The sequence below is a fragment of the Megalopta genalis genome, unplaced genomic scaffold (assembly GCF_051020955.1).
Source record: "Megalopta genalis isolate 19385.01 unplaced genomic scaffold, iyMegGena1_principal scaffold0109, whole genome shotgun sequence".
NCBI classification, from domain to species: Eukaryota; Metazoa; Arthropoda; class Insecta; order Hymenoptera; family Halictidae; genus Megalopta; species Megalopta genalis.
This window is the reverse complement of record NW_027476178.1, coordinates 184398-236731: the sequence shown is the minus strand read 5'-3', so window position 1 is coordinate 236731 and position 52334 is coordinate 184398. Positions and strand designations below refer to the sequence as shown.

The 52334-nt window shown below is 32.4% G+C and overlaps 2 long non-coding RNA genes and 1 pseudogene across 2 annotated transcripts; all 3 read left to right on the top strand.

The window, feature by feature from the left end:
• Nucleotides 1–25590: 25590 nt before the first annotated feature.
• LOC143262296 (cytochrome b pseudogene) lies at nt 25591–26232 on the top strand (annotated as a pseudogene).
• A 3476-nt stretch (nt 26233–29708) lies between these two features.
• LOC143262294 (uncharacterized) lies at nt 29709–32017 on the top strand. The gene is made up of 3 exons (XR_013036153.1): nt 29709–31558; nt 31621–31783; nt 31880–32017. It is a non-coding gene; the product is annotated as an uncharacterized LOC143262294 (long non-coding RNA).
• A 12572-nt stretch (nt 32018–44589) lies between these two features.
• Nucleotides 44590–47506, top strand: LOC143262302 (uncharacterized). The gene is made up of 2 exons (XR_013036156.1): nt 44590–45008; nt 45093–47506. It is a non-coding gene; the product is annotated as an uncharacterized LOC143262302 (long non-coding RNA).
• The last annotated feature ends 4828 nt before the right edge of the window (nt 47507–52334 follow it).

Below are 52334 nucleotides of genomic sequence, written 5' to 3'. Positions count from 1 at the left end.
AGAAGAATTGAATCAAATGATTATACTCATTAGTATATTTATAATATTAAATGATAAAATTATTGGTCATGGGCTTAAGGTTACTAAATGATATGGGTGATTTGAAATTATCATATATTAGAATGATTCATTATAATATAAGAGTCTAAGAATGATGAAAACATTAGATTGAATAATTGAAACTGATAATTCTAGAATTATCAATAAGTTTTGAATAATAATCAAGATAATAATGGATGAAATATTTATGGCAGAGCCTAATAATCAGAGTAAAAGGTGGCCAGCTAGTATGTTTGCTGATAGTCGAATTGCTAAGGCTCAGGGTAGAATTAGGTGTTTCTAATTCTTTCAATAATAATTATAAAAATTATTAATATGGGTGGAGTATTTAATGGTAGTAGATGAGTGAATATATGATTAGTATTTTTTAATCATCCGTAAAGTATATAAATGTAATTCATAACATTAAAGATATAGATAAATTGATAGATATGTGTCTGGTTGGAGTAAAAATGTATGGGAATAGTCTTAATAAGTTCAAGTTTAGAATAAGAATTATTATGGTAATGAAGATAATTAAATTTGGGTAGAATGATTTTTTTGATAAACTTAGAAATTCCTTTATAATATAGTTACAAAAAGAAATAGATAAAATATTAAATTGTGAAGGAATTAGTCAGTAAGATCAATTTAATAATATTAGAGGGATGATAATTGAGGTTCAATTTAAAGATAAAATTTTTGTTGAAGGGTCAAAAATGGAAAATATATTATTTATCATATTTTAATTTTATTACAATTATTATTTTTAAATAATTAGTTAGATAAAGTGAGAAAGATTTTTTTCCATTGTTGAATAATTGAATTTTATGTTGAAATAGTTAATTGAAATTATTAATAAAATTAATAAAATTATAAAAGTATATAAATAAAGTCAACTTATTGGACTTATTTGTGGTATAAAAGAATATTATTTAATTATTCATTAATTATTTAAATTTTTATAATCGTTAGGAGTAAGTGTTTTATTATTATAAATTGGTTTAAGAGACCATTTCTTTGATTCAGACACCTAATGAATAAAAAAGAGTATTATATAATAATTATTTTAAATTGACAATTTAATGTTATAAATTAAATAATTCTTTCTTTTAATTAATATTATGAATTCAATTAATGAAATTTCAATAATTTGTTCTTTCAATTACAATAGGTATAAATCTATGATATGCCCCACAAATTTCTGAACATTGACCAAAATATAATCCAGGTCGGTAGGTAATCAAAGATATTTGATTGATTCGTCCTGGAGTGGCGTCTATTTTAATACCTAAAGGAGGGGCAGTTCAAGAATGGATTACATCTATAGAAGTTACTAATAATCGGGCGGGTGTATTAAATGGCATAATAACACGATTATCAACATTTAATGAACAAAATTGATTTAAATTTTCAATATATTTAATTATGTAAGAGTCAAATGAAATATTTTCAAATACAGGGTATTCATAGGATCAATATCATTGATGGCCAATGGACTTTAAAGTAAAATAAGTTGGGTTTCATAGTTCATCGATAAAATATAATGTTTTTAATTGTTGAAATTTTAGCCTCGAACAAAAATTAATCTATAGTTTACTTAGTACTAAGATACTAAGATATCGGTTTACATTTTCGCCGGTTCCGTCAGCGGGCAACGACGGTGATGTAAACTGTATATAGTAGATACCGCGATACATCATCACCGGTACCATTAGATACACATCGTGCCCTGACTGTTTGGGGATCCCAGCGTCACGTATACAATGTGAAACGCGACAAATAAAACGTCTCTGATTGGTGGATAAGACGAATCCAAGAAGGGTATAAAAGAAGCGTTTTTTCTTACCGGACTCTCAGTAGAGTTTGGTCGCTCGATCGTTTTCGCCCATATACCTTCTCTCAATAAAGGAATAAAATAAAGTCCTTTTTAAGAAAAGAATTAGAATCATATTCATTTTCATTCCATAATCCCAACAGGTTATGGGCCCAGGCAACGTTTTTTTTAATTAACTTTGTTAAGTGTTTTAGAACAATGGAAAGTGCGGGTATAAAACGAAACATTAAAGTATTCGATGGTGAACGTTACAGTGTTTGGAAATTCCGTGTACGTGCTGTGCTGACAGAATTAAACATTATACACGTAATCGACGATGAACCACCACAGAATAAAACGGAGAAGTGGGATAAAGCAGACCGAACTGTTAAAGGCATAATTACAGAGTATCTGGCAGACTCGTTACTATGTTTCGTGAAACCAGAAATCAATGCGAGAGAAATCTTCAAGAATTTGGACAATTTGTACGAGCGAAAAAGTTTCGCCACTCAACTGGCTTTGCGGAAGAAATTACTGAGCTTGAAATTGCAAAGTGATACCCAATTGATGAGACACTTCACGACATTTGACGACCTAATCACTAAATTGAAAGCAGCTGGAGGAAAATTAGAAGAGATAGATGTAATTTCTCATTTGTTACTAACACTTCCATCATCTTATGATGGAGTGATAACAGCTATTGAAACTTTAGCTGAAGACAACTTAAGTATTGCATTCGTAAAAAACAGACTATTGGATCATGAGGTGAAATTGTTAAATGAGAATGCCGATACGAGTGTAAAGATTCTCCAGGCAATTAAACAAAAAAATAATGAAAGGAGATTCACAAATCAAGACTTTCCTATGAAAACAAAAAAATATGGAAATTTTAAAATGCGCAATAAAACATCTACGAACATGAAGACAAAAGCAACACATGCGACAAAATGTTACCAGTGTGGAAGAAAATGACATACAAAGAAGGATTGTTACTACCACACGAGAGCCATGGACTATAAAAATAGCGAAAACAGGAGAACATTACAAACAGTGCAGTATGTGCAGCAAAATACAAATGCTGCAAATACAGATGGATTTGCATTCATGGCAGGACATGTGGAATGCAGTAAAGATGGAAGAGAATGGATTCAATTTTTATTGGATTCAGGAGCGTCCGACCATATTATCAATAGGAAGGACTTGGCAACACGTTTCGAGGAGCTGAAGACACCTACTAGGATATCGGTGGTAAAATCTGGAGAGTACATCATGGCAACAAAAAGGGGCACACTGAACGTAATCAGTGACACAGGAGTCGCAGGAGAATTGAAGGACGTCCTATATTCGCCGGAAGTACCATATAATTTGCTCTCTGTATCGAAGATGCAAAGTATGGGTAATACGATTGTATTTGTTAAACAAGGTGTACAGATTTTTAAATCCGGTAAGGTGATCATCAGGGGTAAGTCCTCGAACAATCTTGTTACAATAGATTTTAAAATAATGCATGAACAAGTGAACTCAGTCCAAATGTACAGTATTATCAAAGGTGATTTTAAACTATGGCATGAGCGTTTAGGACATATTGGAAAAGGTAAATTCCTAGAGTTAAGAAATAAAGGAATGATTAGCGATGTAGAATTGGTAAATAAAATAATACCAAATAATAACCTATGCGAAGCTTGCATTAATGGGAAACAAGCACGATTGCCATTTAAAAGGAAAAAAGATAAAAATCATATAAAAAGACCTTTGTTAATAGTACATTCGGACGTGTGCGGTCCAATCACTCCTTCCACAATAAATAACAAAAATTATTTTGCAACATTCATAGATGAGTACACTCATTATTGTGTTACATATTTAATGGAATACAGATCAGAACTTTTTAATGTTTTTAAAGATTATGTTGCAAAATGTAAATCTCATTTTAATCTGAGGCTGGTTAATTTGTACTGTGATAACGGTAGAGAATATCTATTGAATGAGATGAAGAACTATTGTATAGATAAGGGTATAAGTTATCACTTGACTGTTCCACGAACCCCACAATTAAATGGTGTAGCAGAAAGAATGAACAGGACGAGAGAGATCACAGAAAAGGCCCGAGCGATGATAGCCGGTGCAAGTTTAGATAAGAGTTTTTGGGGTGACGCCGTTCTTACTGCTACATATTTAATAAATAAATCTCCAACGAGGGGATTGAAACAAAATAAAACACCGTTTGAATTATGTGCATGATAAAACTAGTAAATCCAAATTTGACGAAAATTCATGGAAAGGAATACTAGTAGGCTATGAAACAAACGGGTATAGAGTGTGGGACGTGAAAAAGGAAAAGTATTTCGTTGTCAGAGATGCAATATTTGACGAAGTTAATTTCCTAAAGCCAAGGCCGGTAGTGAATATTAAAGAGATTAGTTGTGAAAAATCTCAAAATAAAATTGAAATTTCTGACGTAATGTCAAATTCAATAAAGGAATTAAAGAAATCTGATAATGGGAAATCAGATAGTTCAAGTTCGGAAAATATCGAAAGTAAAACTGATGTTTCTGACGTAAAGTCAAAATCAGTGGGTGAATCTAGTAAGTCTGTTGATGGGAAAACAGATAAACTAGAGAGTATAAATCCGAACAGAATCAATGAAAAATTCCATAATGGTAATATGGAAATGACAGTAGATAGATCTTCTTCTCATAACAATACAAATACAGATAGTAAAAATAGCAATAAAAGAATGTTATCAGAACCAAGAAGGAGCGATAGGATTAAAAGGAAACCGCACATTTCATATGATGAGGAGGACATGTCGATTGATTATATGATGTGTGCACAATCGGTAGTTTGTGAAACTCCTGCATCATATCAGGAAATAAATAACAGAAATGATAGGGAACAATGGGAACAAACTATTAGAGGAGAAATTAATTCTCTTATGCTAAATAAAACTTGGACATTAGTACCAAGGCCTAGCAATAGAAATATAGTAGATTGTAAATGGGTATTTACGATAAAAGATGATGAATTTGGAAATCCATTAAGATATAAAGCTCGGTTGGTTGCAAAAGGGTTTAGCCAAAAGTATTTAGTAGATTATAATGAAACCTTTGCTCCGGTTGCAAGGATTTCAAGTTTCAGATTTATAATTGCTTATGCTAATCAATATAATCTATTAATCCATCATATGGATGTAAAAACCGCGTTTTTGAACGGTATATTGAAAGAGGAAATTTATATGAGAGTACCTGAGGGAATTGAAAGCAAACAGAATCAAGTTTGTAAATTAAATAAAGCTTTATATGGATTGAAACAAGCAGCAAGATGTTGGTTTGAAGAATTCGAAAAGGCTCTTAAAGAAATAGTTGATCACTGTATTTATGTTTTAGATAAAGGAGATATTTCTAAAAATATCTATGTAGTTTTATATGTCGATGATTTGGTAATTACGACAGCAAATATCGTAACAATGAATAACTTCAAAGATTACTTAATGAACAGGTTTTCAATGCTGGACCTTGGTCAAATTAAATTGTTTCTTGGTATTAGAATTGAAAAGACTGGAGAAAATATAACTCTAGACCAAAGTACTTATATTAGAAAAGTATTAAAGAAATTTAATATGGATAATTGTAAACCCATAAATACTCCACTTGAAAGTAAGCTTAATTATGAAGCCCTGAATTCAGACGAACAATATGAGGCACCTTGTCGAAATGTTATTGGTTGTTTGATGTATATTATGATCTGTACACGACCTGATCTATGTGTAGCTGTGAGCATTTTGAGCAGATACACAAATAAAAGGAATAAGGAATTATGGATATGTCTTAAAAGAGTTTTAAGATATTTGAAAGGTACGACAGACATATTACGATAGACAATTATATAATATTAGAAATACACAATTTCATTAATAAATTTACAATTTATTCCTTTAACTCGGGCATAATATTATATAATTTACGATTTTAAGTTAATTAAACTTTAAACCTTCAAAGTTTAATATATTTATTGAAAATAATTATATCTTAATTAATAATAATAAAAAATGATTCTACTCAACTAATCACAAAAATATTGGGATATTATATTTTATCTTTGCAATATGGGCCGCTACTCTATAGGAGCCTCAATAAGAATAATTATCCGAATGGAATTAAGAACCCCAGGAGGATGAATTAACAATGATCAAATTTATAACTCTATTGTAACATCACACGCTTTTATCATAATCTTTTTTATAGTTATACCATTTATAATTGGTGGATTTGGAAATTGATTAGTTCCATTAATAATTAGTGTTAGTGCTCGTGGTGCTCCTTGTGAGCTTCGAGCTTTGTGGTATTTTGCACGTGGTGTGCCGACTAAAAACTCTAATTCGCTAACCGGGTGCTCTAACAACTAGCTTCCCGGGAGACCTCTGTATCCACTGACGACTCAGGGTGGATGAACAGCTCAGGACTGGTGGAATAACCGTGTGGCATTCACGAGGTCACCTCGGTTATCCCTACCTTTACTTAACCTAGGGTGGGCGGCAAGGAATTACGGTCCAATCACGGCAATCCCAAATCAAGTGAGACTGCCCCAAAACGGTGGGCCGGGAGTGGCGGGAGAGTGGCAAAATGACTCCTGCTAGATCTCCCGCGCTGATAGGCCTACGTGCCCGAACAATGCCAGACCCAACCGTAGTTGACTGGACCGTACTCAAGGACCAGGAGACGTTATGACGGTGCCACATGTGCCCGGGAACGGCCCGGGACAGACCCATACCGTCCGGGTACCCAAACACATGGCCCCTGCCATAAATCCTGGCCACTTGGCCGTAACATACCGCCCACCTTGAACTACCCTAGTTCAACAACAATTGATTATAAAATCGGCGGTGGCTCAACGGTACTCGATCCGGTGAGCTCGTCTTCGAGAGGCAGCAAGCAAATCCTGGTGGTGGGCCTCTTCAATGTCCCCTGGGCTGTACGGAGGGTGACCACCCTGCAGACACCATCCTGACCGGGATGCAGCTCCCAGATGCGACCTAGGGCCCACTTCATGGGGGGTAGGTTGTCCTCCTTGATGAGAACCAGAGCATCGATCTTGGGAACAACAGCGCATCCTTGTCTCCATTTCCGACGTTGTTGGAGCCCATGCAGATATTCCTGGTGCCAGCGCTTCCAGAAGTGCTGAACCATCTGCTGTAACAACTGAAACCTATTCAGCCGGTTTCGCGGGGTGTCCAGGAGATGGACATGAGGCAATGCCGTCAACGCCTCTCCCACCAAGAAGTGACCAGGCGTCAGTGGGTTCAGATCAGAAGGATCGGACGACAAAGGATGGAAGGGACGGGAGTTAAGACAGGCTTCAACCTGTGTTAGTACTGTACACATCTCCTCAAATGTGAGCCTCTGCTCGCCTCTCACACGTCTCAGGTGCGTCTTGACGGAGCGGACCGCCCGCTCCCACAATCCGTCAAAATGCGGCGCGAGTGGGGGGATCAGCTGCCATTGGATCTTGTTTTGAGCCAATGCCCCTTTAACCTTGTCGTTGTGAGCGGGGGATGCCAGTAAGTGACCCAGGTCCCTTAACTCATTTCGCGCTCCAATAAAATTCGTGCCATTGTCCGAGTGTATGACACGACACATTCCTCGTCGCGCAGTGAATCTACGTAGGCCGTTCAGATATGAATCAGTGGTCAAATCCACTGCCAACTCCAAGTGAACTGCCTTGGTCACAAAGCAAACAAACAGGCACAGATAGGCCTTTCTACTAGTTCGAGAGCGCCCGCTGTCCACTACTAGAAACGGGCCGGCATAGTCCGCGCCGCACGTAGAAAAAGCCCGAGTAGGAGTAACGCGATCGGCTGGTAAATTACCCATTGGGGGTTGCGCGGCGCCAGGCTTCGTCCGGAACCATCTCATGCAACTACGCACAACCTTCCGCGTGATTCGTCCGCCTGATGGAATCCAGTAGTTCGCGTGAAGAGACGCGAGAGTTTGTTGGGAACCGGCATGCAACAATCGGAGATGCTCGCGCCGAATTATCAGTACTGCCAGAGGACTGGAACTTGGTATTAAGATCGGATGTTTTCGCGAGAAGGCTATCGGAGCATTCCGCAGGCGGCCGCCCACCCTAATGATCCCGAGTTCGTTCACGAAAGGGTTTAGGGACAATAACGAGCGTGTTCGATCTAACGGCTGCCTAGCTCCTAGCTGCCTCATTTCGACGCTAAAGTGATGGTTTTGCGTGACCCTGATTGCAATTCGTTCGGCTGAAGAAAGTTCCATGACTGACGGGGAACCCTGACACTTGCTTCGCGAGGCCTTATCCGTCCGTTGACTCTTGGAGCAAAATCTAAGAACGTATGCTAGGATTCGTAACAATTTGCTGTAGCATGACTGCCCTTCAATCAGTTTCAAGACTGGGTGCTCCGGGCTAACCGAGGTTGTCAATTTAATTAACGCCTGCTCACAAGTTTCGCAACCGGTCAGCAGATCGTCGACATAGAAGTCGCTCCGGATGACTTCGCTAACATCCGGCAGCGAGTGCGCGCAATCTTTCCCGATCTGCTGAAGGACCCGAGTGGCCAAGTAGGAAGCGAACGCAGTGCCGTAGGTGATGGTGTTGAGGCTGTACCCCCTTATTGCATCGCGTTCCGAAAAACGCCACAGGATGCTTTGGTAGCTTCGGTCTTCCCCTCTAACCGCGATCTGCCGATACATTTTAGCAACATCCGCGGACACAACAATGCCATGTTTACGAAATCGCAGCAGGATGTCAAACAGCTCATCCTGTGTGGGGGGGCCTACCATTTGTGTATCATTCAACGGAACGCCCGACGCGGTTTTCGCTGAGCCATCAAAGACGACCCGAAGTTTGGTGGTCGTGCTATTGCCTTTCATCACTGCATGATGAGGCAGGTAATAGCTACCGCTCACCCCTCCTATGTCCTTCGGATCCAATCTTGACATATGGCCCAGATTTTCATACTCGCGAAAGAACTCCTTATACTGCGCTTGGAGGTCGGGCTGCTTTCTGAATTTGCGTTCTAAATCCAGAAGCCTACGTTCCGCCTGAGGACGAGACTCTCCCAATTCATGAGTCCTATCGTTGAACGGGATCGCTACGATGGATCTCCCCTGCTCGTCGCGCCTAGTATTTTCAACAAAGTGCTGTTCGCACGGATCGTGGTCTTTTCCATTGACCTCCGCGTTACCGACCTCCGCGTTACCGACCTCCGCGTTACCGACCTCCGCGTTACCGACCTCCGCGTTACCGACCTCCGCGTTACCGACCTCTTCGACTTCCCCGAGCAGAGATAGACCGATTTCCGAATCGGAGTTCGTCGCAGTGACTGAGTTTTCGCGAGCTTTCAAAAGGAGTGTCTCACCCTTGGATATGATCGAGTAGTAATCGTTTTCAAAGGACTCGCGCTCGGCAAACTGCGCTTCCTCGTGCGGGGTGTACATGACGACACATTCTATTTGGGTCTGAATGCGGTTGAAGGTTTCGTAGAGACCCTCATTCATTCTCAAGCGTTTCTCAAAAGCTATTACATCTACCGTTGCGCCTTCAGACTCGAGGAATTTTTTGAACATGGTGAGTCTGGCCTTGAGAGTCCGGCGCTCACTAACGCATGACTTTACAGTTTCCATGATGTGTAAGGCTAACACAGATTAAAATAATGGAAATGACTCACGGAATAGACGGGTTGGATTAGCGTGACCACGTGGCTTCCTCAAATCGTCCCTTAGGATGCCTGCTGCGTCCTGGCGGCTAGAGGTGCGTCCAGAGTCCCAGTAGACAATGACGTCCTGGATGCTGTTGCCTTGACGATGGAAGCTTACGTTGCGTGGCTCTTGCTGCAATCTCGAGTGGTCTTGCGCTCGAAGCGTGGACCCGGATGACGACTGTCTCTTGCTCCTATCACGTCCAGGGGTGTGGTGAGCCCAGTTCTCACACACGGCAGCCGCACTGGATGTACAAAAGACAGCGGACTTCCAAGAGGTCGAAGTTCTTCCTTTTCCAAAATCCGTTGGGGGACCAAATGTTATTGGTCGTGTTAACCCTTGAAGATGCACGCCGCTTGCTGCTATCACGTCCAGGGGGGTGTTGAGCCAAGTCCTCACACACAGGCGCCTCACTGGATGTACAAGTCGACGGCCAAGTCTTCCAACAATGTTACAGTACTGTGTGGACCTTTCCACACAGTATCCGGCTCGAAGGACCAAATGTTATTGGTCCTGCAAACCCTTGAAGATGCACGCCGCTTGCTGCTATCACGTCCAGGGGGGTGTTGAGCCAAGTCCTCACACACAGGCGCCTCACTGGATGTACAAGTCGACGGGCAAGTCTTCCCACAATGTTACAGTACTGTGTGGACCTTTCCACACAGTATCCGGCTCGAAGGACCAAATGTTAGTGCTCGTGGTGCTCCTTGTGAGCTTCGAGCTTTGTGGTATTTTGCACGTGGTGTGCCGACTAAAAACTCTAATTCGCTAACCGGGTGCTCTAACAACTAGCTTCCCGGGAGACCTCTGTATCCACTGACGACTCAGGGTGGATGAACAGCTCAGGACTGGTGGAATAACCGTGTGGCATTCACGAGGTCACCTCGGTTATCCCTACCTTTACTTAACCTAGGGTGGGCGGCAAGGAATTACGGTCCAATCACGGCAATCCCAAATCAAGTGAGACTGCCCCAAAACGGTGGGCCGGGAGTGGCGGGAGAGTGGCAAAATGACTCCTGCTAGATCTCCCGCGCTGATGGGCCTACGTGCCCGAACAATGCCAGACCCAACCGTAGTTGACTGGACCGTACTCAAGGACCAGGAGACGTTATGACGGTGCCACATGTGCCCGGGAACGGCCCGGGACAGACCCATACCGTCCGGGTACCCAAACACATGGCCCCTGCCATAAATCCTGGCCACTTGGCCGTAACAATTAGAGCACCAGATATAGCTTTCCCACGTATAAATAATATAATATTTTGACTATTAATTCCATCGCTAATTCTTTTATTATTAAGAAATATTTTTAATTCAGGGTCAGTTACAGGATGAACAATCTACCCCCCATTATCGTCTTCAGAATTTCACCCAAGATCATCAGTCGATTTCACAATTTTTTCCTTTCATATTGCTGGAATTTCTTCAATTATAGGAGTAATTAACTTTATTGCATCAATTATATTAATAAAAAACCTATCTTTAAATTATGACCAAATTCCTCTATTCCCCTGATCTGTAAAAATTACTGCAATCTTACTTTTATTAGCTCTACCAGTATTAGCTGGAGCTATCACTATATTACTTACTAATTGAAATTTAAATTCATCATTTTTTGACCCTTCAGGAGGAGGTGACCCTATTCTATATCAACACCTTTTTTGATTTTTCGGACATCCTGAGGTATATATTCTAATTTTACCAGTATTTGGTTTAATTTCTCATATCATTTTTAATGAAAGAGGAAAAAAAGAAATTTTTGGTAACCTAAGAATAATTTATGCCATATTAGGGATTGGATTTTTAGGATTCATTGCATGAGCCCATCATATATTTACAGTAGGACTAGATGTTGATACACGCGCTTACTTCACTTCCGCAACAATAATTATTGCTATCCCAACTGAAATCAAAGTATTTAGCTGATTAGCAACTTATTGTGGTTCTAAAATTTATTTGGACCCATCTATTATTTGATCTCTAGGTTTTATTATTCTATTTACCATGGGAGGTTTAACAGGAATTATATTATCAAACTCTTCTATTGATATCATTCTTCATGACACATATTATGTTATTGGTCATTTTCATTATGTACTTTCAATAGGTGCAGTCTTTGCAATTATTGCAAATTTAATTCACTGATTCCCAGTTTTTACTGGATTAACTTTAAATAGGCATTTACTAAACTTCCAATTTATTATAATATTCATTGGGGTTAATATAACTTTCTTCTCACGACGATACTCTGATTATCCTGATGCTTATTATTGTTGAAATATTATTTCATCTATTGGATCAATAATTTCCTTCAATAGTATAATACTATTAATTATAATTATTCTAGAAAGATTTATAATAAAACGATTAATTCTATTTAAATTTAATCATTCATCGTTAGAATGATTAATAAATTATCCTCCATTAAATCATAAATTTAATGAAATCCCAATTATCCTTAAGAAATAAATTTAATATGGCAGATTAAGTGCAATGAGTTTAAGCCTCATATATAAAATTCAATAATTTTTATTAAAATAATTTATTAATATAATTGAATCTTCTTTCATAAATATCTAATTAAAAATGGCTACATGAAATACTCACCTTTTGCAGATAATTTAATTTATTTCTATAACTTTACAATAATTCTTCTAACAACAATCATCAGACTTACTATATATATCATAATTTTTATCTTAAATAATTAATTTTTAAATTTAAAATTATTAAAAAATAATAACATTGAACTTATATGAACTATTACACCCATAATTATACTAATAATTATCTCAGTACCATCATTAATGTTGGGATTATGGAATGAAAATGAATATGATTCTAATTCTTTTCTTAAAAAGACTTTATTTTATTCCTTTATTGAGAGAAGGTATATGGGCGAAAACGATCGAGCGACCAAACTCTACTGAGAGTCCGGTAAGAAAAAACGCTTCTTTTATACCCTTCTTGGGTTCGTCTTATCCACCAATCAGAGACGTTTTATTTGTCGCGTTTCACATTGTATACGTGACGCTGGGATCCCCAAACAGTCAGGGCACGATGTGTATCTAATGGTACCGGTGATGATGTATCGCGGTATCTACTATATACAGTTTACATCGCCGTCGTTGCCCGCTGACGGATCCGGCGAAAATGTAAACCGATATCTTAGTATCTTAGTACTAAGTAAACTATAGATTAATTTTTGTTCGAGGCTAAAATTTCAACACGCCCCCCTCAGAAATTAAACAAGAAAGAAATACTTGATTTATATGTAACAAAAAAATATGTATGTCTAATATTCTTATATTTATTAACTAGATATGATATACCTTCTCTCTTCTGGGGAAATACAATATGGTCCAACATTTGTTGCTGAGGGTCAAGGGAAACCCAGAAAAACCTGACCAGACCATTTACTTCTTATAATAATTGAACAAAAAAGAAATTATATTATTGTACGCCCATTCCAACTCTCATTTGGATGAACTTCTGTCCTGGAAGTGGCTTGGTCAGCATATCTGCCAATTGGTGACCTGTTGGAATATATTTTAATATTATCACTTTATTCTCTACCTGCTCTCTGGTAAAGTGATATTTAATATCGTTATGTTTTGATCTTTTGTGACCAGTTGGATTGTTTGCAATACTAATACAACCATTATTGTCTTCATAGATTACTATGGATTCTGACATATTTACTTTGATACTGATTGCTAAAGATTTTAACCATAATGCTTCTTTAACTGCTTCAAACAAAGCCATGTATTCAGCCTCAGTTGAAGAAACCGCGACTGATGATTGCTTTTTCGTATTCCAACTAATTGTACATTTTTCAAACAATTTAAATATATATCCTGTTGTGCTTTTTCTATCGCACATATCGTCTCCGCCCCAATCTGAATCAGCACACCCTGTCAAGATGTTATCATATGTACCTCTTGTGTACGTTAGCTTGATGTCTGTCGTACCTTTCAAATATCTTAAAACTCTTTTAAGACATATCCATAATTCCTTATTCCTTTTATTTGTGTATCTGCTCAAAATGCTCACAGCTACACATAGATCAGGTCGTGTACAGATCATAATATACATCAAACAACCAATAACATTTCGACAAGGTGCCTCATATTGTTCGTCTGAATTCAGGGCTTCATAATTAAGCTTACTTTCAAGTGGAGTATTTATGGGTTTACAATTATCCATATTAAATTTCTTTAATACTTTTCTAATATAAGTACTTTGGTCTAGAGTTATATTTTCTCCAGTCTTTTCAATTCTAATACCAAGAAACAATTTAATTTGACCAAGGTCCAGCATTGAAAACCTGTTCATTAAGTAATCTTTGAAGTTATTCATTGTTACGATATTTGCTGTCGTAATTACCAAATCATCGACATATAAAACTACATAGATATTTTTAGAAATATCTCCTTTATCTAAAACATAAATACAGTGATCAACTATTTCTTTAAGAGCCTTTTCGAATTCTTCAAACCAACATCTTGCTGCTTGTTTCAATCCATATAAAGCTTTATTTAATTTACAAACTTGATTCTGTTTGCTTTCAATTCCCTCAGGTACTCTCATATAAATTTCCTCTTTCAATATACCGTTCAAAAACGCGGTTTTTACATCCATATGATGGATTAATAGATTATATTGATTAGCATAAGCAATTATAAATCTGAAACTTGAAATCCTTGCAACCGGAGCAAAGGTTTCATTATAATCTACTAAATACTTTTGGCTAAACCCTTTTGCAACCAACCGAGCTTTATATCTTAATGGATTTCCAAATTCATCATCTTTTATCGTAAATACCCATTTACAATCTACTATATTTCTATTGCTAGGCCTTGGTACTAATGTCCAAGTTTTATTTAGCATAAGAGAATTAATTTCTCCTCTAATAGTTTGTTCCCATTGTTCCCTATCATTTCTGTTATTTATTTCCTGATATGATGCAGGAGTTTCACAAACTACCGATTGTGCACACATCATATAATCAATCGACATGTCCTCCTCATCATATGAAATGTGCGGTTTCCTTTTAATCCTATCGCTCCTTCTTGGTTCTGATAACATTCTTTTATTGCTATTTTTACTATCTGTATTTGTATTGTTATGAGAAGAAGATCTATCTACTGTCATTTCCATATTACCATTATGGAATTTTTCATTGATTCTGTTCGGATTTATACTCTCTAGTTTATCTGTTTTCCCATCAACAGACTTACTAGATTCACCCACTGATTTTGACTTTACGTCAGAAACATCAGTTTTACTTTCGATATTTTCCGAACTTGAACTATCTGATTTCCCATTATCAGATTTCTTTAATTCCTTTATTGAATTTGACATTACGTCAGAAATTTCAATTTTATTTTGAGATTTTTCACAACTAATCTCTTTAATATTCACTACCGGCCTTGGCTTTAGGAAATTAACTTCGTCAAATATTGCATCTCTGACAACGAAATACTTTTCCTTTTTCACGTCCCACACTCTATACCCGTTTGTTTCATAGCCTACTAGTATTCCTTTCCATGAATTTTCGTCAAATTTGGATTTACTAGTTTTATCATGCACATAATTCAAACGGTGTTTTATTTTGTTTCAATCCCCTCGTTGGAGATTTATTTATTAAATATGTAGCAGTAAGAACGGCGTCACCCCAAAAACTCTTATCTAAACTTGCACCGGCTATCATCGCTCGGGCCTTTTCTGTGATCTCTCTCGTCCTGTTCATTCTTTCTGCTACACCATTTAATTGTGGGGTTCGTGGAACAGTCAAGTGATAACTTATACCCTTATCTATACAATAGTTCTTCATCTCATTCAATAGATATTCTCTACCGTTATCACAGTACAAATTAACCAGCCTCAGATTAAAATGAGATTTACATTTTGCAACATAATCTTTAAAAACATTAAAAAGTTCTGATCTGTATTCCATTAAATATGTAACACAATAATGAGTGTACTCATCTATGAATGTTGCAAAATAATTTTTGTTATTTATTGTGGAAGGAGTGATTGGACCGCACACGTCCGAATGTACTATTAACAAAGGTCTTTTTATATGATTTTTATCTTTTTTCCTTTTAAATGGCAATCGTGCTTGTTTCCCATTAATGCAAGCTTCGCATAGGTTATTATTTGGTATTATTTTATTTACCAATTCTACATCGCTAATCATTCCTTTATTTCTTAACTCTAGGAATTTACCTTTTCCAATATGTCCTAAACGCTCATGCCATAGTTTAAAATCACCTTTGATAATACTGTACATTTGGACTGAGTTCACTTGTTCATGCATTATTTTAAAATCTATTGTAACAAGATTGTTCGAGGACTTACCCCTGATGATCACCTTACCGGATTTAAAAATCTGTACACCTTGTTTAACAAATACAATCGTATTACCCATACTTTGCATCTTCGATACAGAGAGCAAATTATATGGTACTTCCGGCGAATATAGGACGTCCTTCAATTCTCCTGCGACTCCTGTGTCACTGATTACGTTCAGTGTGCCCCTTTTTGTTGCCATGATGTACTCTCCAGATTTTACCACCGATATCCTAGTAGGTGTCTTCAGCTCCTCGAAACGTGTTGCCAAGTCCTTCCTATTGATAATATGGTCGGACGCTCCTGAATCCAATAAAAATTGAATCCATTCTCTTCCATCTTTACTGCATTCCACATGTCCTGCCATGAATGCAAATCCATCTGTATTTGCAGCATTTGTATTTTGCTGCACATACTGCACTGTTTGTAATGTTCTCCTGTTTTCGCTATTTTTATAGTCCATGGCTCTCGTGTGGTAGTAACAATCCTTCTTTGTATGTCATTTTCTTCCACACTGGTAACATTTTGTCGCATGTGTTGCTTTTGTCTTCATGTTCGTAGATGTTTTATTGCGCATTTTAAAATTTCCATATTTTTTTGTTTTCATAGGAAAGTCTTGATTTGTGAATCTCCTTTCATTATTTTTTTGTTTAATTGCCTGGAGAATCTTTACACTCGTATCGGCATTCTCATTTAACAATTTCACCTCATGATCCAATAGTCTGTTTTTTACGAATGCAATACTTAAGTTGTCTTCAGCTAAAGTTTCAATAGCTGTTATCACTCCATCATAAGATGATGGAAGTGTTAGTAACAAATGAGAAATTACATCTATCTCTTCTAATTTTCCTCCAGCTGCTTTCAATTTAGTGATTAGGTCGTCAAATGTCGTGAAGTGTCTCATCAATTGGGTATCACTTTGCAATTTCAAGCTCAGTAATTTCTTCCGCAAAGCCAGTTGAGTGGCGAAACTTTTTCGCTCGTACAAATTGTCCAAATTCTTGAAGATTTCTCTCGCATTGATTTCTGGTTTCACGAAACATAGTAACGAGTCTGCCAGATACTCTGTAATTATGCCTTTAACAGTTCGGTCTGCTTTATCCCACTTCTCCGTTTTATTCTGTGGTGGTTCATCGTCGATTACGTGTATAATGTTTAATTCTGTCAGCACAGCACGTACACGGAATTTCCAAACACTGTAACGTTCACCATCGAATACTTTAATGTTTCGTTTTATACCCGCACTTTCCATTGTTCTAAAACACTTAACAAAGTTAATTAAAAAAAACGTTGCCTGGGCCCATAACCTGTTGGGATTATGGAATGAAAATGAATATGATTCTAATTCTTTTCTTAAAAAGGACTTTATTTTATTCCTTTATTGAGAGAAGGTATATGGGCGAAAACGATCGAGCGACCAAACTCTACTGAGAGTCCGGTAAGAAAAAACGCTTCTTTTATACCCTTCTTGGATTCGTCTTATCCACCAATCAGAGACGTTTTATTTGTCGCGTTTCACATTGTATACGTGACGCTGGGATCCCCAAACAGTCAGGGCACGATGTGTATCTAATGGTACCGGTGATGATGTATCGCGGTATCTACTATATACAGTTTACATCACCGTCGTTGCCCGCTGACGGAACCGGCGAAAATGTAAACCGATATCTTAGTATCTTAGTACTAAGTAAACTATAGATTAATTTTTGTTCGAGGCTAAAATTTCAACAATTAAAAACATTATATTTTATCGATGAACTATGAAACCCAACTTATTTTACTTTAAAGTCCATTGGCCATCAATGATATTGATCCTATGAATACCCTGTATTTGAAAATATTTCATTTGACTCTTACATAATTAAATATATTGAAAATTTAAATCAATTTTGTTCATTAAATGTTGATAATCGTGTTATTATGCCATTTAATACACCCGCCCGATTATTAGTAACTTCTATAGATGTAATCCATTCTTGAACTGCCCCTCCTTTAGGTATTAAAATAGACGCCACTCCAGGACGAATCAATCAAATATCTTTGATTACCTACCGACCTGGATTATATTTTGGTCAATGTTCAGAAATTTGTGGGGCATATCATAGATTTATACCTATTGTAATTGAAAGAACAAATTATTGAAATTTCATTAATTGAATTCATAATATTAATTAAAAGAAAGAATTATTTAATTTATAACATTAAATTGTCAATTTAAAATAATTATTATATAATACTCTTTTTTATTCATTAGGTGTCTGAATCAAAGAAATGGTCTCTTAAACCAATTTATAATAATAAAACACTTACTCCTAACGATTATAAAAATTTAAATAATTAATGAATAATTAAATAATATTCTTTTATACCACAAATAAGTCCAATAAGTTGACTTTATTTATATACTTTTATAATTTTATTAATTTTATTAATAATTTCAATTAACTATTTCAACATAAAATTCAATTATTCAACAATGGAAAAAAATCTTTCTCACTTTATCTAACTAATTATTTAAAAATAATAATTGTAATAAAATTAAAATATGATAAATAATATATTTTCCATTTTTGACCCTTCAACAAAAATTTTATCTTTAAATTGAACCTCAATTATCATCCCTCTAATATTATTAAATTGATCTTACTGACTAATTCCTTCACAATTTAATATTTTATCTATTTCTTTTTGTAACTATATTATAAAGGAATTTCTAAGTTTATCAAAAAAATCATTCTACCCAAATTTAATTATCTTCATTACCATAATAATTCTTATTCTAAACTTGAACTTATTAAGACTATTCCCATACATTTTTACTCCAACCAGACACATATCTATCAATTTATCTATATCTTTAATGTTATGAATTACATTTATATACTTTACGGATGATTAAAAAATACTAATCATATATTCACTCATCTACTACCATTAAATACTCCACCCATATTAATAATTTTTATAATTATTATTGAAAGAATTAGAAACACCTAATTCTACCCTGAGCCTTAGCAATTCGACTATCAGCAAACATACTAGCTGGCCACCTTTTACTCTGATTATTAGGCTCTGCCATAAATATTTCATCCATTATTATCTTGATTATTATTCAAAACTTATTGATAATTCTAGAATTATCAGTTTCAATTATTCAATCTAATGTTTTCATCATTCTTAGACTCTTATATTATAATGAATCATTCTAATATATGATAATTTCAAATCACCCATATCATTTAGTAACCTTAAGCCCATGACCAATAATTTTATCATTTAATATTATAAATATACTAATGAGTATAATCATTTGATTCAATTCTTCTAGTTTATTTATAATTTTCTTTAACTTAATCACCCTTTTATTAACACTACCACAATGATGACGAGATGTAATTCGAGAAGGAACTATACAAGAATATCATACATTAAACGTATTAAAACTAATAAAATTTGGAACAATCCTATTTATTATCTCTGAATTATTCTTTTTTTTATCCTTTTTTTGAACATTTATCCATTGTTGTATTGCCCCTAATATTGAAATTGGAAGAAACTGACCACCTAAAAATATTATTACATTTAATCCATATATGATATCCCACTATTAAATTCTATTATTCTAATCTCATCAGGATTTACTATTACTTGAAGGCATCACTTATTAATTAAAAATAAAAAAAATCGAACATTATCTTATTAATTACAATCTTACTAGGATGTTATTTTTCAACTCTTCAAATAATTGAATGATGGAATTTTTGGATCAATTTTTTTTATAGCAACAGGATTTCATGACTTGCATGTATTTCTAGGAATTATCTTTATGATAACCTGTTTAATTCGAATAATAAAATCTCATTTCTCAATAATTCACCACTTCCATTTTGAAGCAACAAGCTGATACTGACATTTTGTTGATGTTATTTGACTAATTCTATATATTATAATTTACTGATGAATATATTAAATATATATAGTATAAATATAATACAATTAACTTCCAATTAAATAATTTTTGACAAAAATATATATAATTTTATGTATAATTACATTTATATTAATTTTCTCTTTAATTCTAATTTTAATCTTTGCTATTAACTTCACCTCATCAATAAAGTTAGTTAAAAATCGTGGAAAATCTACACCACATTTGAGTGTGGATTTGACCCCATGACTAACTCTCATATACCATTTTCTATTAATTTTTATATTATAACTTTATTATTCTTAATCTTTGACATCGAAATTATTTTAATTTTACCTATTTACAGACTATTAGAAAATGTATCAACCATAGCATTATATACTTTCTTTATATTCATACTTATCCTAATTATTAGACTCTGATGCGAATGACTGTCAAATTACTTTAAATGAATTTTTTAATTATATAAAGTAAAATAATTTACAAATATTATTTATTATATTACAATTTACTCATTACAAAGGATATTAATTAAACAATAATATTAAAATTGCATTTTAAATTTAAATAAAATTTATATCTTAATTGAAACCAAATACTGAGGTAAATTATTGTTAATAATTTCATTGTTGTAGTAACCAATTAAAGAAATATATGATAATTAGAACTTCTAATTCCAAATTCAATGTTCATTGAACACTTATATTTCTATCTAAATTTATTTTTTATATAGTTTAAATAAAACATTATATTTTCAATATAAAATTAATTGAATTTATTTATAAATATTTAAAAATTAAAAATTACCTTAATATTTTCAATATTATACTTTAAATTAAGCTATTTAAATAAATCACTGTCATTATTGCTAACAAATAAATAACCAATACATAAATTTGAATTAAAAAAATTAAATTAAATCATTCTTTCAATAACTTGTTTTTTTAAAAACTTTGTAAATTAAATAAAAATTGACCAATTTATACCCCATTATCAATTTAATTATCTTCTCAAAATATAAAAATATACTAATTTTTTCCATTAAATTAACATAAATAATTTTATAAAAAATATTCAAATAAAACATTCTAATAATAAATAATATACCCTTTATTTTATATTTAATCTTATTCAAATAAAAATAAACTATATAACCAATAAATCTTAAATAAATCAATAATTCTTTATCAAGTATTGTTAAAAAAAAATTCTTTATTAATTAATAAAATAAATATTAGCCAAAAAAAAAATTAATATTATTATAAAAAATTTACATGTATATATAGAATTTATTTTTATTACATATATATATATATAGACATATTTTTATTTTTATTAACTAAAATTATAATTATTCGAATTGAATATCTAATAGTAAAAATAGTAGCTAAATATATTAATACAACCCCCATAATACTTATCTTATTAATTAGATAAAACTCCAAAATTAAATCTTTTGAATAAAACCCTGATAAAAAAGAAAATCCACATAAATTCAGAATAGAAATAATTATAACAACTGATTTTATTGGATACAAATGTAACAAACCCCTTAACAATCGTAAATCCTAAGAATTTATATTTCTATGAATAAATCTCCCAACACATATAAATATTAAAGATTTAAAAAAAGCATGAATTAATATATGAAAAAACCCCAACTCAACGTAACCTATGCTTAAAATACTTATTATAAACCCTAATTGACTCAAAGTTGATAAAGCAATAATTTTTTAAATATTTATCTCAAAATTAGCCATCATCCCGGATATAAATATAGTAAATCTAAAAATTATAAATATATACCTTATTATATTATCATTCATGAAAATAAAATCATTAAAACGAATAAATAAGTATACCCCAGCTGTAACCAACGTAGATGAATGAACCAAAGATGAAATAGGATTTGGGGCAGTTATCGCAGCAGGTAATCATGAAGAAAATGGTAATTGAGCACTTTTAGTAATAATAGCTAATATTAATATAAATAAACATAAAGACCTTATACTATATAATAATAAATGTCATGAACCATTTATTGAACTAATACCAATCTCCCACCCGATTACTTAAAATAGTTAAAGTACCTGAATTTAAGCTATTTTTATTTTGATAATAAATTCCTAAACAATATGAAATAAACCCTAAACCATTCCAACCTAATATAATTCTTAATATTCTCGGACTTAAAATCATTAAACACATTGATAATAATAAATAAATAAAACGAAACAAATAAATATCCGCTTCTATATATGTTGGAAATACGCCCTAATATACATGTGAGCAATGCCTGCAGGTTGTGTGATCGAGCGTGGTTTGTGTTGCGACTGTTTTTCACTTCCGTGTGAGCTTCGCATCAAGTAGAACCGTGAGAGCGAGTGTGCTTATAACTTTTCTATTATATTATTATTATTATTATATATATATATATATATGTATACCTTTTATATTCAAGTCTATTGTAAAACCTATATACAAATAAATAATCTCAACAATATAATTAACCGAATAAATTATAATAAACCCAGAAATAAATAACACAACTCTAATATACATCAAACCTACTCAATCCAAATATAATAAATAACTAAATTTCATACAATTAAGATTATCAATTACTCACTCAAATAAAATCATAACTTTAAATATTTCTATAAGTATCCTTATTAAAAATAATAATAAACTCAATATAAATGTAAATAATCTAAAAATAATCAAAAGATTTATAATTTAAAATAAATAAATATTTCCTTGGACCCACAATCCAAAATTTTTATGTAAACTATTTAAATAAAATAAATCTAATCATAAAAACAATAAATTTAAAGGAATTCAATGTAATATTAAAACTAAATAATCAATATATTTACCACCTTTAATTTTTAAATAATAATTCATTTCCCCATGCTGAGTATAATAATATATACGAAGAATATAAAAACCCCAAAAAACATAATAATATTGTTACGGCGACTTGTCCAAATCAAGTCGCTGTAATGTGAAACTGCCCTGTTGTGAGCAACTCCTTAAAGAAAAATAGAAGAGAGGGGTTGCCACGGAGGTGTGTTATCAACAGACAATCGGAGAGTGGGGATCGGACCGTCGAGCGATCAACACCATCTAATTCAAAGATCTCTAACATAATTGAATTTAGTTATATTATAGTTTATGTACTCTATTGTAAATAAAATGCCGCGACGCGGGAGAAATGCAGTATAATTCGCAACAATATTAATAATAAAATCAAACTATTACTTCATATAATTAACCCCATTAATATTAAAATTTCACTAACCAAATTCAATGAAATTGGGCTTGCTATATTTGATGAACAAAATAAAAACCACATTAATCTTATCTTTGGTATATAATTCAATATGCCCTTATTAATTAATATTAATCGCCTATTAGTTTCCTTATAATTTACATTAACTAAATAAAATAAACCAGAAGAACATAAACCACATGACCTACTATCATAATATAACACCCCTTAGCACTAACATCATAAAATGTTAGCATACTTCTAACTAATAATCCTATATGAACTACTGAAGAATAAGCCACTAAAAGTTTCATATCTAATTGCCGTAAACAATTTAATCCCAAAATAATTGAACCTAATAAACTATAAATAATAACTCATCTATTTGAATTTATCAAAGATTCATCGAATACTACTGATATTCGTAATATCCCATAAGTACCCATTTTTAATCAAATTGAAGCTAAAATCATAGATCCAAAAACAGGAGCCTCAACATGAGCTTTTAATAATCAACCATGAAATATAAATAAAGGAATTTTAATAAAAAATGATATATAAAAAAATAAATACAACGACTCACTACCAGAACCATCATCTTCTCCATCATAAAGAAATTCTAAAAAATCCATAGATATAGTTACTATTGTATCCTCCACCACAAATATAAAAACCAATAAAGGCAAAGAAAAATATAAAGTATAAAACATAATATAATATGCAGCCTCTAAACGATTAGGCCCACATTACCCCATTTTACAATCAAATAAAAAATTAATAACAATCCTACTTCAAATCTTAAATAAAAATAATATAAATTCAATGAAGAAAAATAAACCAACAATCTTAACAATAATATCAATAAAATAATTATACAAACATATAATTTTTCACAATCCAAAAATAAAAAAATAATACCAAAAAAATTCATAATCTTATTATAATTAAAGCAAAAGAATACTCATGAACCCCAAATATAGAGTAACTAAATGAATACCCTCTAAAAAAATTATAAACCCAAATAATATAATAACACTTAATAATATTGTGGGAAAGTTGAATCTAGCTAAAGGCGGAGCGGTCGAAAATATATAAAACTACAGTAGAAAAGAAGGACGTCTGTACCATATAATGTTTCGGCTGTGACTGACTGCAGGTATAGATTTAGCCGGCGCAGAGAACTGTCCCTTTTTATGACCCACCATCTGGCCTATGTCTTAAGTACCCTGACGCAGTCCCGCGAATCGTAACGGTCTTCCAAACAGAATCTCGGCTTACAAATAACAAGCCTCCCAATACGACAAATATGTTGAATTTTCATTATACACTTAAATTTAAAATTTTTAATCTTTGATTACCTTTCTCACAAATCATTCTAATTAATAAAGTAATACCAACTATATATATATATACACCCACTCTTTCACTCTAACCCCTATAACTAATAAATAAATAAATAAAAAATCATTACCCTCACTTGAATTGATAATAACATTTATTATCAATAAATATATTAAAATAAATTCAAATCTAATTAATAATATAAAAAATCTTTCCCTAAATTTAAAGAAAAAACTTAAATAATTAAAAAAAATATAATTAAATTAAATCTTATTAAAAAATCAAAGTTAATTAGATATAGTTAAATAGTTTAATTAAAACATTAATTTTGTAAATTAAATTTAGTATCTTACTTTTAACTTACTCAACCAATTTTCAAAAAAATAAATCTATCTATATATATTTTTAATCCCCAAAATTAATGTTTTCTTTATACTATTTTTTGTAAATTCCTAATAAATAATTAGTATAAATAAAAACTTAAGTATAAAACTTAAAATATATGATAATCTCAATTAACGAAATTTGAATAAAAATTTTTACATTCAGTTTAATAAATATTTTAATTATTATTAATATAAAAAATAAAATTATGCCATTAAATTATATAATACTATTAATTACATTTACAATTATTATATTGATAGTAAATTACATATTTAATCAAAGATCAATGTATTACTATATAATCTTTATCTCTACTGTTAGGGGTATTATAATTATATTCTTATATTTTATAAGATTAACAGATAACAATGATTTAAATACAAAAATTAGCAACTTCAATTATTTTTACTTAATTATATTCAAATTCACATTAGCCTCATATATCGTATACTTTCAAAAAAAAAAATTATTCAATATATATAATTAGCCGATCAAACAATTATAACATTTACAATGTATACTTATATCCGCTATCAATATTAACTTCAATAATAATATGATATATGACTTATATATTTCTCATTAAAAACATGCTCAATAAGATATATTCAACCCCTACGAAAAATTAAAAATTAAATTAAGGATTTAATTAAATATATCAAATTCATCAAAAATTATGAAAAACTCAAAATTCAATAAAATAACGAAAGTAAATCCTCTATTAAATATCTGAGGAGGTTTCTCTATTAATAATGCCACATTAAATCGATTCTATACTTTACATTTTATTATACCATTTATCATTCTATTATTAGTAATTATTCATTTATTTTTCCTTCACAATAAAAGTTCATCAAACTCTTTAGGGACAAGAAATAAATATTATTTAACAAGATTCTATCCATATTTTTTCATCAAAGACATTTTCGTATACATATTAATTATTAATATCTTTATTATTGTCATCATAAAATCCCCGTATATACTCTCAGACCCAGACGATTTTATATTTTAGCTAACCCAATAATTACACCAGAACATATTAAACCAGAATGATATTTTTTTATTCGCTTACACAATTCTTCGTGTAATCCCAAATAAATTTGGAGGGGTAATTGGCTTATTCATATCAATTTTAATCTTATTGTTCATACCTATATTAAATTTAAATAAATACTCATCTAATAAATTCTACTGATTAAATCAATACACTTATTGATTATTTATCCTTTCATTTATTATACTAACATGACTTGGAGGGCAACTAATTGAATACCCTTTTACCTATTTAAGACTAATCTTTACTATTTTATACTTCTCTTATTTTATTATCTCTCCAATATTAAACTCAATTTGAGACAAACTATTATTTTAGTTAATGAGCTTGAAAAAGCATATATTTTGAAAATATAATATAAATATACAATTATTTATTAACTTAATTTATAATAAATACCATATTAATTTATAAATTTAAACCAAAAATTAACACAAATCAATATCAAATTTAAAATCTATATCCATTTTAATATTAATTTAATAAAATCTCTAAACTAACCTAAAAATTAAAAACTTAAATTTATATATTAAATCTATAAAAATTACATAAATATAAAATTGCCATTAATATTAAAAATTAAAAATTTAAATTAATACCTAAATATAAATTACTCAATAAATTAAATAAAATTATAATAAAATAAAATTGTCTATAAAACAGATTATTTAATTTTATTGTTTAAAACCACTGAAAATTTAAGATCTTTAATATTCTAATTTTAAAATTCAATTATAAATTAAAAATAATTTTATCAAATAAAAAATAACAAAATTATTATTAAATAATTAAATTATTTATAAAACATTAATTTTATTGTTTAAAAATATTGAAAATTTAAGGTTTTAAACATTCAAATTTTAAAGTTTAATTATAAATTGATTTTAATTTGAATTTATTAAATAAAATTAAATTAAGTTATAAAAAAATAATAAAATTATTCTAAACATAAATTTAATTTTATTGATTAAAATTATTGAAAATTTAAGGTTTTAAACATTCTAATTTTAAAATTTAGTTATAAATTGGGTTTATATAAATTGAATTTATCAAATTAAATTAAATTAAGTTACAAAGGATAAATTTTTTCTATTAATCCTTTTTATTAAATAATCATTCATATAATAAAATAAATCAATATATGAATTAAATTCATTTCTAAAAAAACTAGATATCAATAAAAAAACCGACTTACTTTCCACATCCAATTCAATATTAATAATCATTATGATGCATAAAAAATTATATTACATTAACTCTTTTACTTTCGAAATAATTAAAAACATTAACTTTATTTTAATTAACCCTGATACAAAAGGTACAAAAATAACTTTTACTTATACTAATATTACTTTCTTCTTCTACAATACATTTTAAAATCATTAAATTTATTCTTAAATAAATACTACAACTTATCATCACATAATTACTTTTTTTAAATATATTAAATTAACAACCCAATAATATTCATAAATTATATAAATAATAAAATTTTCCTTAATAAGAAACCTTTCAATGTAAATGAAACACTTTTTGTTAAACTAAAATTTTAATAAAAACATTTTCCAATACCTTTACTATGTTACGACTTATTCCATTTATAATGAAAGTGACGTGCAATTTGTACACTTTACACAACTTATTTCAACTTAAATAATTATTTAAATTTACTTTTAAATCCTATCCAGATAACTATAATTAAATACAGCCCCAGAAAATTCTAAATTCAAAGTAACCCATATAATGCCTTAGATAAACTATATTTTTATCTGGATTGCTATCAACTAATTTATAAAAATATATATTATAATATTACAAAGTTTACATCTTCATAAAATTTGAAAACGACAATACATAAGCTTAATCTATCAATTTTAATTACAGGTTCCTCTAATAAGAATATAAAACCGCCAAATTATTTAATTTTAATGTTTTACATTTAATTATTAATTTTAAATAAATAAATTTATTATTAAATAATTAAATCTTAATTATTAAGCTTGTTAATATTAAAAATTTCACCTAACTAATACTTATTTACTTAATACTTATATAATCACATTCTTTAAAAATTTAAAAATGGTTAAAATTAACTAATAACAATAGTTTAATTGCTGATGCTGGCACTAAATTTACCATTATTTAATTTAAATTTCTTATTCAAACTTTCATTCTCTCTCTCTCTCTCTCTCTCTCTCTCTCTCTCTCTCTCTCTCCCCCCCTCTCTCCCTCTCAATATTAAAAATTAATCTCTACTTCAAAACTCATATAAAAACTATTTAAATTTTTATATTAATTAATAAATTTTATTTATAAACAAAATTGTATAGCTAATTTTTTATCCATAATTAAAATAAAATAAATATATTCACTCCAACAAAATAATTAAATCATTAATCATAACTGACAAATTTAACATAATTTAATCAAATAAACCCAAATAAATAAAATAAATTATAATACTTTAATCATTATATTTTAATCAATAATAATTTAATTATCATTCATGTGAAATAAACCTAAATTTATATTAAAATTAGATTCAATTATAACTCAATTAAATAATTTTATCCAAACTAAATCGAAATAAAATTTAAATCCTTATATATTACAAATTTAATCCTACACTTAATAATCACCAATAAAATTCATCTTAAATAAATCTAACCTCAAATATACAATTGCAGTCATTACACTAATTAAATACAACTCAATTATCTTTTTCTAACAATTAATTAGACTTTATATTAGAAACTAAATTCAATTATAACTCAATTAAATAATAATTTTATCGAGCCTAAATCAAGATAAAAATTAAATTCTTTTATGTTACAAATTAATCCTATACTCATCAATTGCTAATAAAATTCATCTTAAACAAAATTATTTAATTTTAATATTTCAAATTATATTATTAATTTTAAATAAATAAATTTTAATCCTATAATAAAATATTCTAATCCTAATTTTTTGATAAACCTTATTAAACAATTAAATCTTAATTATTAAACTTATTAATATTAAAATTTTCACCTAACTAATATTTATTTACTTTATATCTAAGCATTCTTTAAAAATTTTAAAATTTTTTAAATTAACTAATAACAATAATTTAATCAGTGGTTACTGATATTAACTCTAAATTTACCATTATTTAATTTAAATTTCTTACTGAAACTTTCATTTTTAATACTAAAAATTAATCTCTGCTTCAAAACTCATATAAAAACTATTTAAATTTTTATATTAATTCATAAATTTTATTTATAAAAAAATTTATAACTAGTTTTTTATCCACAATTGAAATAGAATAAATATATTTACTCCAACAATCTAATTAAATCATAACTAACAAATTTAACATAATTTGATTCAATTAAATCTAAATAAAATAAGTTATAATATTTTAATCATAAAATTCAATTCAATTATAACTCAATTAAACAATAGTGTAAGAGCGCCCGTAAGCATGCCAAATGAAAGGTAACGTAACGACCTTTGAGGTCCATTTATACAAACGTCATCGTGGGGACATCGTAAAACTCACAGATCAGTATGGTCCACAGACATGGCCTCGCCGTGAGACGGCCGGGCTGACGGAGAAGTGTTGTTTTGAACTACATCTGACCGTTACCATGACGAGGTCCTAACCTCGCTATTAAATTAAAAGAAGAATGGATTCTACTCAGCTACACCGGAAGCTAGGCTAACCCTCACGGCTTGTTTTTATAGTTTTATAGTTGTTTTTATAGTTGTTGTTTTTTTCTGGGTTTCTATAGCCACTATGAAATTCTTGTAGAGCTTCACTCCCTGAACAAGAATCCGAAAACCGAATTGCTCCATCACCCTCAGTTTTTTAAATAAACGAACTTTTGTACAAACCCAAAATTTTCGACAAAAATGAGGTATTGCATGAAAAGTATAAACGTTAGAAGGTTCTAATTGGTGTTAAAAGATAGAGGAGAGTTTCCCGAATATAGTGGCATGCAATTTATTAATTGTTTTTGATCCTAAATAGCAATAAATTAATGTGAAAGTTTAAAAAAGTGTCGACGTGAGCAGTTTCTGCGCAATATTTTTGTATTTTTACGAAAAGTTTTTTGTTCAGCACGAAAACTCTACCCAGGATCGGATTCTGTAGACATTTTTGAAGAAGGAACGGCCCGGTAAAAGTGTCGGAACGATGTACATTTCGAGTGGATGGAGAAAATGTTCGTCGGCAACATGTGCACGACGTTTTGCCGCCATGTCCTTCGCTGCTCGCTTCTCTCTGTCCGGCAGGGTCGAAGCTATGCGTAATCAACACCGATGGAGGGATCCAATGGGGCACACACTTTTCGTAAATAATATTTGAATTTTTTTTAGTATTTCAGTGTTTTGTTTTTTTTTTACATATTTCTGTGAATAATAATCACCAAACTGTGATATATTTCACACAAAAAATCACACCAGAGTATTTGGAGTTGGTAACGAAAGTATTCTAACACTAGCATAATTTTGACTTCTACGCCATATAAGTAAATAAATATTTAAATATATATTTAACGATATGTTTCAAGAAGTGTGACGTTTTGAAAATGATTATTTATTATTTTTTTTTATTTATATATTTTTTTATTTTTATAATTTAAATATAAATTATCGTTATAATTTTAATGATAAATGTATGCATGATATACTTGTAATTCGAACAAATTCAGAATAAAATGAATATTTTTTGTTCATTATTTTTCTTTTATTATTTCTCCATTTTTAATTTATGATTCACAGTTTGGCGATTATTATCCATAAAAATATGTAAAAGAAGACAGCACATTGAAGTACTAAAAAAAAATGGCACGCCCCACACGCTAAGTGGGTGCCCCATTGGATCCCTCCATCGGTGTTGATTACCCATAGCTTCGGCCCTGTCGGACAGAGAGAAGCGAGCAGCGAAGCACATGGCGGCAAAACGTCGTGTACATGTTGCCGACGAACATTTTCTCGACCTACTCGAAATGTACATCGTTCCGACACTTCTATCGGGCCGTTTCTTCTTCAGAAATGTCTACAGAATCCGATCCTGCGTAGAGTTTTCGTGCTGAACAAAAAACTTTTCGTAAAAATACAAAAATATTGCGCAGAAACTGCTCACGTCGACACTTTTTTAAACTTTGACATCAATTTGTTGCTATTTAGGACCAGAAACAATTAATAAATTGCATGCCACTATATTCGGGAAACTCTCCTCTATCTTTTAACACCAATTAGAACTTTCTAACGTTTGTACTTTTCATGCAATACCTCATTTTTGTCGAAAATTTTGGGTTTGTACAAAAGTTCGTTTATTTAAAAAACTGAGGGTGATGGAGCAATTCGGTTTTCGGATTCTTGTTCAGGGAGTGAAGCTCTACAAGAATTTCATAGTGGCTATAGAAACCCAAAAATCGTGTCGGACAGTGTAATCGACGACTATAACTCCGTATCGGTACGCGGCTGGCGACGTTTTCATCAGTGAAGTTTGCTGTACACGTGAAAATAGTAAAAGAATAAAGTCATTTCCAGGCCTATAAACATCAAGGAAGACATTTCTCGCCCAATCCACGACATCTGAAAGCAGACAGTTCGAATGGTTATTTGATCGCCGACCGTGTGTCGCTGCAAGGTATGCCTGTTTCTTATAAGTTTCTTGGTAAACTATTTTTCGCTTCTCCATTTAAATTACAGACAGGCTGTGGATATTATTTCTCACAAACCAGGTATATATTGTGAAAGGGATGACTGATATACCATTTTTGAATGTATTACTTTACGAATGGAATGGACCCGTTCTTCATTGAATAAGAATTTCATTGGCAGAAGTTGACCTTCCCCATTACGACAGTTCTAGGTACTAAGTATTTTTTTACAATAGCAGTTAATGGTTGCTGTATCATATGATTCTAGGTAACTCATATTTAACAGACAGTTATTTTTATATTTTTAGGTCAATAACTCGCAGGGTACCTTATCACTTTAACAGCTATCTTAACAGCTACCTGCGATGAATGCTCCGTCAAGTGTTTTAGTGCATCGTATAATAATTAAATGTAGAGCTCGAAATGTCGACTGAAAAGTCGCTTATATGCTAAATGGTCACGACATTTTGAAGTCGGAAACGATTGTCCTCGATACTGCAACATAGCTACTTTGGGGTACTGCCGATCTTACGATAATTTCTTATGTTTAGTTTCAATTGATCTAATATATTCAAGATATAAAAGAATGCTTCAGAAAACATAGTGTCACAGAACAAAGACCATTTTATTTGGCTAGGTCCCTTCACCTGTAATTTTCATAACTGAATCAAAAGTTTAACTTCTTAAGATTTATGAAATGCGAAAACTAGCTTCTTAAATTTCTAATAATGGTTTGATGTCATTTTACCCTATGAATCATGCTTTCCAAAACAAAAGAATAAACTATTATATCTATAAAACTCGACAAAATTACAGAAAAATAATAAATAATCCACTGCCTAGGTATATTTACGTCTTGTTTTAAGTTTTCATGTCTTTTTTTATGTGTGCATTGATTACCGAGCCCTCTTATGAAAAACTACGTGTTGCATTTAACGTTATTTTCTTGGTCTGTGAAATGTATAGACACTGAACGTAATTTTCTTTCCTTTGTAACGTACGGAGAATCTCCCACGTTTTTTTTATATTCCTTCCTGAAGGGGGGCACACATACGCCAGGCTGGCGCCAGCCAGAACGACGAACGTTCTGGAATCGGACCACATAGCAACACCCCCACTACCATTTTTCCACAAAAATCTCAGTATATAAAGGGCTCAAACGCGACCGGAATTTGGGCTAGTTACGTGACATTTGTCGACACGTAAACGTTAGTGAGATCGAGTTCAATTCTCTTTCAACCAATTTACGAGGTAACAACCTAGAGTCAGAAGCCCCTGCCGGTTCAGTGCGAAAAACTGAGAGCGCGTTAGAGTCCGCGAACACTCACTTACAATTGTTAAAACTCAACGCGTAATCTTTATTTCTTTTTCTAACAAAGTTACGAGGCACCCTAACACCAATTTCTCCAAACACCTTATCCTAACTTCTTTGAAGGTAGCCATCCGTGTCGAAATAAACATCGGCTGGTCTACGCACCTCATCCTAACCTTAAAGGTAGCCACCCGTGTCGAAATAAACATCGGCTGGTCTACGCACCTCACCCAAAAATTCCAATTGCATGCAACCTCCGGCCACCTTTTTTAAAATAATATTTGCAAGTACTGAAATATGTATAATAAATTATGATACCTAAAGCTCATACAATTTTCGAAGTTTAATATTTACCTAGAACTGATTACAGTAATTAGATCAGTGCACAGAAATCGACACACAGTAACTAAATGAGTGATCAGAAATTGGCACATGGTAATTAGAAAAGGCTCAGTAACTGACACATAGTAGTTAACTTTTTCATTTTTCAAGAGCGCAGTAATTCGATCGAAAACTGATTTTTATATTTTGTTAATTATTTTGTGTTCCTTATAGATTTCGGTTATCATAAAATTTGTATTTATATTATATAATAGACATCAATGTTAGAGGTGTACGAGTACGAATCAGGACGGGACCGGGAACGATTTTCGGAATCGGGACGGGATATTGAAACTTTCGGGTTTTCCGAAAATGTTTGGGACTTCCTAAAATACTGGGATTCAAGAGCGCGTCTTTTTTTAAATACGGTCCTAGTTTAAAATTTTTTATTTCCATTGTTGCAGTTTACCTTGCAAAATTTTATATTTTTAAGAAATCAGGAAAGTAAAATGTGTATAGTTTGATTTTAAATTCTCTACGTATGGCAGTATGTGATAGCTTGGTTCTCTCGATTGCAACGATATCTCCAATTGTTGAAAACATCTTTTCGCTAGTCGATTGTGTACTAGGTACGGCGATGTGTCGTTATGTAATAATTGGTAGCATAGGAAATCGAATGTTTTCAGGAATCTTGAATATTGTCGGGATCTCGTCCCGACCCGATACACGTCTTCTGATCCCGTTCCAAACATCGGGTTTCGGGAAATCCGCTTGACATGCCGAAAAAATTCAACGTCGAACGAGTCATATGGATCGTAATCTAATCCGGGCTTGAATATGGGACAACAGGTACAAAATACATAATGCAAAGATGAAACATCCTTCTTTTTGTTTATCTTTAAATAAAATTTGCATAAATGTGTTCGTGAGATTTTTCTGATTAAAATAAGAACAAACAAAATATGTATAAATCGGCTCATCTCAATACTAATTTTTTATCATAAATTACAAAAACAAAAATGTTTATGTTGTCGTTTTATTGGTTGTAATAAAAAAGATTAAGTAAGTATTAATATGAAAAGTATATTGATATTTTTTATAAAATTTGTAATTTTGTAAGATATAATCTTACACGTTACAATTATATAATATATTATATATATACACATATTACAATTATATTGTATTTGATCTTAACCTCACAATTACAGTGGGAAAAATCTTACAATTACCGTTAAGAAAAAATAAGAAATAAAAAAGTGTCGCATTGCATTATAATTATATCCATTCTTTAATTGCTGTCTACTTTTGCGTTTGTCGAAGTTGTATTAATATTTTTATTAATAATAAAGTAAGATAACTGGAAAATGATTAAATTAATCGATTAATTATAAACACGTCATTCGGCGCAAACCGTGCCGCATTAGAGAGCAGACGAAAAATACGTCGACGTAGTATGCAGTGATTTAACCGAAAATTTGGTAACTTCTTATCAACACATTGCTAACCTCAAAATATGTAATTAAATATAATACTTAAAACAGTTTCAAAAAGTTTTGTTCATATTTACCAACTGATGAACGATGGCATTTTTAAATTTTGAAAAAGATTTGATCCATTTTTAATAACAGGCCACATGTTAGAGAATTTTTTCAGATTTTTCGATTGTAAAATGTGGTTACAAAAAAATAGAGAACGAAAAAACAAATCGGAAAGTTGCAAATTTTTGCGGAAATGACAAATCTTGTCTTCGCTATTTTAATTCTATCGGAGAATATTGTCAAAAGCAGCAATGTCTGATGTTGTCAGCAATCTTTGCCAGATTTTTTGTGGGAGTGAAACAATGTTATAAAAAATAAAAACCAAACTTTCGACATTTTCTCCGTACTTAACTTTGTTAAGTATAATATTGTCCACTTAATAAGTATATTATGCAGTATTAAACGGTTTTACATGTAAAGAAACGATTATTTAACTAGGAACACGACATTCAAGATATGAAACTATGATATGCGTGATATACAAAATCTTCGTTATGATTACAACGTCGTTGGTTGATGGAGCGAGCGAGTTCGAGCGCCGATGAGGCTAATTTTTTTCATAAATATTGCTCTTTCTCAATTTCTTATTATGTGATCTCCTCATATGACACAAAAAAATTAAGTTCTTAATGTTTTAAATATATTTCGGATAAAGATATAGGCAAAAGTAATTTTTGAGCATGTTTTATTCCATCGTTTACCCGAATGTATATGCTTCTTATTACAGTTTTATTTCACATTCTTTATACTAAATAGATACACGTGACTCGCATTAATATTCGGACACGATATTATTAGAAAAATTATTGCACTTCTTAAAGTAAGTAGAAAAATAAATTTTGTTTATTTATTGCACATGTTCTTTTGTATAATAAGCGATAAACAAGATTGTGACAAAATTTAACGTTGCAAAAATATTCGGACACAACATCTTAGATGCCAGAGTAAAATATTGTATTACATTGACGACGCCGCTAATACATATTGTTTATAAACAAATTTTATAAACAAATAAAAATCCGTTGTAAGAACTCGGTACCACAGAAATTATTGGTGATATCAGACGCTTTACTTGTGAAAATGGGATGAAAAGGAAGAAATACGTCTTTTGAAATCCGACAATTGGTTATTTATCACAAGGGAAAGGGATCTTTTAACAATAAAGCAGAATTAATGGAAACAATCACGAAAATATTGTCAGAAATTCCGACTGAGTTTTGTGTTCGATTAATTGAACTTATGCCACACACACACAGATGCAATGGAGTCTTCAAATCCAAGGATTATCCAACATCTTATTAGACTGTTATGAAAACTACAGTCAATGATACATCGCTGTTTTTCATTAAAAGTGATTATATAACTTAAACGGTGTATGTTTCTATGCATTCATAAGTACCGAACAATTCTATCAGAAGCTTATACTATTTCATTCGTCCTTTCCTAATTCGATGGGATCTCGATGTTGCGGGCCATCCTTGTCCTGCTCGCCTCTAGCGTACTCGTGTTCGTATCTATTGTCTCGAATCGTCTGTTAGTCATTCCTCTGACGGCTTGATTCTTCTCGTCGGAGACCCTAAACGAGAAAGCCACTTGAGGGTGCCATAAAATAGTATTCCCTGTAATTGCTGTCGAGGACGGGAGGACTCATAAATACTGTACGATACTTTTGCAGTATATTATATAATATATCATATATCATATCACATTACGAACAAAAGATACTTCATCTTTATGTGATATTGGAGGGTCCTAATAAAATAAGTATCTTTATTCGACGTGTTTGAAATAAATAATTTTATTAGTCGAGAATTTGTCCGACAAATAAAAATACCATTTAATTATCAACACATAAATACATTATTCGAGAACAAAAACAAATCAATATTCATAGAATCGTTTTTCAAATAAAGATAGGAAAGTGTCGAATATGTGGATGCTTGGTCTCAAGTCTCCGATTATGCTTCCTAGTTTTCATTTCGGGATAATATTTTTATTTATGTAACATTACGACTAAAATACTGTTTCTATATAAATTTGCAATATACCACTATAAACATATACAAATGAAATAAAATTGCATTTCGCAAGTGTAAACAATTTTATATGAGAAAAGAGAATTTTTATAGAAATACAGTGGGATAAAATGTTAGCACACTTAACTTAAAATTATGTATATCAATAAATCAAGGAATAATATTGAATGCCTAATGTTTTGTGGCTCCATCTTTCCATTTATTAACAATCATTATTATCTACGGAGTTTCTTTATTAGTTTTTGCTCTTATTGCTCCTTCTCATCTTAAATACACTTTTGTCATTCGGAAATGTTTCGAAATTGTCTGCTATTTGCATAATGCTTGGTTATGATTTTCGCAACAATTTTCAGCGATATGACCTTGCTGATCAATCTTCGAGAAAAACATTCGCGGCATCACCCTGTTGAAAAATACAGGGTATTCCTGAAACTATATACAAACAGGCACTGGGTTATTCTTCATAAAAAAGACATGAATAAATACAGAATAACTTCCTTTTTTTTAGGATTTTGTTTTCGAAATTTTCAATCTCGATTTTCTCGAAAACTAAATCCTAAACAAAAAAATATTATTCTACACTTTTTTCATGTTTTTTTGTTTGGAATTACATGGAATCGCAACATATTACATATACATATCTTTTACATATATACGAATTTTATTAGAATTAAAATATATAGGACCCACAAAATATTTAGCAAAATATAAAAAGCAATTTTCGATTGAGTTATATATAATATATATATATATACGCGCTATAGTCACGTATAGCGTATACAGAAGGATCAGTAATCAACGCAGCCATCGAGAAAAACGTGAAAACTTAATCCAGCTACAGTACACAGTAATAGAAATAAGACGTAAATTTGTTTGAATTATTAAATTATTTTAAATAAAAAATATATCTAGGCTATTTTTCTGCAATTTGGTAGAGTTTTTTTAATATAATAGTTTATTTTTTTGTTTTGTGGAAAGCATGCTTTTTGTATCTTTTTATCTTTATTTGCAAAGTGATTCGTAAGTCTTTTAACAAAATCAGGGAAGAAAGAAATTTTGTGGCTGGAAGAAAAAACACTGCATGTCACACATGTTTTCACTTTCGAGATGTTTGTCCTTTAAAGTTCTGGCCACCAATTCCTTTCTTGGTTTTTCATTTATTGAGCTCATCGTATTTGCATAAACTGAAATTTCTTGAAATTGTAACATGTTGCGATATTCTCTACAGTCACTGAATTATGCCGCGAGATCTAGGACGCTCGGAGCGTGGGCTGAGTCGAATAGTGCCGGCCCTGAGCAACGGCGGGTGCGCGTAGGGTTTGTGCGTCTGTGCCGAGCCGTGAGTCTCGGGAGTGGGGAATGCCTCGTTTCTGGCTGAGGAAGCGATCTGCCGAGAACGAGGATCATTGTCGCGTAGACCGTAGCGTTGGGTGTTTGGAAGAAATGAGTGTAACTGTGACAATTCGAGCCGAGATTAATTCATACGGAGTGAAAGAAGATAGCCGCTAAAGACCATAGGGCAGCAGGCGAAATAATAAAGGACAGTGTTGACAACAATTGCCAGCGACCGTCCCAAAGATATGTGAAGACTAATGACCGGCCAGGAGCCGCATTCGTAACTGGGAATTTCTGGTCAGTTTTTCGGTAAGTCTCATTATCAGTACGAATTTCTCCAATTACATTTCGATGACTCTGTTACTTTCTCTCGGTTGGAGTAATTATTCGGTGCATTACGCGTATAGCGTCTCGAGAAAGCTTGTGAAATGGGAAGCACGTGTCTTCCACGTGGGCAATCGGTTCTTGCGAATATATGGCGTCGCGGCCATATTTTAGGTCGAATATCACTGTGACACGATCTTAGGGGCTATTTGCGACCATTTCGCATATTTATTGTGACTCCCATTAATATTAGGACTACTTTTAAAACGCCATAACTTGCTTATAACTGAACTAAGCAGCTTGAATTTTGTTATTGCTTAGAATGATTAAATAAAATAATATATAACGAAGATTTAAGAAATGTATTTCGTAGATCTCGGTAATTTATATTCATGTTGAAAATTTCAGCGGAATCGGTTGATTTTGGTATAAGCGGTAAACAATTCAAGATCGCAAAAATCGCAGTTTTGTCCTGATTTTTAATATTTCCGTCCAATAATTGTGAGAAAGTTGCTGTTTTAAAATTTTTTTAATGCTCGTAACTATGACCTTGCGTTAACTGATTTCGATGAAATTTTCGGCATGCATGTAACTTATCGAGATCTACAATACGTATTTTTTAAAATTTTCGTTATTATTTTCGTCTTAAAACTTAGATAGAAAAGTTAAAAACTAGAGTTTTTCAGTTTGTAACTGGTAGGTTTATTTGAAGTGCTCACCTCTTCCCATCTCTTTATACACTGCGTTCCACTCTCTTTTCTTACGATGTTTCTAATACATTTTCTTTGCAATATGTAAGCTTATTTTCTAATAAAAGGAATTAATTGTTTCTGAAGCGTCTATTAATTTCAAATTTTTCTTCACTACAAAGCACCACTCTTTTTCTCTTTTCGTTTGATTTGTGAGAAGACGTAATGAGAATATATGTTCTGGACGAATCACATAGATACAAGTAACAGAAATAAATCGTTACTTATCTTACATTCTACGCAGAAAGACTATGTTAGAATTTCTAACTAAGAAACAAAAACAGTGTGTTGTATAATGGGTATATCGCGTAGACTGGAGTTGGATAAGAGGAGCATCGTACCTGACATCCAATTGTTGGTAACGGGTTACTATGTTGGATAAACACAGTCCAGATAAATGGTGTTTTACTAGTTCTTCTATCATTAGTCTTTATTTAAGATCGATGTCATTTTAAAATCTCTATTTTATACGATTTTATGATTTGTTTATAGTATGTATTTTTTTTGTTGCAACTTGAATGTCCGAATTATATATAATATATATTATATATTACCAAATATTTCAAGATTTACTGAAAAGTATTTATTTAATATTAATGTTTTACAAGTACTGTATAAACAAGGATTCGGACCTGGACAAGCTAATCAGAATTGCTTTGGAACCGTATTTTATTAGGCTTTCTTCAATTTATTTTCTTTATTACATCACCGCTCAATGCTTCATCCTGTAACAAATGATAAAATGTCATGGTTAATAATAAATCAAAGACCTATACGTATAAACTGTGAATCGTTTAATAGAGTTCGATGATGTATCTGCGCTGTTGTCTGTTTTTGAGTTGAAGTAAATTACCTCTCAGATGTTACACCAACAGAACTTTTATGACTCATTATTTCTATCGGTTTCTTTGGTTTTGTTACATGCTCCACTGCCATTAGCTTTATCTGTTTTTCCGCTTCATCTTCATCGTTACTACTACTGTCAATAACTATTATCTCGTCATTATTAAAGGGTTTTACCGGTCTATTAGCGAATAATGTTTGCATCTATAAAATAGTATGCGAAATATAAAATATATAAATATAAAATAGCATCTGTCAAATCTAATAGTATATTATCATTTTTAGATAAGTTTGTTTGCAAGTATACATATATTTCTGTTTTTTCTTTTTGTGCTTTCTTCTTTCTCTTATCACAACAACTTTTAACTTCTTTCCTGATATTTCCAATATCTGCAGTTGTTCCACTAGTTTCCAAACATGCCACAAGTTTTTTTTATTTCACGGCTATATGTACAGAATTAATAGTAACAATACAATCGAGCTTATAATGGCAAATCAATATTTTGAAATATTACATTGTATATGCTTTACCTCTGTAGGTTATTAAAAGCGTTAGTGTTATTTTTGTTAACAAATTTACCTAATGCTTTATTTAGATCATTCACTGTTAGTATTGTTCATAGGTTTTTACTTTCATCCAAACTGATGAAACGATGATCTTTTTAGTTTTGCTTGTATGGTTTCCACAAAACCTTAATTCTCCTAATTAAAAAACCAAACAAATTTTACCTTCTAGCACCTTGTAGAATATCGCAATTTTTGTTTATCTCAGTATAGCCCATAATCTCAGCCATATCCTGGAGTTCATCACTAATACCGTCAAAATCAAGCGACAATCGCTTCTTACCGGAACTTCTTGTTTTACAGAATACAATTAATTCGTGAGGATTAGCAACTTTATCACAATATTTCTGTGCCAATCTAAAATATACATATTATTTATTTCCGTTTATTACTTGTATTCGTTAATGTACTAATAGAATCTTACCTCGTCGAATCGAACCGTTCTTTATCTTTCAAGTAAATTACTTTCAATCGAATATACGGCAAGACCGGTTGCTTCGGCTGATTTGACAATTGTTCCGCAGTACTAGGAATTAATTCATTTTCTATGCGTCGGTCGACGAAATTAAAAATTGATTCTGATAGCGATCTATCATTGTTACTTTTTATATTCGTATCATTAAAGACCAGAGTGTCAAACACAAATGGTCTAACGGTTTTTAATTTCAATTTCTTCAACTTAAACTTATTACCGTTTACGCTAAGCATGCCAATGTGTTTGGCCTTCGATTCGCCCTCGCATAAAGAAATCGCAACCTGTACGTGCGTTTCTTAAGCAGTAGTTTCTTATTTTTTATGCATCATAATTAATAAATAAATCTGAAAATATACCTGTTTGAGAAATGTAGTATTGTCTTTTAGAGATAAACATGTGTGTGATACGACATTCGTGTTCCCCTCCCCACACGACAAAGTCAACAAAAGAGGGAAGGTGGGCTTCCGAAGTATATCCACGTTTAAGACATGGTGCACGCTTTTTATGTAAAACAAACAAATTAAAGCATTTCACCTATGAATGAAAATCGTTTGCATTAAAAAAAAGGAAAGATCTCTCAATACATACATGGATCTCTTATCATCAGTGGAGGAATGATCATCTTAGGGGTGGCTGTCCATTTTCCAAAATAATTTATGGAACCAGACACAGACAACAAGTCCGTTGGCCCATTTATTCCACAACCTATAATTTTGATTATAATTACTAATGGCTGAATCACAGTGTTGAAAAATCACTGTACTTAAACTATTAATATTATATTTCTTACTTGGATGGTCATTTTTTTCCCGTGAATGGAAAATATTGGCATGTCAATATTAAAATTTGGATCCTAAAAATTTATAGTTTCAAAAGTACAGTGTGGGGATGTTAATTCTGGCTCGCTCAAAAATTGAATGTTAATTGCTCTGATGAAATGGCAATAATTAATATTTGTCGTACTTCAAATATCATCTTATATTGATATTATCATATCTTGCTAACCTGGGACCCATATAGTATTTATTTAACAATTCCATACATTTTAATTCATCAGAAGTTGTTGGTTTCGCATCGTAAAATGAATCTCCACAATGAAGTATAAGGTCGACATTTTTTCCCTTGCTACACACATTGAAGTATTTCTTCAAAAGTATTAAAGCTTTTATCCGTTGACTCTCCTGCTTGTATAAATTAATTATTTTCAGTATATCTGAGTACATTTCATGATAATTGGACATTTGAAAAAGATTGAAAACGAAAGAAAAAAGTTTCTTTTTTATACGGCCGGGATCAGAGCTCGACTTCACTGCGTAGGAACTCTGGCACGTGGCCATTTAAGACCATTTGTATTTGACACTCTGGTCTTTAATGGTACGAATATAAAAAGTAACAATGACAGATCGCTATCGGAATCAGTTTTTAATTTCGTCGACCGACGCATAGAAAATGAATTAATCCCTAATACTGCGGAACAATTGTCAAATCATCCGAAGTAACCGGTCTTGCCGTATATTCGATTGAAAGTAATTTACTTGAAAAATAAATTCAACCTCGACATAACCATAACGAAAATTTAATAAATGTTTTTGGTAGATCTCGTAATATCAATTACGAGTTACAACAAATTAAAGATCGCAGAAATCGCAGTTTTATCACGATTTTCACCAAGAACTGTATGAAATCTGCAGTTTTTAAAATCTTGCAACACCTGTAGCTCGACTCTGGTTTAACCGATGTCGATCAAATTTTCAGCACGCATATAAGTTACCGAAATCTACAAGAGGGTATTTTCTAAATTTTCGTTATAGGCTCAGATAAAAAAGTTAAAAATCGAGGTTTTTTAATTTCTTCTTTTCATTCCAAGTAATAGCAAAATTAAAAGAAAGCTTTTTAGTCATCGTCTGGTAGACTAATCTCTCTGTCGCCTAAAAAAATTCAAGTCATTTAGTTCAGTTTTGAAAAAGTAATTGCGTTTTAAATGGTGTACGAACACTTTTATGGGCCACTATATATCTATATAAGTTTGTACCAACTACTGCTTTCAATCAGGAAGTGGGATAAATGAATTCGACAACTAAATAGACTGGTAAAAGATAGTATATTACAAGCCTTTGGTATATACAATTGCATGTATGTGAGTGTAGCGCGGATTCTAGATCGCGCTCTCACTTTGTCGCACTGAGTCGGGGAAGGCTTATAACCTTGTAACGATATACGTATTGGCCCGCTTTTGGTCGCGTTTGGGCGTTTTATATACCAAAATTTTTTTTGAAAAATGGTAATGGGGATGTTCATATTTGCTTCGGTCCCAGAAAATTCGTCATCGCACTTCTCCAAAGGGGGGTACATAGTTCACAATATATATAAAGAGCGAACCCGCCGACTGGTGCCAGCGGGTGTATGCTCCCCTCCCTCCTTAGATGAAACATGTAAATGATTCTTTCAGTCCTTTCTGAGGGCGTACACCTTACACAGATCGCAGATCCCTGACTCCACCACCGATCCAACCCTTTTTCTCGACACTGTTTCCTCTGGTTCGGTTTGGATTGCTTGGTTTTTGATCCTTTCGATCCTGGTCTGGGTAGCTCTTCCCGTGCATGTTTTTCTTTATCCCGATTTGAAATTTTTAGAAAAATACATCTTCCTGTCATGTTTATGTTAAATATGTTATGTTAAATTATGTTCAATTAAATAATCTTAGCAGATCCCCGTTTGCTACGTTCAATTGGCTCTAACTATTTATGACGATGATTTATGGATTATATGTGTTTTTCTTTTTATATATGTGCGTGTGTTGCTGTTAACGGTCATGATGCTACCACTGAGTGACCACATCAATGGCCTTGCCATTTTTTAATTGCTGTAATGTCTCCAGTTACATTTCGAAATATGTATTCTTCGATGCATTCTCGGCATCGAATAGTGTTTGGTGTTTCCAGGATTACAGAACCATATCCTTCACAATGACAATCTGCCTCACTTATGTGGTTTCCTGCGATGGTATGCCAGCAGCCTTCAGGAAATAATTCTCTTTCTTCTGCTGCCACCCCCGAGACCAACATTTTTCACACAATTTGTATTCTTCAGCTTCAAACACGAGTTAGATTTTCCTTATACATTGGCATTATTAAGAGATCCTCGCGCACCTCTGGATAATCAGCGGGATTTACTTCATCCTGAAAGTGATTCCAATTTTTAATTTGTGTCGCACGAACTATCGAAGACGAAGGAGTGTTTTAATTTATCCTGATGTTTCGCGATTAGGTGTCCGGTCGCATCTGTTTTTAAAATTGCATTATTTATATCCGACACTTACTATCTCGTATGGCCCGATGTAACGTGGATCGAATTTGCTTGTTTCAGATTCTTTTTACACATGGACGTATTACTCCACCATAAGTTATGTCGGATTAGCTCACTCATCGTAATATAGCTTGTAACGTAATCAAATAAGATCCGCAAGTCGGCATATTTTTTTCTGAGGGGAACACACTACTGGCTGTTTTGTGGTTTTCCCGAAGATTAATTCGTGGGGTGTGAAATTCGTAGCTTCGTGAACGGAGGTATTTATATGAAATCATGGCAAATGGTAAGTAGAGGTCCCATTCTTCATATGACTCGATGTATTGTTTTAGATATTCTGTTAATACAATATATGACTCCTTTTTAACAATCCATCTCGGCAACATGTAACATCAGTTTCCCAAGAAACTAGTGCTTTCATCTATCGAAATGGATTTTGTTGTCCCACGTATTGCAATGAAATGACTCGCGGACGCGACAGCTACTATCATGGCTTTAATATCTGATAAAGCAACTGTTAACCAATACTTTTTTAAATTGTCTCGCATAGTTAAAATGTAGCGATTTCCATTGATTGTTGTTGGAAGTAGTCCAAATGTGTCCATGGCATGTTCGTCAAAAGGTTCCAGAGGTGTGTCCGTAATAATTACGGGTTGACGGGTTTTTGTTCTGATAAGTGAACGAATGAATTCTTGTGAATCTTTTCTCATTTCAGGGCAGTGATATTTTTCCTTTAACCCTTTCGGTACGGAGGACCTGGCCGCGGTTATACATTCGTGGAACGATGAAGTTTTCCGCGAGAGTGGTTGCACTGTCCGACAGCGTAAGCCGCGAAAACATGTTTTGCGGCATTCATAGAAATGAAAATAGAAAATAGAAGCGTGATTGACACTAAACTTTTCATTCGGACCGCGACATCGGTGACTGACGCGGAATTTAAAGTGTTTAAAAAACATTTCTAAAATGTTTATACTGCTTTGTCGTAACCTAAACCAATCCTCGGCAAAAAACCGATTTCGACGGAATCTTATCTCGCGGATCAGATGGAAAGATAGACAAAACAGGCATGGCGCTTAACGTTTTAGAATCATATCTTTTTCTTGACAGTACATTAATTAAAGTAAATGGCATCGATATAAATGATATGGTCCAATATCACAAAATTAAAATAAATAACAAAACTAATAGTGTAACATAATAAATAATAAAACTAATAGTGAAATATAATCAACGACAAAACTAATAGTGTAACTTGGTGTGATAGTTTTCGAAACAAGGTGAAACGCACAAGCCCACGCCACCAGCCGCACATACAACACATCTTTGTTTTCGATTTTTCTCCCCCGACTGATGATATATCGAAGGAAAATGTCTCCCTGTGAGCCTTGTGGGATAATTACTTCCTGACCTGCTGCACCGATAATATTCATGATTCTTGTGTGTGTGGTATTTTTCTAATATTTCCTTAATCAACTGAAGGTGAAATTTCGCCATTGAGATTTGTTTTTTTTTGTGGTGTGCTTATATAGGCAGAATGCGTTCCACACGCGCATTTGCGATACAACTTTAAACTTTTGCGAGTTGCATCGATAGTACTTATCACCATATCTGATTTATCGATTGTACCCATTGAAGAGTTATAATCTATTACGCCTTTGTAGAGGAGTAGACTTTCGTCTATACATAACCGCTGGTATGGCTGGAATGCATTGTTAAATGATGTTCGTAGCATTTCCACTACTTCATTTATTTTGTGTAAACGATCAGCAGTGTGACCGACTATGTCCGTAAAATGCAACATTTTCAATAATGAAAAGTAGCGATCTCTACTCATAATTTGACTGAATATATCGCTTCGGAGAAGCTTATCTTTAGACCAATATTCATTTAAGGATAGCTTTTTGGTTCGCGTCATTAATAACGACGCAGCAATAAAACAATATAATTCATCCACTTCCATCCCTTCTGAAGCGTTCAAGTGATCCCTTTTGAGCTGTCGACACCAGTAATTGTTTGTTTTTTTCCACAATAAATTTAACTAAATCTTCAGAAAAAAGCAGTCTGAAGTAATCCAAAATTCTCGACGAACGATTTAAATTGTTCCCAACTACTCCCGAATGATGTGGCGTAAAATCATGAATTTTTGGACTAAGCTTCTTTGATGTCCATTTGATGCTAGAAGGAGTATCAATTCGTACTTCAGACTTTTCTGCTTCTTCAGATTCTGAGGTGCTAAGTACACGTGCTCGATTGTTCTTCCTTTTGCGAAATGCTAAATTATATTCATTTTCTTCATCAGAATCACTTTTGGAATCAATGATTTCGTTTATCCATTGTTCTCCTTTCAAGCGTTTTACACTCATCCTGAAGGGAGCTAAATTCAAATTGTAAGTTACACATTCAAAAAATTAACGATATAAGCAAACATTCCAATTTGTTTTTCGTAGTTTATCTATATATAATAAAACATATATATTTAAGGCATGCCCACATAACTTTCCGTGGATGCCGCCAATAGGCGGCGGTAGTATCGAAAGGGTTAATTGATTTAAGGTTTCCGTAACACCCTTGTGACCTTCGATTAATCTACTGCGAGCTTCTCTTCTATTAATTTTCATCGAATTTCTTCTGCTGGTGTGACAATGTTATCCGTGTTCGTAGGTTGTGGCAAAACTGGACTAGTATCTGGTTCGTCTCCATCAGTTGAATTGCTGTTCTCCTGGGATGAAGATTCCTAATCAGGTATAGACTAAGTTATACTTGGTTCTCTGATCTTGGCAGGTGACATTATTGGTAGGTGAAATGGCGTAGATGAGGCGTCTGGGAGATCGTAGGTGAGTGTTGTTTGCATCATTGTTTCTTCTAATCTTGGCTTCGCTGTTATCACAGTTTCATATATCGAATTGCGTTTGAAAAAGATGCTTAGGTCGTCGATATAGTTATTTGGCTATTTGGATCTTTGGCTCTCATCGAGAGTGTAGGTTGTGAATGACTTAAATGAATTTAACGCTGTCTTAAATTCCCACGTTTTCGACGTTATGTTCGACGTTCCTTTCCTATGGCTGAATAATTATTCTTGAGCGAATTCAAAGTACGTGAAAGATAAGCTATGAAAGATATGTCAGGAATGTTCTTCGTATGTCACACTTCCAGTGAGCATTTTCTATGACTTCAATCAACTTTCTACTTGACGTTATTAAAACCCCAGAGTAACCATGAGAAGAAAATAAAATAAAACATTTGTCTACAAATTCCTATTAAAATTTGGACGAAACACGCAATAGAAATTACAAAAATATTAGTTTGCATATCTGCCTAAGTATTCTCCATGTTTTTTATTATGTTGATGTTAGAATACTCTGGGGATGATTAAAGTAAATTGTTCTTTATTATTAACATTAATACTCTACATTTAACACTATAACTAATTAACTATCCCATTAGAAGTGCCCTCGCACGCTTCCACTGCGCCACTCTGCTCATTCATCCTGCGCATGCTCACTCACTTGTTTATTCAAAGTATGATTTAATTGGCTATTCCAACAGTTGACTTCTATGTCTAGACATTTTCGGAATAATAGAGAATGTTACCTTTCATCTTTTGTAATACACTGGTTTATATACACTTGACTAAACCAATTTCACACTAACCGATGATTTTCGAAAAAGAATTTCATAATTTTGGTATTTTAACCAGTTATCTGTGGAATTTAGTTTCAAAAGATCACCACAGGGTGCGGAATTAAAAACAAGCAACGACGTGTATACACGTCGAACGCAGAGCAAATGGTACTGTTACACATTTTACGAAAAACGAGGAAGGATTACATTTTTATTTGTCAAATAAACTAACAATTCGTTTCTAAATACGTTATTCTTACTAAGAGCTTGAAAATTGTCAAAAAATAATAAAATACATAAGCAAGAAAAATTGAAGATAGCAAGAATAAACAAAAAAAATAAGGAAATAGAGAGAGAGTATATGCAAAAATTCCAAATATATCCGGACTGACTTTCACATAGAACAAAAAGCTTTATGCCAAAACGGCTCCTTTTAGAAGGAATATATTGTCTCCATGACAAACGTCCTTTCCATGATAAGAGGCACTCATCAACACAAATATCTTGAGTTGGAATATATAAACTCTTGCATTTGTGTTGGATATTTTTCACAACACATTCAATTTTAGAAATTTTGCTCGCACTGATCAAATTTCTATTATCTGCAAAATGCAAAAATTTGCAAAGGAGTAAAAACCTTTCTGCAGTCAACACTTTCGTAAAAAAAAGGTGTTGATACACTTTCTCTTCTCGAAAAATACATTTGTAGTGTTGGCTTTCTTATGATACCCTGCAATATCAACATTGCGATAAAACATCTCATTTTATTATAATTTGTCGAATACCAATTCTTCATTCTTGATCGTGGCTTCAAAGTGCGATTTTCAACATAATGTTGTGCATACAAATTCGTTTGTTCCACAATAATGGATATGAATTCATTATCTAATAATTTATCCAAATAAAATAAACAATTGTTTCTTGATGATCTAGGCACATCAAACTGTTGTCCGGACTTTCCAGAAAAACCAAATGGCGCCCTATTATTTTCTTCTGTTTTCCATTCAGAATGTTTGGTTTGGTTCTCTTCTTCTGATTGACTGTCACCGGAAGGTTCGTCATCCAATTTGGATGCACTGGAAGAAGAATCCTCTTCTGACTCATTTTCGCTAGAGCAATCCTCTTCGGTGTCATCACTCTTGTTTTCGTCAGAAGACGAAATAAGACAAGGCACACTTCTTCGCTTTCTGATGTGTAAAATTTCGCCACTATCACTATCTGAATCATCCATCTGGAGGGTAAAATTTAGCCGTTTATTGTATTATTATTATTATTATTATTATTATTATTATTATTATTATTATTATTATTATTATTATTATTATTGTCGCAGACATAACTTCATACCTGCATAAAGTTATGGAAGTCATAGTCTCGACTGCATAAAAATACAATCATTTTACCGCCCATGTTTTTGAACAATAAAGCAGTTGATAATTATTTATACATATTTAGTATTTTTCATACTTACTTTGTCTTATACTTTATTTGGTAATAACTATGAAAATAAACCCTTTACTTGAGACGCTTCGGAAGCAAGAAAGGGAGAGCTTTTGTTCGAATAGTTCGGATTGTTTCGTTCGTACTGTTTTTCGAATTCCCTGTCTTGTGTAAAAAATGTATAAGACTTTACGTCGCAGAGCACTGCTAACTGCTGACGCGGTTTCTCCGCAAATCAACGCTGCCCGTCCAAATTGCGGGTTACGTGTGTAATTAGTTTTGATACGCGAGCCCCCCTCCATATGAAATACATAGCGGTCGTATTGGTAATATAAAGGGAACATATCACGAAATAATATTCGTATTACATTTTATTGAGATTTCGAGTTTTCATAGTGAATGGTAATTTTTTATTTTACACGACGAGTATACACGTCAACCGCACCGCAGTAGAGGTTTGGTCCGACGTGTATACACGTCGAGCGCACTTAACTGGTTAAATAATGTTGTACACATAATAAATCTCATAGGTGTACTTTAAAAGTAGCTGAAATAATTCTTTTTAATGATAATATAATAATTTAAATCTCTGTAGTTTCGGGAAAATACTCTTTATATTATACTATATTGTAGTACCACATAGTGTTTGTTTTAATTAGTTTCATTTAATCTGATCTTATCTTTATTAATAAATATTTAGCGCCATTTATAAAACTTACATTTGTAGGATAGCAATGCATAAATGCCAGCTGTAAACGTGATCATTTTTTTCTATCATTATACTCGAGGTAGGAAAGTTAATTCTTAATTCTATTAATTCAAATGAATTCTGCAGTATTTATGGAGTATTTTTTTATTTCAATAGATCCTTTTGGACATATGTCGCAGAATGTAGCCATCGTTCAGTGATGGTTCGTGAAAGAAATTATTCGTAATGAGACTTAATTCTGTTTGTACTATGCACAGTATTGAACTATAAGAATTATACATATATCTGTTTGAACTGTTAACGAACACGGTAACATAAAGTGTATTTGTATGTATTATAATTAGTTTGCTCGAAAAAATTTGAACGCAAATTGTTATATTAAGCTTAATGTACTATTCATAACTCCTACTATCGTATAGTTTAAAGCTAACGAGAAGACTTTTGCGACGAACGTGTCCGCACTGTGTATAGTCGCCTTCTCGTCAAATCTGAATAATGCATATAGCAGCTTGAGTACGAATCATGCATAATTAAAGTGTGGATAGTAAAGTATTACTATACTACTTTCATGCATGCTATAGCGAAGACAATCTGCAAAATTGACATCACTTCTGTCATCATTTTCTTAAATCGTGGGTTTAAACATCAATGTAGAGTGTTATCAGAATCTGAATCATAATAATGTTTTATGTGAAATATTATATAATAGAATGAACCATCTACATCTGTATTTACGTAACCGGAGGATGAAGTTTTGGAAATATGTAGTACCCGGGAAGGTTTATAAAGTGCAGAAATAAGTTAAATGTTCGACAATTTCCAAAATTACTAGTTTGTTGTTCTTCTCAAAATTTCCAAATATGTTGCAAATGTATCTTTTCGTTGGGAAGGATGAATTGGAGGAAGGATTGGAAGGATGGATTGGATAGTGGACTGTATGGTAAACAACGCTGGTGTAGTAACACTAAATATATTTTAACCAATAAGATTTGTACAGAGGAGGTTAATGTACAATAGAATGATGAAATGTGATGATGTGTCGTGAAGGTCATGAATGATACGATTAAGCGATCAATTTATGGCTACAAAGCTGTATCGAAATTTGCAAGCGCAGTTGATTGTTAGCGAAGCTAACAAAGCTAAAGAATTACAAGCGTAACTACATGCATCTACGTAACAGTAGCTGATAACTGATGACAAATGAAAACTAGCCACGGTCGCGGTGTGAGCGCCTATTTATTTCGTTGTGAATATTGAAAACTAAGAAGCACTGAACGTTCGTTACAGTGCACGAGGGCAATGCCCTAACGAACAGCGCTGCATGGGAAACGACGGAAAATAGATAATGGATTTGATATTGGGATTATTGGAAGGATAGCAACGATACAATACATTGCAACGATACAAACAGAAGACTGCTTGACGTGTTTAGTACGGGTTGTCTACCTCGACCGGCGTCGAGCTCGAACATTTGAGCTCGACTTAATGTAAAAGAGCTACCGTCGCGCTAGAGTTCTTATGCATCGATCCAAGTGATACCAGTAAAGAGGAGGTACTCGACTGGCGATCTAAAATTGATCGATTTGATTTTAGACACACGGGGCTATTTTCTTCAGTGTACTGGATCTGTATTGGAAAATTTATAGTTGGGTCGGGTTGTTGCTTGACAAATTTCCAATATTCGGAATCAGCAACGGAATCGCCAACATCTAATTTCACCACAAATGAAGAGTTGCATTAAATGGAACTGATTGTGAATACTCTATTTTTGATTACTACAGAGCTGTGTGCATTCTTGGTAGTGTGCGGAACATTTCTTGTACTAGACGCGCACAAAATAGCTAAAAGTTTCTGTAATGGTTATAATATGGAATGAAGAAAGCAGTTATGTTATTCATAGAAACCAAATTATTCGAAATGCATTAATGATAGTACTACAGCTTGGTTTCAGTAGTCGAAGACAATTATGGCTGGGCTATTAATTATCTCATATCTTTTGATATTGGAGCGATGCTTCTCTAAGTATTAATTATAGGCAAATATAGCCATTTTCAAAGAATGATAAGTTAACTTCACAACTATCAATCTCAATTTTCAAAGTATTTGGGAATAATTGCTGATTAATTCTAGGTTACAAAATTTCAAATAGTGTGATGTACATAACAAGAAATGTAACCTGCACAGTGG